A 71,406-nucleotide genomic window follows, 5' to 3' on the forward strand; every position below is an offset into this window, starting at 1 on the left:
TCACTCGGTAACTCAACGAACGTCGGCGCGTTTGAGCGGCAGCATTCTCGAAGGACGGTGGGTGGAGGAGCGTTGGTGTTATCGGGTCGATTTCGTGTGCGCATCATCGCGTATTAGAGAGGAACAAGAAGCGTGAAGTTGATAGAAGAATGAGAGTTTTGCGTTGGTGTCACCAGTGGTGAGCAGAAGGAGGGACGATGGTTCGTGCTTTGGGGAGGAGCGATCAGTTATGGAGAAGATGAAGAGGAGAAGTTTGGTTTAATTAGATTTATTTTGGTAATGTCGTGCGTGGGAGGGGGTTGAATTTGATTCAAATGGGGATTTTGTTTGTTTGGGTGGATAAGGTGAGTTTGAAGTTGAAAAGTAATTTGATAGAGATGGGGGTTTGTTTTTTTATGATAATAGGTGTTTTGAAAACTGAAAAAGTCTAGTGATAATAGGGATAGGGCCCATAGTATAGTAAGAAGAGGGGATTGGGGAGTGTGGGCGACAGAAAGGAGAAAAAGGTGGGAAAATTGTTTTTGGGTTTTGTTAACGTGCGTCAAAGCCTCCCTTGGGTTTTGCTAACGTACGCGTTAATGAAATAGTGCACACAGGCTTCTCCTTCCCTTTTTTCTGTTTGATCATGTACTGTACTGTAGGTTCCGAATTTGGCACTGTTCGAATGGAAATTCCGCAATTAAGTTTGAATAAAAATATTCAATTCCTGCAAAATAAAAATAGAAATTAAATTAAACATGCTAGATGAAATAAAAATAAAAATATAGCGGAATTAAAAACAATGGATTGCCTCCCATGAAGCGATTTTGTTTAACGTCGTTAGCTCGATGACCTGATTCAAACTACAGGTTCTTCCAAGTCAAGATCTTCAATTAAGCAAACTTCACTATTAGTATAATACAGTTTAATAATGTGTCCATTTACTTTAAATCGAGTGCCCGAATTGTCTTCAATTTCGACTGCGCCATGAGAGAATATTTCAGTTACCGTATAAGGCCCGCTATATTTTGATCGAAGTTTTCCTGCAAAAAGTTTTAATTTTGAATAAAAAGAAAAACTTTTTTCCCGATAGAAAAAGATTTAGAAAAAAAAATTGATCATGGAATTCTTTTGTTTGTCCTTATATATTTTGGCGTTGTTATAAGCATCTCTCCGGATTTCCTCAAGCTCTTGTATATGTAATTTTCGTGTTTCACCAACCGCTTTCTAACTCCATATTGCATTGTTTAACGACCCAATACACCTTGTGTTCTAGCTCGACAGGTAAATGGCATGGCTTACCAAACACAAGGTGATACGGTGACATGTCGGTAGGTCCCTTATATGCGGTTTGATAAGCCCACAAAGCGTCAATCACTTCAAGCTCCAATCCTTATAATTTGGCTTAACTATTTTCTCAAGAATCGTTTTTACTTCAAGGTTTGAAACTTCTTCTTGTCTGTTCCTTTGCGGATGATAAGTTGTGGCAATCTGTGATTCATTCCATGTTTTTTCATAAGTACATCAATTATTCGGTTGATGAAGTGTGTGTCGCGGTTGCTTATTATCGCTCTTGGTATACCAAACCTGGAAAAAATACAATTTTTAGAAATTGAATAGTAGTTTTTGCATCGTTGTTTCGAGTGGCTTTAGCCTCTACCCACTTTGAAACATAATCAACCACAAGAATTATATAACAATTGCCAAAAGAAGAAACAAATGGACCCATATAGTCGAGTCCCCAAACATCAAATATTTTGAATATATGTATAGGATTAAGGGGCATTTCGCTTCTTCGACTCAAATTACCTGCACGTTGACAATTATCACAAGACTTGCAAAACAAGTAAGCATCACGGAAAATATGAGGCCAAAAGAATTTGTATTACAAAATTTTATGAGCGGTCTGCTTCAGTCCAAAGTGTCCACCACACAATAAGAATGACAGAAACTTAAAATTGAGCTTACCTCACTTTCAAGAACACATCGTCTAATTACCTGGTCTGAACAGTGCTTCCAAAGATACGGATCATCCCAAATGAAGAAACAAGATTCTCTTTTAATACGTTTACTTCTCGTTACATCAGATGGTAATTTACCTATAGCTAAGTAATTAACTATATATGCGAACCAAGGTATTGATGTTTGCGACATCATCAAGGTTTCCACCGGAAATTCTTCACGAATGGGAGGATCAACTATAGTGATTGGAAGTCGGCTTAAGTGATCGGCTACTAAGTTCTCATATCCTTTATTGTCCTTGATTTCCAAGTCAAACTCTTGGAGGGAGTAAGATCCAACGGATTGGTTGTGGTTTTGCCTCCTTTTTGCTGAGCAAGTACTTCAAGGCTACATGATCAAAGAAAACAACAACTTTAGTGCCAAGAAGATATGATCTAAATTTATCTAATGCGAAAATAATAGCGAATAATTCTTTTTCGGTTGTCGAATAATTTCGTTGTGCGGAATCCAAGGTACGAGACGTATAACCGATAACGTGAGGTTCTTTCCCGATCTTTTGTCTGAGCACAACCCCAACACTTCCATCCGAAGCATCACACATAACTACGAAAGGAAACTCCCAATTTGGTGGTTGGACTATGGGTGCCGAAACTAACTTTTCCTTTAAAACGTCGAATGATTGTTGGCATTGCTTATCGAAATTGAAGGCTTTATCCTTCTGTAATAGCTCGCACAATGGTTGTGTCACCTTAGAGAAGTCCTTAATGAATCTAAGGTAAAAACATGCATGACCAAGGAAAGAGAGAATTTCCTTCACTGTAGTGGGGTAAGGAAGTGGATGTATTATATTAGTTTTCGCCTTATCTACCGCAATTCCTTTAGATGAAATAATATGTCCTAGAATTAAACCTTTATCAACCATAAAGTGACACTTTTCATAATTCAGAGAAAGGTTAAATTCTAGGCACCGACGTAACACATTTTTTAAGTTTAATAGACACTCATCGAACGAATTACCGTAAATAGTGAAGTCGTCCATGAAGACTTCAATACCCTTCTCAATAAAATCAGAAAAAAATACTAATCATACACCTTTGGAATGTGGCAGGTGCATTGCAAAGTCCGAAAGGCATGTGTCGGTAAGCGAAGGTGCCGAAGGGACATGTAAACGTCGTCTTTTCTTGATCTTTAGGTACTACTAGAATCTGGAAGAAACTTGAAAATCCATCAAGACAACAATAGTGAGATTTATCAGCTAATCGTTCTATCATCTGATCTATGAACGGAAGAGGAAAATGGTCTTTTCGAGTTAAAGAATTCAACTTCCTGTAATCGATGCAGACTATCCATCCATTCTGAACTCGTGTTGGTACAAGTTCTCCTTCAGAATTTTTGATCACAGTAATTCCTGTTTTTTAAGAACTACGTGTATCGACTTACCCATTTACTATCCGAAATTGGATATATAATATCTACATATAGGAGTTTTTGTATCTCATTTTTTACCACTTCCATCATTGGTGGATTTAATTGGTGTTGACCTTCACGTGTTGGTTTTGCGCCTTCTTCTGTTTTAATTTTATGCATACAAGTAGATGGACTCAACCCTTTCATATCAGCGATGAGCCATCCTATAGCCTCCTTGTATTGGCGCAAAACAGTGATTAAGTCCCTTTCCTCCTCCTCGGATAACTTTTTTGATATGATTACTGGTAGAGTGTTATTTGCTCCAAAGGAAGGCATATTTCAAATGATCAGGCAACGGTTTCAGTTCAACTTCGGGTGCCTGCAAAACAGAAGGTAAGACTTTAGGCTTAGAAGAAATCAAATTCAATTCGGTATGATCAGAATTCACATTTCATCATGATCTTCTAGCTCCCTGCATATATCAAAGGAAAAATTAGTCCTTAAAAATTCATTAGTCAAAGGATCAATTAAATCGATAGAATTTAAACTCTCCACTTTATCGGGGTATCTAATTGCCTTATATACGTCAAATTTAATGATCTCACCGTCAAATTCCATAGTTAGAATTTTGTTCCTCACGTCAATTTTTGTGTGTGCAGTGCTTAGGAAAGGGCGCCCCAAAAGGATATCAAATGATATGCTTGTGCGATCATTCTCCATGTTGATTATATAAAAATCGGCAGGAAATATCAAGTCATTTACTTCCATCAATACATTCTCTAAGAGTCCTTCTGGATAGATCACCGACCTGTCGGAAAGCTGTATCGAAATCTTTGTATCCTTCAAAGGATCATTAGTAACCATTTTAAACAGACAGAGGCATTACCTTAATTGATGCACCAAGATCGTACATTGCTCGTTTTATCTCAACTTTACCAATTTTACAAGGGATTGCGAATATACCTTGGTCATTTAGTTTAGGTGGTCACTTTCGTTGGAAAATGGCTAGACGTGCTCTCCTAAGCTCACTTTCTCAACCCCGGTAAGCTTTCTTTTGGTCGTACAGAGATCCTTTAAAAACGGCATACCTTGGAACCTTCCGGATAACCTTGAGGAGAGGTATGTCAACTTCCACCTTCCAAAGTATGTCTAATATTTCATTTTCCTCAGCTTTTTTATCCTTTTTAACTAACCTTGATGGAAAATATAGTGGCATGTCACACAGGGAGATGGCGTCGGGTCATCTACTTATTCTTCGTTATTCTCTTTCTAGGACCTTGAATCATCAGTCTTCTTTCTTTCTAGGTTGCTTCATTTGATGGAACAGGTGGTGCCACTATTGTACCGCTCCGAAGAGTGATGGTTCACCTTGTGATTCTAAGCGGCCTACGGTTTGAGCTAGTTGGCTCACCTGTTTGTCTATCTCTTGTAAGTGGGCTTTAGTACGATTCTAGAATCTTTCCTGGGAAAGTGCTAACCTCTCGACAATTGATTCTAATGATGACTTCTGCGGTTGTTATGGTAGTGGAGGTCTCACTTGATAGCCTTGATTTGGTCATGAGTTCTGAGCATAACTGAAGTTCGGATATCCCTCCATCCCTGGGTTGTCTGTATATCCGTAGGGATTATAAGCTCTTTGGGGAGATCCCGAAAAATTTCTGACTGCATTGACTTGAGCTATAGTGTCATCTTGAATCAGTGGACAACTGTTTGTTGGATGATCAGGTAATGTACTTATTCCACATAATCGGTTTTTTCATGTCTTCCCTACAACAAGAGAGTTTACGACTTCAGTTAACTTATCTATTTTATTTTCTAAGGAAGATGAACTTATCTCATGAACCCTTCGAGAAGGTACATTATTTGTTCGAAATTGTTGGGAATTTGTAGCCATCGTCGATATTAAATCCCTAGCCTCAGTATGAGTCATATTCACCAAGGCTCCACCGCTGGCAGCATCGATCATCTTCATTTCCAGGGGAGATAATCCTTCATAAAAGTATTGAAGGAGTGTTTGTTCGGTTAACCCATGTTATGGGCAACTAGAACATGACTTCTTAAACTGCTCCCAGTAGTCGTAAAGTGACTCTCCATCAAGCTGCTTGATTCCAAGTATTCTTCTTCGTAGTTCACTTACTTTTACCGCAGGGAAAAACCTGTCAAGAAAAAGATGATTTTGAGCCCATGTATTAATAGAATTAGGAGGAAGATAAAGTAACCACTCCTTAGTTGAATCAACTAAGGAAAAAGGAAGAGCTCTAAGTTTGATTTGGTCCTCGGTTACTCCCTGTGATCTCATACTGGTACAGACCATATGAAATTCCATGAGATGTTTGTGTGGATCCTCGTTTGGCAATCCGCGGAATGTAGAGAGGAGATGAATAAGGCCAGTTTTTAACTGGTATGGAGTTTCACCTTGGGGAAAATCAATGCTCAAAGGCCCTTGTTCAATAGGTGTCGTGGCTAACTCCCGAATAGTAAGATCGGTCATCGGATTTATATTACCTGAATTTGGTTCTTCTTCTGGATTTGTTTGTTCTCTCATTCTTTCCCGAAGCGTCTGTGCGTGGAGTCTCCTAGCTTTGGCTTCAATCTCCGGGTCATACTCCACTAATTCTCCTGGATTAGACCTGGTCATAAATCAAAAGTAAACCAAAATTAGTAACTTTGGCGAAGTCCCCGGCAACGGCGCCAATTTGACAACTATCGTTTTGATGTCAAAATAAATTCCTTTTTTCTCAATTAATAAATAAGGAAATGCGTAGTATAGAGAAATAAGGTTCGATTCCACAGAGTGACTCTATCTTGTATACCAAATACCCAAGGTAATTTTTTATTACGGCTTCGAAAATTAATTCTAACAACATCAATTGTGTAGATCAATTACCTTTAAGTTCGTTGCGACCGACTCGGATTGTTGCTTCAATAACCGTCAATTCGATCTCAATTCCCTCTTGGCAAAGTCATCTCGCCAAGTGTATTCCCATGAAGTCGAATTGCTTTCTATAAGCTAAATCTTCCTACCACACATTTCATCTCAACAATCTCTTTACCAAAGTCAATCTTTGATTTTGAAAACTGTTTTGATTTTGAAAAATAAGCGCAGAGATTGAGAAAGATAATCCAAAGATGATAAGAGCCTGTTTCAATTCTCCCGTTGGAATTGAGTCATCGCTTCAGCTCTCGGCTTATGAAAAATTTAGCTAAGCATGACAAAGTCATACTTAGCATATTAAAAACAAAGCTTGAAAAAAAAAAGAAAATGAAAAAAAATTGAAAAGTAAAAGGAGAAAGCTTTTATAAAACTAGAGAGAAAAGAATAATGTAATTTGAGTGATGAGTTTAGGCTTACCCCCAAGTGGGTATTGATAGCCTCTCAAAGCCTAAGGATAAACAAAGGAAATAAATAAAATAATCCTAAATATAATTGTTTTTTTAATTTAAATTCAAACTTAAACTAGTCTCCTAATGCAACTCTGCTCGTCAATCTTCCAGAAGGCGTGCAGAGGAAGTCTTCTAGAAACCGTCGCTGACTGGACCTTATAGAAACTACCACGTCAGACCGTGTCGTTCCCAAAGTTGTTCCCATGTCTCCTACCGTGACCAAATAATAAAATAATGCAGAATACGCACATTTTGTCACTAATTCTGGAAAGTAAGGACCTGCATGAAAACAAACATAACACGACCAAATCAGCAGCAATAATTCCACAAAATCGAAGAAATAACGAGCAAAGATTAACTATTTTGAACACTCATCAAACACACTCAAGTATGTGGATGATTTGGAGGAATGCCAAAGTGTGTTAAACATGGAATCGATGGTAAATGATGAGGCTGCAAAGTTTTGTTGTAGCAAATTTTTACAGCTTGAAGACTATGAAAGGCTCACTGAAGATGAAGGCATTGAGGAGCCCAAGGATTTTTCTTCAAGGTGTATCAGTCTAGTTTGCTACTAGCTAGACCAGGTACGCGATTCAAACATTTAGAATTTGATGAATTTGTTCCCCCAAAACCTTTGCTATAACATGCACATACCTTGGAACTCAAAACCTTGCCATCACATTTAAAATACGCTTTTCTTGGTAGTGATAATACTTTGCATGCTATAATATCTGCTAGTCTAACTAATAACTTCGTAAAAATACTTAATTCCTAGTCTTTTCACTTAAGTTATTGCTCGTTTAGACAAAGTATGCATGTTTTTTAGTTGCATTTAGTCGCATATAGGTTATATTAGATTGTGGTGGATAAGTTTTGCTTAGGCAAGATTTATTTGGTTTGACTGATGTTGCTGAAGAGAAAGGGTTGTTTGGGTTGTGTTTGTGTAAGAATCGTACAGAGGAATAACATTTCAGTTGTTACAATGAAAAAGTGCAGAGGCCAACGGAACATATGAGAACGCGAGGAGAAGATTTATCTCACCAAGGCAAGATTTATTTGAGGAAATCTAAGTAGGTGTGGCTAAACCGCCTATGTCACACGCCAGTTGGATGACCTACTTCATGTACAAGCAAGCCTAAATTATTCTGACAGCGTCAGCCGCCTTTCTTTTTTAAGTCCGGGCAATTAATAACGGCTAGTTAAGGAAACTCCAAAAGTAGACAAAGCCCTGAGAGATTTTCCTTATAAATAACCAGCCGTAACCGCCAAAAATGAGGCAAGGAAGAAGAAAGAAGAGTTTGACCTAAGGCATGAGCAAGCAACTGCAGTGCTTTCCTACTATCTACCCACCAACCTTCCTTGGTGTCCTCCATAGCAAGACGATAGCAGAGCAATGATCAGGCCTCGAGAGAGGGTGATTACCACGGCAGGCACGGTGCTGATCAGGATTATCGCGACAGAGCCCCCAGTTTTGGGAGTCGTTCTTCCTTTGTTTTTAACTCTTTATTTTTTGGAGTTGTATCAAACGTTTAATCTTGGATAATCTTTGATAGCACCATGAATGCTTTACTTGGTGTTAAACTTTGTTTTTCTTGAACAATATTTTATGTTTATGAATGATGAAGTATGTTTCGCTTATGACTGTTCTGTTCACAGCTTAAATATTTTACCTTAGCACTGTAAGAGAATCAAGAGATAGCCTTGGGTTTTGGTAAAACATATCTTGGCATTGTAAGAGCATCGAGAGATAGCCTTTTGTCTAGCTAAGTGATTCTTAAATTTGAGAGAATTAAGATAAATCAACGTGAGTAATGGAATGAATCAGGGATGGTGAAGTTCTAACTTGTCTACCTTAGAGATAAGGAGTGAGTTTCAATCAACTAAAAGGGATAGATGCTAGAGTGAGAGACTATGTCTATAGCTAACGCCAAGAGGTATTACCATAGCAACCATCTAAGAATACCTAGTAATCCTGTCGGGCAATTTTAGTGAGTCATAATAAGTCATTCTAAACTGAGAATATTTGTTTTCAAGATAATGGTTTAGCATAAGTGCTCTGTGACACGTCTGAATATGAGATATTGTTTGCAATATATTTAAATCATCAATTATTTTATTAGTCTGCATATTAATTTTTCCTCAACCAAACTTTTCTGGAATCATTGAATCATTTTCTTAGTTTATTAATATTAGTTCTTAGGATATACTTAGTAGGACATAGTTTGTGACATTAGTTGTAATTGTGGTGAAAATATATTTCTAATTCAATCCTTGTGGATACGATACTCACTCACTACTATATTACTTGCATCGATTGTGTATACTTGCAAGATTTGCTTGCCTTAGTATATACATTTACAAGCAATCACTAACCTGAGCAAGAATGTACAACATAAGAAAGCTCTAGGTTTGACTATGGCTGACTTGAAGGGAATAAGCCCTACAATCTGAATGCATAAGATTCAGCTAGAAGATTGTCATATCAATTCGGTAGAACCCCAAAGAAGACTTAACCCAATGATAAAGAAAGTGGTGATGAAGGAAATCATCAAGTGGTTGGATGCTGGAGTAATCTACCCTATCTCAAATAGTTTATGGGTCAGCCCAGTGTAATGCGTGCCCAAGAAAGGATGAGTGATTGTGGTGAGCAATGACAAGAATGTGTTATTGCCTACGAGGACTGTCACGGGTTGGAGGATTTATATGGACTACCGAAAGCTCAACAAGGAGATGAAGAAGGATAATTTCCCTCTCTCATTCATCGATCAGATACTAGATTGATTGGCAGACAAGTCCTTTTATTACTTCCTCGATGGATACTCAGGGTATAATCAGATTTCCATAGCACCAAAATACCAAGATAAGACGACCTTCACTTGCTTGTATGACACTTACGCCTTTAGGTGGATACCATTTGGACTTTGTAATGCTCCAGCAACCATCTAGAGGTATATGTTAGCCATCTTCTCAGATATGATGGAAACTTCTTGGAAATCTTTATTAATAACTTATCCATTACTGGTTATGATTTTGACAAATGCTTTGGCAATTTAGCAAAGTACTGAAGCTATACGAAGAGGCCAACCTAGTGCTTAACTGGAAAAAGTGTCACTTCATGGTGACATAAGGAATCGGGTTAGGGTATAACATTTCACAAAAGGGAATCAAGGTCGATAAAGCCAAGGTTGTTGTGACCGAGAAATTTCCTCCACCCACCACCGTGAAGCGTATAAGAAGTTTCTTAGGGCATGCAAGATTCTATAGGCCATTGAGGGAGAATCTAAGGTAACCTCTAAATCATCTACATTAAATGAATATTCTTCTGATGATTTAACCTTGGAATTTGAGATCATGCTTTCAAAACATAAGAAGAATATTTCAAATTGAAAAATGAAAATGATATCTTATCCATGACCAACAATGAACTTGAAAGTAAGATCAAGGATATGCAAGTCAAACTAGAGGAGTTTGAAAAGAAAAATCATGACTTGCACAACATACTTTCAAAGGTTCATGATGATCATCAAAAGAAACTTGATTATCTTAAAGCTTATTATAACAAAGTTAGAACAAATTGTTTTGAAACAAATGACAAAATTCTAAATCCAACTATGTTAAGAATAACTTTAGACCATACAATCATAGAGGTCCCCAAAAACCTCAAACGAGAAAGTTATTAGAAGCATATGGATCCCTAAAGGACTCATTACTACTATAGACAAAGATATCCTAGAAAATGGATACCTAAAGAGACTAGATTATTGGGAACTAATGCCTATGGACCCAAAAGAATTTGGGTACCAAAAATCAAAACTTGATCTATGTTTTTAGGTGGAGGAGCAATGCTACAAGGCACAAAATAAAAGTTCAAACTCATGGTACCTTGATAGTTGATGCTCAAGACACATGACCGGTGATAAGAACCGATTCTTGGAGCTTAATGCTAAAAGTGGAGGGGTAGTAACCTTTGGTGACAATTCAAAAGGTCACATTGAAGGAATTGGTTCTATTGGTAACAACTCTTCCATTCTTATTGAAAATGTTTTATATGTAAATGGGTTAAAGTATAATCTTCTTAATATTAGTCAATTATAAGGGATACAACCTGTTATTTAAGTCTAATGGTTGCAAAATTATTGACATTACATCTAATATGATTATGCTTGTTGGTCATAGAATAAGAAATATTTACAAGGTGAATCTAGATAATATTGATATGTCTAATGTATGTTTAGTTTCTAAAGATGAGAATGATTGTTGGTTGTGGCATATGAAACCTGGACATGCTAGCATAAGTGTTTTACAAAAACTTGTTCAAAACAATCTTGTAAGAGGCTTGCCTAAGATAAAATTTGATCATGATAAAATTTGTGATGCATGTGCTAAAGGTAAACACAAAAGAACTTCCTTTAAACCTATTAATGATGTATCATCTGGTAGAGTATTACAATTGATCCATATAGATCTTTTGGGCCTATTAGAAACTACTTGGGTGAAAAAATATGCATTTGTATTGGTCAATGACTACTCTAGGTTTACTTGAGTTCTTTTCTTAAGTATAAAAGATGAAGCTTTAGAAAATTTCATAACTTTCTCTAAAATAATCAAGATGAAAAAGGTTACTATATTTCAAGTGTAGGAGTGACCATGGAACCGAATTTGAAAATCTTGGGTTTGATGACTTTTGTAATTCAAATGGAATTAGCCATAATTTTTCAGCCCCTAGAACCCCTCAAGAAAATGGAGTTGTTGAGAGGAAAAATGGAACGTTAAAAGAAATAACTAGGACTATGCTTTGTGAAAACAATTTGCCAAAATACTTGTGGGCGAAAGCAACAAATACTACTTGTTATGTGATTAATAGAGTAATGATTAGGCCTATTTTAAAGAAACTCCATATGAACTGTTCAAAAATAAAATACTTGTGGGCGAAAGCAACAAATACTACTTGTTATGTGATTAATAGAGTAATGATTAGGCCTATTTTAAAGAAAACTCCATATGAACTGTTCAAAAATAAAAAGCCTAACAATAGTTATCTTCATCCTTTTGGATGCAAATGTTTTTGTTTTAAATAATGAAAAATACAATCTTGGCAAATTTGATGCAAAAAGTGATGAAGAGATTTTTATTGGTTACTCTTTAAATTCTAAAGCTTATCAAGTCTTTAATAAATGAACTATAATGATACAAGAGTCAATACATGTTGTTTTCGATGATCTTCCGATGAAGGATTCTTGTATTGATGATGATGTATGTATCTTAAATCCAAATGAAGTTGATGAATCATTATCGAAAGAAGCAAAGAATGAAGAAACTCAAGATATCTTCAATAATCTAACTCTAGATGAAAGGGAAGTCACATACCCAAGGGAGTACAACTATGTCAAGGATGATGAAATTTTGGGTGATCCATTCAAAGGATAACCACTCGATCTTCTCTTAAAAATATTTGTAATTATGTTGCATTGATCTCATGCATAAAGCCTAAGAATATCAAAGACGTATTAAATGGTGAACATTGGATTATGGCTATACAAGATGAGTTAAATCAATTTGAGAGAAGTCAAGTATGGACATTAGTCGAAAGATTACTATTAAATCTATTATAGGTACTAAATGGGTATTTAGGAATAAATTAGATGAAAGTGGTAATATTATGAGAAACAAGGCTAGACTTGTTGCTCAAGGGTACACCCAAGAAGAGAGAATAGATTTTGATGAAACTTATGCTCGCGTAGCTAGGATGGAGGTTATTAGAATGTTATTAGCATTTTCATGTTATCATGGATTTACTTTATTTCCAATGGATGTTAAAAGTGCATTTTAAATTGTTTTATAAAAGAAGAAGTGTATGTGGAACAACCTTCCGGTTTTAAGGATTCAAAATTTCCAAATCATGTTTTCAAATTGACAAAAGTTGTATATGGTTTAGAAGAAGCTCCTAGAAAAAGATTTATAAAATGTAAAGGTAAAGATTTATTAGTAGTTTAAATTTATGTTGATGATATAATTTTTGGTTCTACTAATGACTATCTTTGCCAAGAATTTGCTAAGCTAATGCAAGGTGAATTTGATATGAGCATGATTGGGGAGCTTTCATTTTTCTTGGGGCTCCAAATCAAGCAAAGAAAAGATGGCATCTTCATCAATCAAACAAAATACATTAAAGATATGCTCAAGAAGTTATGATTGGAAAACGTGAAACCCTAAGCCACTCCTATGAGTTCATCTACAAAGCTTGACAAAGATGAAGAAGGTAAGTGTGTAGATGTTAAACTTTATAGGTCTATGATTTGATCATTGCTTTCTTACCACAAGTAGATCGGACATTATGTTTAGTGTTTGCTTATGTGCTAGATTTCAATCATGTCCTAAGGAGTCTCACTTACAAGTCATTAAGAGAATCTTTATATACCTTAAGGACACCCCTTGCATAGGACTTTGGTATCCTAGAGACTCTAGCTTTAGTTTGCATGCTTTCTCGGATGCAGATTATGGAGGTTGCAAATTATATGGGGAAAACACCTTCGGTACATGTCAATTCCTAGGAAATATGTTAATTTCTTGGTTTTCAAAGAAACAAAATAGTGTCGCACTGTTTACCACCAAAGCAAAAAATATTTCAGCTGATAGTTGTTGTGCACAAGTTTTGTGGATGAAACAACAACTTTTAGACTATGGAATTGATGTGGGTATCATTCCTATCAAGTGTGACAATACTAATGCTATTTGTCTCGCTAAAAATCCCATCCAACATTCTAGAAAAAGCATATAGAAATTCGACATCATTTCATTAGAGATCATGTCTCAAAAGAATATATAGTTCTAGAGTATGTAGATATTTGCATCAAGTAGCTGACATTTTTACAAGACCTTTAGAAAAAGAAAGATTTTGGGCACTTAGGAGAGAATTAGGTCTAACCAACCTACCTTGACTTTGTGTTTAAACAATTTATGCAGTTTTATGATTTTATGAAAATTGCATGCAATATGACCTCTTTAATGTCTTCTATGCTATTAGTTAGGGGAGTTTATGACTTTCATGTAAATTGACAATATGTTCACGTTAAGTTTAAATGTAAATTTGCTTGGTTGAACATATTTACTTTGCCTATTTAGAGTTGCCCGCTCCATTATTAATGATTTAAAATATGCATCATATTTTTTCTTATTTGTTACATTTTTTGACCATTATGTGCATTCAATACCGGTATTGTTCATCTAGTACCGATATTGTTCTTTGTCAGTATTGATATTGTTCTTCAAGTACCGATATTGTTCTTGCAGTCTCGATATCGATATCGATATTCGGTATCGATACCATCATATTTATGCTTTGTACTATCGATAATCCTATTGGAGTACCGATACTCCAGATCAGGTTTAGCATATATTTCCCTAAAAATTCACTTTTTTTATTTTTTTCCCTTTCCTCAAGTGCCGCCGAAACATTCCCTAACCTCCACGAAAATTTGCTTCATTTCTTCATTTTGTAGTCGTTTTTGTGTTGATTTTCATCATTCCAACCTGCTAGCATCAACAAATTTGTGCGTTCATGTTCAAATTCCTTCTCAATCCAACTTTTCAAGGTAATTTTTGGAAAGCCCTAAATTTTTCTTTTCAAATTTAGGCTTAGTTTTAGTTAGTTTTTTTATTAAATTAGTGAATGCTTACTTTTTTGTATTTTCTACACTAGAATCTACATTGTTTTTAACTACGTTCATTCAAATTTGAAATTCTTTAAAAAATTAAATTGTATATATACTTTTGTTTATATATATTTTTCTTAACACTATTTTCTTTTTGGCCCATTATTTTTTTTAAATTTAATTTTGTTATATCATGCCTTGAATTGTAGACTCATATTGAGTTTTGGGATTGATTGATTGCATACATATATATTGTTTTTCTTTGCAGGTTTTACTTTATCCTGAATCTTACCATGTCTCATAAACATCCTCGGTCATCCTCCTCTCATGATAATCCACCTCCTAACCCTCATCAAAATCCTACTTCCAATCAAAATGAAATAACCATTTTGAACTCTTGTTTTAATAAACCCAATCGTCAAAATTTATTCCGATATCTTAATCATTTTGAATTTTATGCCATTAGGGATGAGCGTCTCCCTTTTGTTCCGGCTATGAGCGCCATTAATTTTAAATACATTCCACGTTTCAAAGCTTAGAAATTTGATAACACGTTAAAAGTCAAACCTATTGTTTATCACAACTCGTTCGCATTTTCTATTCAATTCTTGGTGGTTTTGACCATCCGGAGGTAAATTTTACTCTCTACGTAGCATTGACATTTGGTGGATTCATTGCTTTCAAGAAAATAAAAGAATTAACCCGCTCAAATCATCTTCGGTGAATTAGTGGATAAGAGGGTCGAATCTCTTGTTTATGGTTGTCTTCTTAACAATTTCTTTATAAAAGTCGGTCTTAAAGTCGATATTGATGATTCCATCCCCTTGGGTACCCATATTGATCTCACATCTCTTCGTAAGTCGGGATGGACTAAAGTTGGAGACACTTGGCAAAGGAAAGCTAAAGAGTCGCCCGATGCAAGTTCATCACAAGCAGCTCCAGCTCAACCTCAGGATGATGATGTACTACATAACGTTGATGATCCAGTGAATTGCGCTCCTGACGAGCCTCATAGCACTTGTGGTGAGATGAATCCTTACCTTCAGTCCATGATGGAGATGTTGGACTTGAGGTTTGCTTCTATTGAGTCCACTTTATTACTTTAGGGACTCAGGTATCCAAGATAACTTCTCAGTAGTTGGCACTGCAAGCGATGCATGCGATCTCGACGAGACATCCTTGATCGATTTGACGTGGTGACGAATAGACTCAGTGCTCTTTCTTGAGAATTTTCTTCTTTCTGCGCACCTCTTTCGATCCTGATCCTCCATCGGATGCCTGATCGTTTTGCTTTTCTAGTTACATTTTCGTTGATGTTGCATGCCATACTTTGAACTTGCATTTTTGTGTGATTTTCTTAGATTTTGATATTTTGGATTTGGTATTTCTTTTATGTTTTGGATGATCTGATAATTTTTTTAATTTTTAAAATATTTTGAATGTTTTCAGTCATGTTTCCTTTTATTGTGACCATTCCCACTGCCAATGGATATTAATTAAGTTGACTAACTTGTTTGGCCTTTTTGATCTTCATAGCTTTATTATTTATCTTGTTTATTCTGAAACTTATCTTTTTGATTTAACAAAAAGGGAGAAATGTTAAAGTAGGGGAGTATTTTTTCAAGAAAATCTTAAAATTCTTAAATGTTTTGTTATATTAAAAAAGGGGAGATTATTGAAAACACTTTGATATTTTTATATACCAAAAATAGTTAAATAGTTTTTACAAATTTTAAATTATATTTGATTCATTCGTTCGAATATATAAATTATTCTTTAAAGTTAAAAGGTCAATTTTACTCCTCACTCTATTGAAAAATTAAGTCATATACTGGAAATATTTTTGAAATGAATTTTTACCAAGGGTTTCGAACTTCAATCGAGTCAAAAATGATTTTTAAGCATAGTAGTATCGATAATACACTACTGCAAAACAGGCTTTTTACGGTGCTTTTTTTTTTACCTTTAGTGGCGTTTATAAGCGCCGCTAAAAACACATGCGGCGTTAAGACAAACGCAAAAACGCCGTTGAAAATAGCACAACTAAAGTTTGCGGCGTTTTTTCACAAAAAACGCCGCAAAGGTATTGATATTTAGCGGCGTTTGTGTGAAAAACGTCGCAATAGGTGTTGATATTTAGTGGTGTTTGTTATAAAAAAGCCACAATAGGTGTTGATATTTAGTGGCGTTTGTTATAAAAATGCCGCAATAGGTATTGATATTTAGCAGCGTTTGTCATAAAAACGCTGCAATAGGTGTTGATATTTAGCAGCGTTTTTCAAAAAAGCTGTAATAGGTGTTGATATTTAGTGGTGTTTTTTATAAAAACGCCGCAATAGGTGTTGATATTTCGCGGCGTTTGTCATAAAAATGCCGCAATAGGTGTTAATATTTAGCAGCGTTTCTCAGACAAACGCCGTAATATGTTATGATGTTTAGCGGCGTTTTTTGTTAAAACGCCACAGTAGGTGTTGATGTTTTGCGGCGTTTCTGCTAAAAACAATGGTATAGGTCTGTATATAGCGGTGTTTCTAGGATAAAAACGTCGCTAAATGTATGGTATATTGCGGCGGTTTTTTTACAAACGTTGCTAAATAACACAGAATTTAACAATCCTAAAAATTATGTTTGATAACACAGAATTTAACAATCCTAAAAATTATGTTTGATTACCCCAAAACTATTTTTTCAACCTATTCCATTATCCAACAAACAAAACAATAATAATTTCAAACTCTATATTCATAAGAAACAACATCAAATCCAATATAATAAATAAAAGTTTTCATTAACGTAATAATTTCAGTTACAGAAGGTTCAGTAGAATGCCATAACATAAATGAGACTACGATGATGAATTCTGAGGTTGCGTTTTCTGAATCATCAGCATCATATCATTGAGTCATTTTACAAATTCTTCACATCTCTGCTGCTATGTTGCTTCTCTCTGTGCTGTCGCTACTTCTCTATGTGTTACCGCTGCTTCTTTCTTTTCTTCCGCTGCTGCTTTGGTTGCTTCTGTTGTTGCTCTCTCTGCTTCCCTTGCTTCATTTTCCGCTTTCAAGTTAGCCATTTGTTGATCCATCTCAGCCAACTTATCTTTTAAACGACAAACTTCTTGGTGGGAATATTGAGATGTGTGATGTACTGTGATGAACTGGATCCAAAATATTTGGTGGAGTAACGAATGATCCTTGACAGCGCACCCGACCATATCTTTCAAGACCCAAAATGTCATTAATAGCTTGGTTTTCAATGTCATCATCATTAACAATACCTTGACTCGAAGCAGTAACATGATACTCCGCCTTTTTCTCCCTCAATTTTTCCTAATAAAGTGAATAATTAATTAAAATAAAAATGTCATGGTACAAATAAATAAATCAGGTAAATTTAAAACATCTACCCAAAAAACGTACCATAATTTCTGCAGCGTCAGCAGTCATAGGAGTGCCATCCTTCTTCGTATGTGTCATGTCGAAGAGTTGGATTCGACCAACTTTAGAACCGGATGTATTTTCCTAAAATGTACCATAATATAATTACTATGAGTTAGTATGTACATGGAATACAAAAAAACTATTTCAATAATCTATAATACCTCCTCATGAGCTATACAAGCAAAACTCTTCGATCTAGCCGTGTGCGTAAACTTTTTTTGTTGCCTACTAGCAACACCAATATGCTCTCAGGTTTACAATGTCAAACAACCACTTTTAATGATGATTTACAATTCGTTACAATTATTTCTGAAAAATACATCATACCTGTACTTTTTGTGAACTCCAAAATCTAACTGCATCTTCCCATTGGTACCTGAGCATTCCTGGTGGGACTGTTTGCAACTTCTGTTCAAGGATGAGATCATGCTTGAAGTATTTCTTCTTTAAGGAGCTCTTGTGATCCCTCAATCTCTTCCCTAACGTTTGCTTCACATAATCTCAGAGACCTCTAAAGAAAATTTCTCCTATACAACATATAAGTGTGCACCGTAAATATAAATTAGTATTGAATTTCTATATAGTATGTATTATAATGACATTATTACCTTAACAAAATCCAATTCTTGATTTTTGTTACTATTGCACTTTCACGCCATGACTCGTAATTGATCGGTAACAGATTCGCATTACGTCCAACTATGCCTAAGTAACCTGCTAGAAAACGTGATTCTGGGCCAATAGGTTGACCGACATCGTTTCTTGAAACTTTGACATGATGCCCACGAGGAAGTTGGTATAATTCCTTCAAAGTTGTACGTCTTCGAGTCTTGCGCGTTCCAGCATTTTCAACTATATAAGAAATTATTAAATGCTAGTTTTGAAAATGAACAAAGTAGTAAATAATGTTTCGAAGAATACTTTGAATTTCTACGTCTTCTTCAACAGTTTCCGGAACTTCGGAAGACTCATGTGCATTCGATTCCTCGTTATTTCTTTCTTCATGGTCTTTAGAAGCTCAACAACCCGCAATTATTTATTTTTCTCCTCGGCATGATATCTAATAAACAAACATGAGTAATAAAAAATGAATTAATTAATGAATATATTGAAAGATAACATGTTAAGGTTATAACATTATAAATAAATAAATAAAGATATAAAATCATACAAAAGTCTTATATAATGTCATTTGTCATAAATATATTCATCAACATCCTCCCGAACCCATTGAAATTGTGTTGTATTACTGATAGTTTCATCTAAGTTTTGTGGTAATAGAGGTAAACTTTCTGATCTTGTTTCAATGTCATCTCTACTTCCATCCCCGATGTCTATCAAGTCTCTGGGAGTATTTCAAAGCACAACATACCAACCGTCATCCATTGGATCGTGACAATAAAATACTTGTTTCACTTGAGAAGAAAATACATATGGTTCATCCATCAAACGTTGACCCGTTTGAATTAATCGACAGAAATTAACCATTATAAACCCGAATTTATCTCTTTTTATACATGTTTACATAAACCCAGTCACACCGAAACACACAACCTTTCGTTTTCCATAATAATCTAACTCAATAATGTCCGTAAGATTTCCATAATAATCGACCTCTCCCTCCTGCGGATTATTGTCCCTTACAATAGCATAACTTATAGTTGACGAAGTAACTACGACTCAAACAATTTTGTGTCCTTCTTAATCTTTCACGAGATTTCATGTGGAACCTGAACCAATTAATGAGGAAGGCATTATATCTTTTAAATATTCTATTTGGACCTTGAGAAATCCATTTAACTTCTTCACTAACTTCTCTCCCACTCCAAACCTATTACACATGAATGGTGAATTAATTTGAATTGACGTCGATATAAAAAGCAAGACGTATATAATTTATAAGTGTTCCGTAAGATTTAGTTGCTTATCGTCTAGCCTAACCATTCATGAAAAGTTTCTGTGAGTAACTTATGTAGCTCTCGCTGATTTAATATTCGGGAGCGTGCTCGAGATCTCAATACTTCTTTAAACTCACTATAAAGAATATTATGTCGTTAAAAATTGATAAATATAAAAGATAAAGAGATTTCATTAGGATTGGGTCCGAAAGACTTACGTGCGAAAGGGATCTATTGAATCGTGATGGAAAATAACATATCGGTGTGCTTGTACCCAAGACGTGTCATCTAAGTGTGCAATTTCAACTTTCCCTAATGGTTGACCATAACTTCTAAAGAAATAATGTTGAGGTAAGTCATCAGTACTTAACACATCATTTCGATTTGGTCTATTCCATCTTGTTTCAACATCTTCCAAATATCTAGAGCAAAATGTCATACATTCCTCTGCCAAATACCCTTCAGCAATTGATCCTTCCGGATAACGCTTATTACGACAATAAGACTTCAACTTGCCCAAGAACCTATACACAAAACAACATACTACGTAAATAAATTTGAGTGAGAGGTATAATCAGTAGTAATTTGAAACGTGATATTCAAATAACATCTCTCAATAGGGTACATCCATCGATAGAAAATTGGACCACACCAACTCTTGCTTCGTGAGGAAGATGAATTACCAGATGCACCATAATTGTGAAGAATGAAGGTAGAAATATCTTCTCCAAGTTGCATAAAGTCAATGATACTCGATCTTGCAGTTTATCAAGTTCTTCAACCATTAGAACTTTCCTATAAATGGCTTTCATTATATTAGAAAGTTCAATGATACAAGACGTCACCTTACTCGACATGCAACAACGAACAGCTACTGGCAGTAAATCTTGCATTAATATGTGATAATCATGTGACTTTAAACCATAAAGTCTTCAATCTTTAACACTGACACATCGAGAAATGTTTGATGCATACCCATCTGGGACTTTTATATCCTTCAACACCATGCAAAACACCTCTTTTTCTACCATTTGGACGTAATTGCGGATGAAGATCATGTCGAATTCCCATGTCCACTAAGTCAAGTCGACTCTTAAGATTATCTTAAGATTTTCTACCATCATTCAAAATGGTCCCGATAATATTCTCACAAACATTCTTTTCAATATGCATTACATCAAGATTATGTCTCAAAATCTGCTTTTTCCAATAAGGCAACTCAAAAAATATACTCCTCTTTTTCCACAAGTCTACCTCGTTTAGATCATCCTCTTCATCAGACTCATCATCAGTTTGTTCGTCAACTTCAACCTCTTCATTGACTTGCTTTGCCTTTTTCTTTGATCGTGAACTACTTGGTTGATTCATCTTTCCATAAGTAAAATTGATATTTTTCAACATCCTGAATATTTGAGAGCCGATTGTTTGGTCAGGAGCATTTCGAAACTCTTCATTACCATCAAACATATTCTTTTGACTTCTAAATCTATGATTATCAGGTAACCACCGATGATGTCCCATATAAGAGAACTTCTTTCCATTAACCAACCACTTCGAACATGTTTCTATAGCACAACAAAGACAAGCGTAACGACCTTTGGTACTCCAACCCGATAAATTTGCATACGCGGAAAATCATTAATTGTCCATAATAAAGTCGCGCGTAAATTAAAGTTCTCCTTCGTCAACACATCGTATGTTTCGACCCCTTCCCATAACTGTTTCAACTCTGTAATTAGTGGATGCATGTAAATATCAATATCATTTCCGGGGCCTTTCTCGCCGGGGATTATCATGGATAAGATGAAAGATGATTGTTTCATGCAAATCCAAGGAGGAAAATTGTATGGAACAAGTACAATAGGCCAAGTACTATACAAAGTACTCATGATTTTGAATGGATTAAACCCATCAGTTGCAAGACCGAGCCTGACATTTCGAGGATCTCTCATAAAACTTGGATACTTGTTGTCAAATGACTTCTAAGCTAAAGAATCCGCTGGATGCCGTAATAATCCATCATCGGTTCTGCCATCATGATGACACCTCATAGACTCAGCAGTCTTGGAGGACATAAACAATCTTTGTAGCCTAGGTATGAGAGGAAAATATCGTAGAATCTTAATCGGTTTCTTTCTTGATCGTGCTTGAGCTTCATCCTCAGTAATATTTTCTGCCTCCCTAATCATCCATCGAGATTTTCCACATACATGACAAGAGTCCTGATTTTTTCGATCACCCCAATATAACATACAATCATTCAGACAACTATGAATTTTGTCATATCCAAGACCCAAATTTTTTATCATTTTCTTCATATCTTTGCATGATTGAGGGATTTTTGAAAAAGGAAACACTTCTCCTAGTAACTCCTACAATTGCGTAAAGGAGTTACCAGTCCACCCTCCCAGGCATTTTAAGTGGAAAAGACGAATGCAGAAAGAAAGCTTTGAAAACTTTGATCTCTCATAAAGTTGTTCATCCATTTCATTCAGCAACTTGTAAAACTTTGCCGCTTCTCCATTTGGCTCTTCAGCACTTCTAATTCTTCCCATCTCAATGAAATCATTAACATCATTCTGACAATAATTTTCTGTAACATACGGCTGATGAGTGTGCATATTAAATGCATCTCGTAACATCCCTTCCATTCATCTTCTCTAAAAGTTGGATGGTGAGAAGGAGCAGGATAAGTCGAATAACTCGTGGAAGCATATCTATCTGATACAAACTCTCCATGAAAGATCCATTTTCTATACCCCCGAACAAATCCAAAAATAACTAGATGCTCGTACACAACTTCACGAATGTGCCAGTTAATGTTAACACAGTTCTTACAAGGGCAAAGAATCATATTTCTTGGCTTGCATTCAGAAAAGCTAAATTTAGAAATTTTTTGACCCCATTTCGATATTCGACGCTTACCCTTGAAAATCCATCCAACTCTTATCCATTTCATATTTCTGGAGTTTCAAATTCAAATGTTAATTGCTAATATTATAAATAACTTTAGAACCTAAACAGAAGCATTAAACTATCAGATATAGTCTATAATACTTAAACATAGTATACAACTAATGACTCCTAAATTATAGAACTTTTAAATTGATAAATTTTTTTAGGCTGATAACAATACTCTTTTGCTCCTAACATTTCATGCTCGATCATTTCATGCTCCTACATAATCTACTACTTCACATGCCAATATTATACACTATACTCCAATTCCCCAGTAACTTTTATATATATTGAACTTATGCAGAAAGAGTACATAAAATTCTCAGAGATTGAAAATTAAAGAACTAATTTTAACCTTGATAACATGATGAAAAATGAATAAATAACTAAAGAAATGGTTAAATGATAAATGAATAAAGAAATAAAGAACTAATTTTAACCTTTAAATGAAAACCAAAATTTCTTAAATTTAGGTTCATAACATTTAAAAAATGAACTGGTTAAATGAAAAATGAATAATCTCTGGCAAGAAATAAACTAAATTGTTTCGTAACAATAGGAAAGTTCAGTTCATAATTACATGTGGGCTTTCGAGTTCATGCCATTTATTTTATGTTAGGTTTCACATGTTATGCTTTCTCTTCAGTTATTTAATATTTCCAGGTTCGTAATCCTATTAATATAATGTCACCCAACCCAATAGTCCAAAGGTGTATATGCTTCATATTCATTACATAGCAATTACTGGAATAGATCAATTCTTTCATAACCTATTTGAATTTAGCTAGCCAATAAGTCATAGTTTGCAGAGTTGTCCGGTCAAATGGAATTTACCTAAAACATAAGTTATTGTATGACCTAAAACAGTCTTGTCGTACATGGTTTGAAAGGTCTAACAAAGGTGTAATTAACTACGGATACGGTCAGTGCTATTAGATCACACATTGTTCTAGAAGGTTTCATCAAAAGGTAACAATGTTATCCTTACCGTTTATGTTGGTGACATTATCATAACAAGAGATTACTTTGATGAAATCAGTAAGCTAAAAAGTGAACTTCATGCTAACTTTGGATGCATAACAATACCTGAACTTCAGACTTTGGATGCAGTGCACTTTTATCTATGCCTTTATCGACTTTGAACCACTCAACAAGTATGAGCTTGACAAGGGGAAGTTCACCCGTTATCTGCAAAAAACTTGTAGGTTACTCAACTGATTCGATGCAGAATATTGGGAAAAACAAGAAATACGGAGAACAAAATACATATATAAAAAAATATAGAATTCCTTGCATACTAGAATCCTTCAACACACTTAGCAACAATTTTGTTTGGTAAACAAAATGCTAAACCTTATTATTTTTCCTCATCGGAAGGTGAGTAAGAGCAATGGAAGTTTCTTATGGTACCGTTTATATGTATATTGGTTTTTAGCACAAATGCAAGCTCAATTTTTAAATTTATAGTTCTTTTCTGCTCGTGTACAGACCAAGGATAGGGAACAACAACATTAAGGTAATTCTTGTATGCATTTAAGGTTTTTAATTCATGCACTAGATTTGAGTTTCATATATTCTTTCAGTTGGCTCATTATAACAAAGTTCACATTATCCTTTAGTTTAGAATTGAAGCTGACATGACATAGTCTATTCAACTTTATTTAGTCTATGGCGTCAACACCAACTAGTATCAATAACAGCAATAAATCAATAACAGCCTGATTTGTATCTCCGAATTCAGAGATATAACAAATATATTTTTAAAATGATATCGTATTTAGTATATATATTTTGATCGATGTTCAATACGATTTATATAGTGCTATAAATTTCTGATGCGATATTTGTAATTTGACAAAATATGGTACTTGTACTTTTAAATATCTATTATGGTATGTGAATATATATGAATTTGGGCATGGTGGTCCTTGGATCGAACTACCTAATATGGCAGCCACTTATGTTTATTTATTTATTCTTTTCGTGTTCTAAGGTCCACAAAATAGGTAGAGGCAGCGGCTGTCTTAATTTCTACCAAAAATGAGTAAATTAATAGATTAAGTAGAATTAAGATGAGTAAATTAATATATTACAGGGAGAGTTGAGACAAGACTATCTTGATGATGTTCGTTTCCAAAAATGAATCAAACATTGTAAGAAATTAACAGAGTGCAGTCAGTGCAGGCAACTAAACGAGTTCAGCCTTGTAAAATGAACTACCTAAACGCTAAAGTTTGGAGGAAAACCAAGGTATACCAATATAGTACACAAAACAAATATGTGATAACGATTACATTCTCTGACTACTTCTCAAGTGAAGGACCTAACTGCAGAAGATGTGGTGACCAAACTCGAAAGGAGGCCAATAATGAGTGCACTATTATACGTGGTTGGCTCGGCTTGCATCGAGTTGTTTCATGGAATCGATTAATGTTTCAAATAATAATAACATTTAAATAGTGTTCTACTTAAGAAAAATAAAATTCTAAATGCAACATAGTCCAATCAATTCTAATTTCCTAGCATCAACCCTCAAAATGGACATATTTCTTTATGACTACCAAACGACATCATGAAACAAATTAAAATCGCTCAAACAATCGGTTGTCCATTCATTTATCTCCAGAAATAATCGGTATTTAGTTGTCGTCAATGAAGTTAAAATTATGAGAGGTTCATGACAGAATGTTAAACTCTATTTTCCTGGATAGTAGTCCAACCCAATCCAAGCAGTCAAAATGTTTATACTCAAACATACATTCAAAACATTAAATGGGGATCATACGTCCATAACGAGAACCAAACATTGCATGTTTAAACTCAAAATTTCATTACATAAAAGCATGAGAAATCCTAAACATAAGATGGTAAATCAATACCCATTTTTATTTCAGTGCAAAAAAGAGATTTAGAGAGTACCTGGCGTAAATGTAATGGTGTTGGTTTGGGTGGCTCTGGGTCTCTGGTTGCTTGTGGCTACGGAAGAAAGAAAATGAACCGATGATGGAGGGCAAGGCGGAGTTACTGAAATGGCACTAAAAGGGGATCCAGAACGCTTGGCTGAACGATGGTGAGAAAGAAATTAGGGCTCGGGCAAGAAATTTGATTTTGGGGTTTTTATAATACTTTGTGGCATTTGTAAACCAAACGCCGCTAATTGACAATTCTACTGAGTCGTTACTGCCCTAGCCTATAGCGGCGTTTTTATAAAAACGCCGCAAAATATTATATCTATTGCGGTGTTTATCTTAAGAAACGCCACAAAATATTATATCTATTGCGGCGTTTATCTAAAAACGCCACTAAGGGTATGAGTCTATAGCGGCATTTGTATAAAAGCGCCACTAAAGTACTAGTCTATAGCGTCGTTTATATAAAAACGCTGCTAAAGTACGAGTCTTTAGCGGCGTTTTCATTCAAAATGTCCCTAAAGTACGAGTTTATAGTAGCGTTTAGATCAAAACGCCACTAAAGTATGAGTATATAGCGGCGTTTATATAGAAACGCCACTAAAGTACTAGTATATAGTGGCGTTTGTATAAAAACGCCACTAACGTACGTACCTATAACGGCGTTTCTGGATACAAACGCCGCTAATTACCTTTTATTTAGATAATATTAGTTGATTTTACATATTTCATTTCTAATGTATATCAACTAAATTGATTGATATATGTATAAACATTATATGGAGAAACATTAGTTGATTTTACATATTAACAACAACCATACATTTTAATTAAGACATTCCGTCATCAGAGCAAATACGCCACTTAGACATTCCGTCGACGATAATTTCTCTTACTCAAGGCAACACCTGCTCTCTTTTTCTCAAATACGTTAGCTTTTTGGGTTTTCCACATTTTCAGAAGACCAAAAAAATGAAAAATATCATTAATTATAAGAGGGATTAAACCGTGCAGTTGTGTTATAGTTCGTCGGTGAGAGGCCCGATTTGGTCGCCGGGACATACAATCGACGACGATGGTAGGAATCGTTTGAGAGCTATTGTTGTTTCAGAGAAGAAGCTTTGAGGGAAGAAGAGTTTAATTAATTTTAGGGTTCAGGTAGGAGAAAAAGAAGACTATATATTTAACATTTTGTGGCGTTTATACAAAAAAACGCCACTATTGATTACACTATTGTGGCGTTTGTTAAAAAACGCCACTATTGATTAACTACTAAAAACGCCACTATTGATTAACACTATTGCGGCGTTTATTTAAAAACGCCACTATTTATTATCACTATTACGGCGTTTAAGAATAAATGCCACTATATGTGTAATCTATTGCGGCGTTTGTGGTATAAACGCCGCTAATTTACCTATCTATTGCGGCGTTTTGGCTAAAACGCCACTATATGTTAATCTATTGCGGTGTTTATGGTATAAACGCCGCTAATTTACCACTCTATTACGGCGTTTTTTAACAAACGCCGCAATAAACCACCCTATTGCGGCATTTTTTCAACAAACACCGCTAAAGTATCAATTTGTGGCGCTACGATTGTAAACGCTGCTATATGTTTAACTTTTGTGGCGTTTTCTCTCCAAACACCGCTAAAAACGCCGCTACATATCAGTTTTGCTGTAGTGCTACTATAACAGTACCAAGAATGTTCAAGAAATATCGATACAAATATCGATGTTGAAGCCCAAAATGATGAAGTAGTATTGATACTGCTAAGGCGGTACCGATGTTGTATACAAGTGTGTCAAAACATAATACTAAAATGGTATCGATACTATATACAATATCGATACTAGTTAGTATAGTAATTCTGATACTCTTAGTGATGGTATCGATACTACCTTTTTGGTTTTGAATCCGTCAAAATTCCAATATACTAAAATGGTACCGATACTATATACAGTATTGATATCACTGAATATAGTAGTATCGATACCCTTGTAACAATATCGATACTAGAGTTTCCCAATAGTCATATTTTTTTATTTAATGCAGGGAGTATGATACTGAGAGACCGAGTATCGATACTACAAGCTTTTGACTGCATTTAATTCGGGAAACTACCTCCCAACGGCTCTATTCACTCACACAACAATTGAAACCGTTGGAATTAATTGAGGAAGTATAAAAACAATATTTCAAGTCATTTAGAGATACAAGAGAAAGCCAAAAACAACAAATTCGAGCCAAAATCAAGTCAGTATTCTTCAATATTCCTTTTGCTTTAAAAGAACATTTTTTGTACTCATTTGTATTTATTTCTCAACTGTTGTTTTTTGTTCTTGAATTGTGGAAACACATTCCTAGTGAAGATTTTATAAGTTTGCAATTTGTAATTTTCTCTTTTAGAGAGTGTCTCAAGAATTTGGGGTATAATTCTTTAGGGAGTTGTAAGGTTACACCTTATCCTCAAAGGTAGATACAAATTAGTGAATTTGTGGAAATCCTTAGTGTGGATAGCTAAGGTAGTGGATGTAGACTTTGGTTGATAAAGTCGAATCACTCTAAATTCTTGTGTTCAATTTTATAATTTTTTTCTCAAGCTTCCACCAAAATTTCTAATTGTTAATTCACCCCTCTTTGTTATTTCACCCATTCGATTGACTCAAAAATCATATAAGAAACTTCTTATATACAAGGAGGAATTCTTTACACTTGTATGAAAACTTAGAATCAGCTCTTATTTGCACAGTAAACTAGTGATACCGTGGGTGATTATGGGTGATGCTCATAGCTTGGTTTAATAACATTTGGGAAATATGACTCATCCACATGTTCTTCTAGGAGGCTTTGGGGAGAATTTTACGATGACGGGTGATTAGGGGTTATCGTTCCCGAGGTTTCTCGTCGTAGAATGATTTATCAGCATGTAATGACTTGTTCGGTCTATCTCTGTCCCTTTGTAATTCCGATGGCTGGAATACCTTACCTGCGAATGGTTTTCTCATATGGGCGATGGACTTATTGATGGTGGATTTGCAACAAGAATTCTTGGCATTGTTGATGGAACTTTTCCTTTATCATCAGAGAGTGGACTTATTTCGAGTTCCTCCTCTTCTGATTCTACCGGATCCTTCCCCTCGTCATCAGGTGGTTCTTCACCAGCGAACAGACTATCTTGTTGAACATCATCTCCCATTGATATTTTCGGCTCTTCCTCATCACCATGTGATTTTTCACTGGCGAATGGACTACCTTGTTGAACGTCTTCTTCCGTTGATATTTCCAGCTCCCCTACGTCATCACCAAGTGATTTTTCACCATCGAACGAACTCGCTTCTTGAACCTCTTCTCCCAATGGTCCTTCCGACTCTCCTATTTCATAAGGTGATTTTTCACTGGCAAACGGGCTCTCTTCTTCAATGGCTAGTAGAAGGTGCCTCCAATCGCGCTGCCGGATTATGTGTTGTTGCAATGGTTTCTCACCAAAAAACGGAATCACGTACGGCGATTCATAATCGCCACTGGATTATTTGGCTAAAGATGGAATGGAGGTGGAAACAAACACCATTCCAAGGAAGAACAAATGCAAGCAAGCTTTAGTCATCTTTAAGATCATAGTGGTTTTCTTTTCCTTGCATGCTTGGCAACAAAATTGATGGAGTTGATTCCCTTTTATAAGGGATGAAAGGCGTTGAAGCCATGTATTTATCACACTTGTATGCATTATATTCTGGACCTCTCTTTTTATAGTCCGTAGGACACGCCTATACCATAAATTGAGATTTGTAAGGCCAAATGCATCTTTCATTAGGGTTACTCTATATTAAGTGAATTTCTCCCTTCAACATTTTATGCGTAAAAAGATTATACGTTGAGTTTCCCTTAACAACAAATTACAAATGAGATGGAGTAAACTACACTAGTTGTTACTGGACTTTGAGAATGCTTTCACCTTGCTCATCAAACTTGAAAAACTTTCATTGGAGACAATAATGTTATGAAAAACTATTATTTCGACCATGGACCGTTAAACCATTAACGATAGCTGATTTGTCATCGTTAAATGGATTCTTCGGTCAAAAAGACCATTGAACTATTCCTCTTATTATTCTCTTTCTTTCCTTCTATTCAAACTCATAGAAAAGCCTTCCAATCTCTTCAAATCCCAATTGAAAGCTAAAACTTGTTGATCCGTTATTGTCAATCATATTTCTAGCCATATAGAGTCTTCACACTATTGGAATTGACCAATAACCATTCCATTCATCGAAAATTTGACCTTTGAGGTGACTATCAATTGGATTTTACCAGTAACTATTTCATTCATCGAAAACTTTACATTCGATGATATTGCACCTTCTGTGAACTATCAAAGGAGGTTTGCAATTCTCACAATCGAGTCCATCAAAAGCCAAGCTGAAAGATTTCATTAACATGTTGACATGGGCCATAAAAGATTAAATCATTCTTATTATATGCGGAGAGTAAGCTATGGTAGGAAAGTGGATTCATTAGTCAAATTCCACTGGCTGTTCCCATTAACATATTTATGTTATAAATATTTGATACTTGCACTAGTCAGTCGTACAATGTTATCAGGGTCATCATACGAGTGATGAGAAACTATCTCATTACACGTGTGAGAGCCATCACACAATAAATCCTATCTCATTACATGTGTGATGGTTATTGAGTTTTATCCCGAATAAGTGTTAATAAAACGTATTAGTCATTCACATAAAAACATTTGTTCAAGCGTGTGAAGAAATAAGATCTACCACCGTAGAGGCCATACGTCATCTTATCTAACACCCCTATGAGAATGAAACTTAGTAGAGTATTTACCATTCTCAGGATATACAATGCATAATAACACATGTAATACTTGGGTGGGAGACAATATTGGCGAGAGAAATCTAGTTAAAAACATGTAAAAACTACTTACATAGTCATTTGATTATGGGTAGATTTTATTTAAAATACGACAAATTACAAATCAAATACTAAAGAAAAAAAATTAGGGATTTCGTCCTGACTCCCCTTTAAACAAAAAGGAAGTAACATCTTTCAAACGGTTGAAATACCATGTCTTTTGACTATGCCAATCACAGAATGACACGTATACGAACATCCAATTATACATAAGTAATCATTATAACATTCCCCAAAACAACTCATTAAATACAAGAAGTGTCGTCATATGTAGGTCTCAGGTAAGAACACTTTATGACATTCTCTTGATTAATGAAAAAAAAAATGTTATGCCTCCTTCGAATCTCCTCCGCAAATACCCTCTTCGGCGATCGAAATCTTTGGAGTAAGAGGTTTTCGAAGGATCACCTTCGTCGATCATATCATTCAAGGCCTATTCCTCGTTATTTGATATCACTCGCATGATTATTTTGTCTTGACATTATTTTTGACAGATTCAGAGAGCAAAATCTATTGTCAAACAATTATATTTATTCAACTTATCAACCTACGAATAATAATCATGACCTTATGACTAACACTAGCAGTAAGGAGACGACTACTTGATTTTGTTTTCCATCGTTTTCTTCTTCTTTAATTTTTCAAAACATATGACATTAATCGACTTTAAATTTATCATTAACCTAAATTGAATCTAATATAATCAGAGTGTAACTTGTCTCTTTTGTTTTCATTTTAGACTCCTTATTTTCTCTCTTTAATACTTTATTATTTTATAAAGAATGAAAACAAAGGATATATTCTTGTGGCTGCCTTTAGTATCCAAGGGACATCACAAGAATAATATTTACAAAGTCAAATTCATACTAAATCGACTTTAGATCACTTAATATACCTCTATATATTTAAAATAATTATTATAATAATTATTATATTATTTTTCTCTTTTCATAAAAAAATTAACTATTATAATATCTTTATTTATTTGTTTGCAATTTTTTAATTTTATCAAATAAAAATAAATAAAATAAGATCAAGTTAAGTTTTTATTTATAAAATTTGAGATAAATAAAATATTTTTTAAATAACTAAAAAGAAAAATTCCCCGCGCACCATGAACGACCAGTCGTGCATGTTTAAACAACACCAATATGAAAATCATATTTCTTTAAGGGGAAAAAATCTCTTTCACTTTCCCCAGAAGAACAAAGCATGCAGGTGGTGGAAAGACCCTTTCTTTATTCTTTGATTCTTTCACTTTTGTCTGCCTTTATCTTCTTCTTGTTATTTGGTCCACAAAGGTTCGATCATTAGGTGGGGTGTTGTTGGACTATGGAAGCTCGGGTTCTTGATGGCATAATCAATAGGTTGCTTGAAGTTAGAGGCAAACCAGGCACACTTGTTCAGCTTTCTGAATCTGAAATAAGGCAGCTCTGTCTTGTTTCTAAAGATATCTTCTCCAGGCAACCCATTCTTTTAGAGCTTGAAGCACCTATTAAGATTTGTGGTATCTTCTTTTCTTCAATCTAAATCCATCTCTTTGTTCATAATTATGCATGAATTTGATTCTTGAAATGGGTTTCTACCAGTTTATGTGTTTACTTGTTTGATGCTATGATTTGTTCATAAAATGGGTTGTTTAGCTTCAAGTAAGGCTTGAAGTTATTTTAATGTATGGGATTTTGGGCATTTTTACTGAAATTAGATCTTCTGCGTAAGAGTTTTCCAGTTATTCTCTCGGTGCTTTATGCTGATGGTTTTTCCTTATGAGATCATATCACAGTACTAAATTGCGATCACAGACGTTATTAGGACGTGATTTATTTCCCAAAAATAACTATATTTCTAACTTTACAGATACGGTTGTGGTACCTCAATGACCTTGAGACTGCAATTTAGTACAATGGATCATATTATGGGTATAAATTTGTGTAACATTTGTGAAAGTTTGTCTATAACTTTGGTGCTATGTATTGTGCATGCAACTTCTGAATTTTTTCGAACTGGTATTCGATATTGACACTGAGTTTTGAGTAACATGGCATTGTGATTCATATACATCATTTTTGTGATGCAGGAGACATTCATGGCCAGTATTCTGATCTCCTGAGGCTATTTGATATGGCGGTTTCCCTCCTCGTTCCAATTCTTGTTCTTGGGGGATTACGTATCCTCATAACATTTTCCTTCTTAGGGGTAACCACGAATGTGCTTCGGTGAACCGTATCTACGGATTTTACGACGAGTGTAAACGAAGATTCAATGTGCGGCTCTGGAAAGTATTCACAGATTGTTTCAACTGCCTGCCCGTGGCAGCTCTGGTTGAAGAAAGGATATTCTGCATGCATGGCGGACTTTCACCGGAGCTCCACTGTATGGATCAGATTAGAAACATAAAGAGGCCTACCGATGTTCCAGAATCCGGCCTCCTTTGTGATCTCCTATGGTCTGATCCTAGTAAAGAAATCCTGGGATGGGGTCCTAACGATCGGGGAGTTTCCTACATGTTCGGTGCTGATAGGGTGACCGATTGTCTCATGAGGCTTGATATCGACATAATATGTCGGGCACACCAGGTTTAAATAGATTTCTCACGGAACATTTGTTGGATTTCTATGTCTTTTGGTTCCTCTGTCTCAATCTAATGTCCATGCTTGTAGGTCGTTGAAGATGGATATGAATTCTTTGCTAATAAGCAGCTTGTAACCATATTTTCGGCCCCGAATTACTGCGGAGAGTTCGACAATGCTGCTGCCATGATGAGCGTGGACGGGAATTTAAAATGTTCTTTCCAGATATTAAAGGTGGCGGATAAGAAACCAAAGTCATCCGGATTCGGAACCTTAGCTCCAACTAAGTCATCTATTACTCCCGGTATAATCAAGGTATATTCAAACACATACCATATATGAATATATGTTGAAAATAGGCACTTCAACGAAAACGAAGTCAGGGTAACATGATACTTAGAAGCAAAGCATAGTAACTTGTCCTGTTTTATGTCTGCAGGAGCCTGAACAAGAGCCGGTGCAGGAAGAGGGGTGCCGTTTGATGTAAGATTTTTCTCTTTAGAACTGGAATTTGTTGCTTCTTTTGGATCCAAGACAGTAGGTGAAAATAACACAACCAGGGTGATAACTAGAAAAGCCAAGAAAGAAGAGAAAATAAGACCAGAACAAGAATGGTACTTATAAAATGGAACGATGAAAATAACTGCAACAATCCAAAGGGGTGTGTGTGTTAAGTATACGTCATTTATCCGGGGTTATCCTTGATGTTGTTAGGGATCTGTGGACCTGAAGTTGTTTATCATTTTTGTTCTTTGATTTGGCAAAATGTAGAAATGGTGGTGGGGATTAGTAGTTCAAATTTTGAGTGAATCACAAGTTGTTACCCGGATAAAGTAATCAATAAAGCATGATTTGATGTTAAAGTTCGTATATATAACTGAAGTTCATACAAATCAGTAGCTCTTGTACATAAAAACACTAATTCGACTTATATATATATATATATCATGAGCATAATTCGCAGTACCCCAAGCTCTTCGAGGGCTCAGGTTTGCAGGTTGGCATAATCCAATGTATTAGTGAGATAACTAAATAGCTTTACTTACCATTCTTACTTGAAGTCTGTTCCATGTTGATCTTTTCTTGCATCAATCGCTTCGTATCAGAAGAATCATACTCCTGCAACAGCCTGCCATCGGACGATGAACAAGATTGGGGAACGGAAAATGACATTCTGCTAGTACTTTGCCTCTTAGATGCTGAAGATTCGGCAGTCGAGCATGAGTCTTCTCCTCTGGAGGTCCCTGCTTGTTTGTCGTGATTATTCGGTTTATTAGCAGGCCACCTTTCTTCTTCCACAAGTTTTGCTCTCTTCCTATGCAATGAACCATTATTGCCATTTTGAAATGATGGGACCCTTTGATCATTAGATGAATATGTCGGACAAGAAGACTTTTCCTTTAGAATAACTTTCGGGATCGGAGACATTTCAATACGATCGGAATTGTCAAAAACTTCTTCGCTCATCCCATCCGAAGTTGCAGCTTTTGCAGCTGCTTCCGTTTCCCACATTTTAAATATAGCTTCTCTCAGATGTTCTCTAGCTGTATCCATATCTATTACAGGTTTTGGATAGTTTAACCCCAACTCCACTCCGGCGGCTTTAAGCACGGTAAGAGGTGCATCCCAAGGATGATGGATCCACTCGGTTGGCATCCTCGCTAGCTCCGGCAGCCATTGCCTTACATATTCACCTTCAGGGTCAAACTTGGCTCCTTGAATCTGACTCGAAAAAAATCAACTTAAAATGAGGTTCAAAGATAGGAAAAACACTTGTTATCGTTAAGATAGTACCCCCAATAACACAAAAATGTACCTGTGGGCTGTCTAATCGTTCTAGCTCGTGACCATCGGGTAAGCTGCCGGAGATGTACTGCCAACCGAGAATATCGCATTCTAAATCGCATCCAGAAGTGTGTCCCAGAAATACTTCATTCCCCATCTCCATGGAAGAAGGAGAAACTTCACCGCGAAACTCGAAACGATGACTCTTATTCTATTGTGTATCCAACCGGTTGCCCAAAGCTCCCTCATTCCAGCATCCACCAATGGATATCCCGTCCGACCTTGTCTCCAAGCTTTAAAACGGTTCTCATCGGCATTCCAAGGAAAATACTTTAAGTTGCTCAACAACGGTCTCTCGTGAGTGAACGGAAAGTTGAAGGTAAGGTACCGGGAGTACTCTCGAAGCCCGATGGCCTTTAGAAAAAGTGTTACACTCTCTTCCCCTTGAGCTTTATGTTCTCTTCTCCATATTAACTGTTTCATCCGTGCGCTTTGGAAAACTTTCCTCACACTTACCTCCCCGAAATGAAGATACGGAGACAAAAGCGATGTGGAGTTGCCCCCGACCATAAGCCTGCTTCTCGAATAGTCGAACAGGTTCTGTTCAATAAACTCGGTTAGAGCCTTATCGGCATTGCCCCAACCTGGAGACCATGCTCTTCCTAACAATGCATTGCTAGCTTTTTCAGTTTCGTTTTCGAGGCCCAAATCTTCGATCGAGTACCTTTCTATTGTTCCTGTCACTAATAAGGATAAAGAATAGCAAACTGGTTACACATTTTCTGCAATATTCATGTGTGTGCATCATGCTTAGTACACTGGTCATAGTCGAGTTAGCTTCAATTTCGTACTATCAAGAACGAACCGAACCAGATTACATGTTATTTTGTTCAAACTTACCTTCGACTGGCAGCAACCTCCATGGGGGAAGAAGTGAAACAGGTTGCATTTGCACGTTCAAGCACTTGTCCCAATATGTGTCGAAGGTCGTAAAAGCTTGCCCCTTCTCATCATATATCTCCCATGGTTCGTATAACAAATCTCCATTGTAGCTTTGCACGGAAATGCCGGCCTCTGCCAGTTTCTCCTTGATGTTATGATCTCGAACTAACGAAACCGGATCTGCGAAAGAAGAGCAAAACAAAACGCATAAGCATCTGCTAGTGATTAAAATTACTTCATCAAATGAATCAGAACATACCATAAAGATGGTTAAATACAACTTTAGTAGCGCTTGTAGAATTGATGCAGTCCAAAAGAGCTGAAAGAGTACTATGTGTCTTGATCAACACAAGTTCAGAACCAAGAGAATTCAAAGACTGCTCCAAATGAGCAAGAGATTGCTTCAGCCACCACCGCGATACTCGACCGGGATAGAATTGCTCTTCCTCTTTAGGGCACCATATATAGACCGGAAAAACTCCCTTGTCCTTCGCAGCAGCGGCCAAAGCAGGATTGTCATCAATCCTAAGATCCCTCCTAAACCAGACTATAGTCTTACAGCTGCTACAACTACTACTACTCATGTTGAAACTAACAAGATCTTTCCGATGAGATGACTACCGATGTGTTCGAATTCATAAACATGAAACGCTACAAAAGCAACTAAAATAATTGAAACGAAACCCTCAAAATTACCTTCTGTTATGTATCCAAGATATCCAACCAAATCAAACTCCAATCAAGCTTTGCCCTGCCTGTCTCAATGATCCCCCAATTCTGCCACTCAAAAACATCAAAAGCTTACAAAATATCTCCAAAGCTAAGATCTTTGATGAAGACATCCATTAAAGAAACTAGTTGAATAGACAGGCAAAAACTCTGCAACACTACAATATTCTATATATATATATATATATATACTGAGATTTTTCAGGAGTAAAATATACAGATCTCAGATCCCAAAAGGAGGAAAATAAGTGATTCTCTTGCTAATTCTTATTAAAGAAGGTTATCCACAGACAAAGACAACTAAAACACACGAGTTTATGTTTGTTTAAGACCCAGTTTTTAACCCCCAGTGAAAGGAGAAGGCTTGAAACAAAGCAAAAACATTCAAAAATAATGTTTTCAAGGGAATTACCAATGGCTTTACGCCAAGGAAGCTACTTTGTTTATGTCAAGATCACGTGGGGACTTTTAATGGTGGAAGGCATATCTTGTCTGCTTTGTGGATCCACTGTAAAACTTACCCTCAAGATAAGGTTTTCTATTTTTTTCCCCTGCCTTTCTCTGTCTGTCTCATTCAATTCACACTTTGGTCATGTAATAATTTTGTTTTTCCTTTTTTTTTACTGTTTGACTGAAGAATAAATGCATTGAGATCATGTAGGTAGGAAGAAGAAACTAGCTAGCTGCCAAAATCCCGAATTATGCAACTTATATTTTTAGTGATTGAATCAAAACGTTTCTCCCTAGCTGCCATTTTTTATGATCATACAAGAAACTAGAACAGTTGAGAATCTTAAATTCAACCCAAGTCCCTAACCCCTTTTGTCATGACCTGAATCAAAGTTTTGATTATTTTCATGCAGGTCTCTCTCAGTCACTGTTGCAATCGTTGTCTACTTGTGATAAACACTAGGTGAAATTTCATCATTAGACCCTGTACAGTGTGTATGTTATAGATTTAGCCCCTTATACTCTAAATTACTCAATTTCAGTCCCTGCACTCTTCGATTTTAGCTCAAACAATACATAGATAATATGACTAAATTACATAAAATAAAAATGACCAAATTATCGGACGAAAACTAATCAAAATTTGAGGGGTCTAATTTAAATTTAAGAACTAAATACATGATTTACATTAAACACAAAGACTGATAACAAAATTTGACCTACTGTAGTACTGTTGGCAAGTTAAGGCGTGATCAAACTTATCCCCCAAGGCTAGCAAGAAGTTAATTTTCCACTTAAAACTCCGCCACTTTTAAGCCATCTTTGTGGACTTCCATGGCATCATCCTTCATTTACAGGACGGTAGCCACCTCTTTTTCTTGAATATTCAAATATGTGTATGTCTTGCAAATAGTCTGTTTGTTTACCGTAAATCATTTTTATTGTTTTACACGTTTTCTCTTGTTTGTTTGATGTAAAAGATTTTGGTTAATGTAAATTGAATTACAGTCAAAGGAAAAACCCGTGTTTTTGTGTAAAACAACTTACCGAATAAAATCCTTTAAGTCATTTTTCATACTTCTTCAAAGCATTTTTCACTCGAAGCAAATTCTTTAACAAACTACAACCTCATCATATAACGCCAACATCTCTTCCTCTTTGAGGGCAACAGCTGAGACGATTTTGAAGTCTCTTCTCTGTTCTTCTTTCCTTTTATTTCTATATAATTTTTCTTAATATTTTTGTTTAAAGAAAAGAAATAACAACGATACTCTCCCCATTCACAATCGGAAAATATTGACGTCTATGAACAATGGGTATTGAATCCTTTGTTAGCCAAATCCAACTTCTTCGTGCTCTGCTACTCCCTCTTTAAGGAATTTCATTATTTCTCCTTCAAGTTCGTTTTTCATCTTTTTTTTTATGCCGTTTTATCCCTTAAATTCATTTTCTTTTTAATAACCGTCGTTTTATTATAAAATAATTTCTGACTTCTTAATTAATAGAAAAGAAAATGTAGTATACAGAAACAGAGTTGATTCACAGGGACTGTGGTGTTTCTGATTTAGTAAAATATTTTCTTGATTTTAGGAGGAGATAGAATTTCAGATAAAGTTAAAAAGATTTAATAAAATAAAATAGATAATAATAAATAAAAGAGAAAATAATAAAATAATAAATAATAGTGGTAAAATAAAAAGGGATTTTAAAAGTTGTTTTTAAAATCAAATATAAGAATTAAATAAAAGAAATAATTAAATAAATAATTTAAAGAGAATAAGATAAAGAGAAACTCATTGTGAAAGCAGCCTCATGCTTCAGCTTTGCCTTAAATTCTTCAGATCATCGAAACAGATTTTTACTTCAAGATTCAAGTCGGCTTAAGAGGACAATTCTTCGCTGCCAACTCGAATTGTGTCGTTTCAACAAAAACTGATTTCGATCTCAGTTTCCTATTAGCAAACAATTTTGCTAAGTGTGTTCTCGGGAAGTTGAATATGATTCAATAATCAAATCCTTCTTCAAACGTTAACCATAACAACATCCTGACCAATGTCAAAATCGTTTTGATTTGAAAAGTAAGCTCACAAAACAGAGAGAAAAATCTGAAACGATTTAAGTACTTACAATTATCACGTTTGGAATTGAGTCTTCGCTTTAGTCTTCGGGCTTGAAAGAAAATTAGCTAAGCATGACCAGAGTCATACTTAGCAATTGTTGAAAACGAAATTCCAAAAGAAAGTAAAGAAGTAGGCGCAAAATAAAGAGAAAGCTAGAGAGAAAATTAAGATTTAATTCTCAGAAGTGAAAGATATGTTTCTAAGCTCACCCTTAGATAGTATTTATAGTCTTCAAATTCCTAAAAACAAGTTAAAAATAATTCCTAAAATAATAACTTAAATACTAATTAAAACTCTTAAAACTATTTAAACTAAAATACCTAAAACAAATATAAATAAAACAAATATAAAATAAAATATTATTTAAAATAATATCCTAAATCCTAATTAAAATACTAAAACTTATTTAAACTAAAATACAAAGATAAAATATAATATTTAAAATATTATCTTAAAACTTAATTAAAATACTAAAACCTATTTAAACTAAAATATTTAAAACAAATATAAAAAATATTATCCTAAAACTTGAGTTTAATTTAAATCCGCATTGCAAAAACGTGCGGCCAATCCATTTGTGCTTCTAGAAACGCTAACTGGATCTTCTAGAAGATGTTGACGTCATTGCCTCGTCGGATGTTTCATGCCCGAATTCATGCTCACTAATCCAGCTTCGATTCCGAAAATAAAAAAACTGCAGAATTTTGTCCTTTTAGTGCAATTTTCAGAATCTAACGTCCTGCACAGAAAATGAATCAAAACGAACAAACAAGCCACAAAAACCAATGATTATTGAGTAATTTAAAAGTAAAATATTAACTAAATTAAGCAATTATCAAATTCCCCCTCACTTATTCAATGATTATCCTCAAGCATTCATCAATTAATACATCAGAATCACAAGTTGTCATCTTCAATTTCAATTTATTCCTCAAACTTCCAATCGAATTAAGTCTATGACATTTGCCGAATTCAAGTTACAATCAGGAAAAGACATAACCAATAAATTTAAAGTAAGCAAGATATCCCAATTAATTGTCAATTTCAATGAAACATGACTCAATACCTCACAAAGATTCACACATATCTGCTCAAAGTGTCTGGGGTAAATGAAATCGTTCAAACCGAAACTAATCAAAATATTACCATATGCTTGAAATTCAATCAAGTCTTCACTACTAAAAGTGAACATAATGCAATAATCAATGGGTCTTTAAACAAGCTGTAAAGGGACTTAGGTTAGGGTAGGGAAAAGGCCAAAAAGAAGGGTTTAAAATGCCGAAACAAGATATCAAAATAATTAAGAACAATCCACGAATTAACATGAAGCGCAATGAAAAACAAAACAAGGAAAAGGAATAGATGAACGACAATTGAAACGATCGATTTTTCCTTCTTCTTTTTCGAACAAATGATCTTTTTTTCTTCTTTTCTTTCTCTGCTGTTCAAAACAGTGAACAACTTTCTTTCTTTTTCGAAACAGTAATTTTTTTTTATTTTTTCGTGGAACAAGAATGATACAAGATTTCAATTCTCGGCAAGGGTGTGAAAAGAGAGGAAAATAAAAAGAAAGGCTTCGAGTTTAATTATGAGGTGTAAAACAAAAAAAGGGAAATAGGCTTAAATGTGGTTCATTAGTGGATGTGTAAACAGGTAGGTTTTTTTTGGGAAAAGTGTGTTTATCCTAGGTGCCCCTATCACATTAAAACATTACATTCAACATGTAGTATCGATATTCATTGTGATTACAAGTTCTAGAACATCCTAATTAGTTCGACACACACAAGTCAAACAATGAGCAAAAAAGAACATATATGCTCATTAGGCCCAAATCTCATAAGAAAAGTTTATGTGCATTGAGTCAAGTTCATCTCTATCGACAAAAGCGTGAAATATCAATACTCAACAAAAACTTCACCAGATATAACAATCATCAATCATGCAAATTAAATTCGATCAAAACATTATCACAATCCAAAAGGAAGCAAGATTATAAAGCGAAATTCAAGACTAGCAACCAACAATCCCAACATATCAATATCAGAACAACTCAATTTCAAATAATCAAACAAGTTAAGGAAAAAAATTAACGACATGCTTATCCTTTCACTCTCACTTATTCCGTTTTGTCCCCAAAACATATATTAAATTGAAAAACAAGAGAGGGAAAAAGAATACTCCCCAATCTAGCGACGATCGCGGCCACGGCCACGTCGAGACGAGCTGTTGTAGAGTAGAATGTCCGATCGAGAAGCCACCAGAAGATATATTAAAATTTTATTGCACTGTTCGAAGCTGCTGTGTATTTTTCTACGCTGTTCGAACCAATTTTTTTTTTTTTGCACTATTCTGTTCGAATTTTTCTGCAAAGTTCGAACCAAATCTATTTTTTTCTACACTATTTTTTCTGCACTGCATTGTTTGAATCTGCTGTGTATTTTTTTGCACTGTTCGAACCAAATCAATTTTTTCCTGCAATATTTTTTTGCACTGCATTGTTCGAATTTACTAAAAAATAGAATGAAATAAAGTTTGCTAAAAATAAAAAGATAAAATAAAATAAAATAGAACGAAATGGGTTGCCTCCCATCAAGCACTTTTGTTTAACGCCGTTAGCTCAACGACTTGATTCAGACTATAGGTTTCGAGAGAACTACTTCCTCCACTTCATACGCTTTTTCCAACTTAGAACTTCCTTATGATAAATTCTACGATTATATAATTCTTTTATTTTTTTTCTTGTAGATTTTGGCTTTCTCATAGGCTTTTTTCGGATCATTTTTAGCTTTGAAAGCTTATCCGAAATAATAATCGGTGAAGTAGCATTTTCTCCTAAAAATGCATATTTCAAATGTTCCAATAACTGCTTCAATTCTATCTCAAGTGCATGCAAAACATAAAGTAAAATTTTAGTTTTAGAGAAAGGTAAAGATAAATCAGAATTGATTAAATGAATATTTTCAAACTCCTTTTCTTCCTCTTCGTGGCAAAGTTCAAGATCCTTGGAAAGATTATAAGAAAAATTGGATTCAATATATTCGTCAATTAAAGGATTTATAACATCAACAGAATTAATTATTTCAACATGATCAGGGCATTTCATTGCTTTGTAAACATCAAATTCAATGATCTCACCAACAAATTACATTGTTAGTATACCACTTCTAACATCGATCTTTGTATGTGCTGTGCTTAGGAAGGGTCGGCCTAAGAGTACGTCGGAATAAGAATCCGACCTATCATGTTCCATGTCAATGACATAGAAATCTGCAGGAAAAAATAATACATCGACCTTTACCAAGACATTCCATTACTTCTACTGGATAGATCACATCTACTGGATAGATCACATATCGATCAGCCAACTGTATGGTTATTCACGTTTCCTTCAATGGCTCGTTAGTAATCATTTTATATATAGAAAATGGCATAACATTAATTGAAGCACCTAAGTCACACATTGCAAGTTTAATTTTAAAATAACCTATTTTGCAAGGTATAGAGAACATACCTTGATTTTTCATCTTTCGCGGGAGTTTTCGTTGAAAAATTGCAAAGACATGCTCTCCCAAATTTATCTTTTCGTGACCCATTAATTTTTTTTTTTAGTGCAAAGTTCTTTTAAAAATCGAACATGCCTTGGTACTTGTCGAATTACTTCAAGAAGAGGTATGTTGACTTGAACTTTTTGGAACACTTCTAAGATCTCTTTTTCTTCAGCTCTTTTATCACGCTTCATCAGTCTTGATGGCAAGGGTGGTGGCGTGATTTCATGAGAAGAAAGAGAAGGATGTGAGTCAGATGTACCTTGTATTTCTGAAGGTGGTGTGTCCTCTTGTTCTTTCTGATGTACGACTTTTTCTGATGGAACTTCGGGAGAGATAACTTTTCCACTTCGAAGTGTGATGGCACTGACATTCTGTCTCGGATTTAATTCCGTTTGAGAAGGTAGTCTTCCTTGTGATTCCATAGTTTGAGCTAGTCGGCTTACTTGGTTATCTAACTCTTGAAGATGTGTTTCAGTTTGGCTTTGGAATTTTTCTTGGGATGCAATGAACTTTTCTTGTGAAATTGCTAACTTTCCTATGAGTTCCTCCAATGATGATTTTTGCGTTTGTTGTTGAGGAGGAGGTCTTGGTTAATAAGTTGGTCTTTGATTTGCCGCATAGCTGAAGTTTGGGTGGTCTCGCCATCCTGGATTATAAGTATTGATGTATGGGTTGTACTGCCTTTGTGGAGGACCTGGAAAGTTCCCTACTACATTGTCTCCTTCTTGTATCAGCGGGCAGCAATCCGTCAGATGGTCTAGTTTTGTGCATATCCCACATGCTCTTGTTGCTCCAGATTTTCCTCCAACAAGTGAATTAACTACTTCAGTTAATTTGTCTAACTTATTCTCAAGGGAAAAAGTACTTATCTCGTGAACCCGTCGGCTGGATTCACTTGAAAACTGTTGAGAGTTGGTTGCCATGCTTGAAATCAATTCCCTTGTTGTTGTTGGGGTCATGTTTACTCATGCTCCTCCACTGGAGGCATCCACTATTTTCATCTCCATTAGTAAAAGGCCTTCATAAAAGTATTGAAGTAACGTTTGCTCACTTAATCTGTGTTGCAGACAACGTGCGCAAAGTTTTTTAAATCATTCCTAATAGTCATAAAGACTTTCTTATCTCTTTTGTTGAATGGAAAGAATGCTCATTCGTAACTCGCTTTAGCCGTTGGAAAGAATCTGTCAAGAAAAATTCGATTCATGTCAGCCCATGAATTAACTTAATTTGGAGGTAAATAAAATAACCAATCTTTAGCCAAGTCGGCTAAAGAGAAAGATAAAGCTCTCAATTTAATTTGATCTTCGGTAACTCCCTGTGGTTTCATGCTAGTGCAAACCATGTGGAATTGCAACAAGTGTTTGTACGGATTTTCATTTGGAAAGCCGTGGAAAGTGAGAAGAAGATGAATAAGTCTTGTCTTTAATTGAAATAGAGTCCCGCCACTAGGAAAATTGATGCATAATGGCTTCTGAGTGAAAAGATTTGTGGCTAGTTCTCGGATCTTTTGTTCTTCTTCTGCCATCGGGATGTATGCGTCTATTTCTGTCTCCGGATTTGATTCTACTTCTGAACTCTGCTCTTGTTCTTCTTGTATTTTTCTCTTTTCTCGAAGCGTTTGTGCGTGGATTCTTCGTGCTCGTGCTTCGTTCTCCGGATCTAGATCTACTAATTCACCTGAGTTTCTTCTGGTCATAAATCAAAAACTAGAAAAATAAATCAGTACTCTCCGCTAGTCCCCGTCAACGACGCCAATTTGATAACCGTTGTTTTATTATCAAAATAATTCATGGCTTCTTAACAAATAGAAAGGAAAATATAGTATAGAGAAGCAGAGTCGATCCATAGGGACTGTGGTGTTTCTGATTTAGTAAAAATATTTCTTGATTTTAGGAGGAGATAGAATTCTAGGTAAAGTTGAAAAGATTTAATAAAATAAAAGGGAAAATAATAAATAAAAGGGAAAATAATAAAATAATAAATAATAGTAGTAAAATAAAAAGGGGTTTTTAAAAGTTGTTTTTAAAATAAAAGATAAAAATTTCTATGTTTGCAGTTTCTTTAACTTGATTGTATATGATACCCACGCACATATATACCATGTATTGCATGGTGATATTGTAGTGGAAATTTACACTTTTTTAACAACAAAAACAGTAAATGTTGTCTGGGTTACGAGTCCTTACACATATTTTGCATTATTATTTGGCGATAGTGGATGATCCTTGTACTTTTGATGATCATATCATTTTATAAGTTGAGATTAAAGCTTGTTTGTCAATTTTAGGCCTTGTGTTATTAGGTTAAATTTTTAATTTATAAGATCAAATGTTGAAAGTAGGCGTTGTATTTAACTATAGAATGAATTTTCACAACTTTGTTGAAGATCAAGAGTTAGTTAATGTATTGATGATTGCTAAATAAATTGTTGGCTAGAATGAGGACTATGCATTGGCTGGTAAATGTATTGATGATTGATGAAGATCAACAGTCAGTTAATCTATTGATGATTGTTTGTAAATGTATTCTCTTGTTTACGATATGTTTAAATTGACTGGTGCTCGATCTAGGGACTGTAAATTCTGAATAATGTTCATGAAGCAAGGCTCGAGAGATGAAAGTATTGAGTATGTGTACCGGTTCTCTATTAGACTCGAATTTCAACAATCAGAAGAAACTTACTATGAAGAACGCGCAACAAGCTTGAGATTTTACAAAGAAGTTTTAGTGTTGAAGGCAATGAACAGCACGTGGTGGTCGAATTTGCAAGGTTGGAGTGTTGATAAAATTCAGTTGTTTATTGTTTCAATGGTGATTATGACCAAGAAAGAGCTGTGTTGTAATCTTTCATACTTTTTCAAAGATATGAAGAGATTGTGTCTCAAGAGTATGGTAATCCACTTATTCTTGGATGGATGTCATATAAGGAAGGTTGGCTTAGGTGTGGATGATAAACTCCACTGTCCACTGCTTAGATTCATATGTTAAATATACATGGCTTCAATTTTTTACAAACAGCATGTTTTAAATATCTGTGGAGTCTCTTATCCTTTCGTAAGTTAGCAGTAAGAATAACTAAGAGTATGGTAATTCACCTATTCAGTTGTTTTGTTATTTGTTCACGTGTGATCTTGTTATGTGAATAATGCAAGTGTGCGTAGTGTGACTGAAACAATTAGGATTTTTGCTTAATTGCGGTAGAGCAAGACTATTTTGTTCTTCATGTTTGTTGTTAGCAATGTAGTTTTTAGTGTTTAGGGTTATTATAAGTTATATAATAAAATAACACACAAATTTTATTTTAAATTCTTTGAATGTTCTCATTATTCAATCACGTTTTGTTGATGAAGACAAATTCACAAGTGTGCTTGGTATTGTCCAGAAAAACAAATTCGTAACTATCTTCCTTAACTTGTTATACTATTTGTAATCTTACTTGAGAACATTATACACTTAAGAACATATGGTAGACAGCTTCACTTAGTTAATCACTAATTTAAGCAAGGGAGCTCCCTAAGCATGCAAAACCAATGACGGGATTCAACACCTAACGTGCACGCTCCCTAATCACCTCAAGATCCATCTCGGTTGGGTCGGTTGCCTGGATTTCATAATGAATGCCCTGTAATTCCCTTCTGAACCGGTCCTTGGATGTTGCATAGAGCATCTTGGAACGGATCTTTGAAACAGAAGGAGACCTACAAGAGAACATTGAGTCAGCCTTGTGTACCGAAAACCACAGACGACAAAACATTCACCCTCTTGGCTTTCTCTTACAATTCAACAAAAACATATGTCCATGGCACAAAAGGAAAGCTCATTTCATGATTTTCAGACCACTGCTTTCCACACTCGAACAACTTGACTTAATGAACCTTAAAGAGAACACTGAAGCAGATATACTTGACTCGATATTCTATTAGATAAGCAAATCGTGCACTAGAAAACAGGATCGGTGATAAAACATCATGTAATCACACACAACATGGTTACAAACTTACAATCAAATCAGACAGAGTTATAATGCAGATGCAGCACATGATTTTCCACAGAATCGGACTATTCTTCAAAGGAAAAAGGACACTGACCATGCAATAAAAAAGATCTTGCTCTTCTGGCAGTTCTCAGAAGTCACGAAATCAAAGTCATAAACTGCATAGCGGCAATCAGCCTCGGGCAACGAGGCAGTGAAATCATCGTAGCTCTCGGATGGACCTCCAGTCTTTTCAACTACAACCTCCTTTTTCTTCTCATCAATCTTAAAGATCACATATCGGAACACCTTCTTCCTCTGCAGCTCCAGGTACGTGCTTTTGCTGTTTTCAGCCACTCCCATGCCAGATGATGCATTTGCCTAAAAACCAGAGACGATCACTAATTGTTCAATGCTTACTCCACTTTTAATATCAAAACGAACATTAATTTTCGGCAATAACAAACTCTGTTCAATGAACACTATAAGAACAAGTCCAGCATGCAAAAGAGAGAAAAAGTCTCACAATTTTTAAGAATGTCAAATGTGCAAGGACCCAAAACGATATTTTCCAACACAATCCTTAATTTCTAACTCTCATCACTTTTCACAAGTACTATAAATGTCATAAAAGAGATAAGGTTAATGCAATGCAAATACAACAATTTCAAGTTCATAGGTAAACAAACCAATAAAAAATACTTCAAGATCCTAATCCTGTTATCATTACAATTGGGATGAAGATGCAAAAAAAAAAAGTACAAAATCAAATCTAACTACTGAAAATGTACAACAAATAAAATCTAATGTTCTAATATTTCATTAACCCAAACTGATTATAAAAAAGGGTACATTCAACTACTATTCTAAAAGCTAAGATATAAGTTGCATCTAGTCATGGAAAATTCAACCTCCCAAACAAGTTATACCCATATAATAAAAACCTTGACTTTGTTTAAGTTCAGCATGAAAATAAGAAATCAACTAATTTTTAAGCTAAAAAAAGAGAATTAAAAGAACCCAAACAAGATCAGATCTAAAAGATCCATAAGAAAAGGGAACTTACTCCTCTGAAAGACATTGCCCGCTTGAAAATGAAGAAAAAAAAAGGGGACGACGAGAGTTCTTATCTTATGGAGGAAAAAATTTACATGTAAAAGCAAGCTGCCTTCAGAAACAAACTCTTCTGAAATTTAATAAGAATAATTTTCCTTTTATGGTTATGGAAAAGTACAATAAAGGTCACATTTTATTCATTTTTTCTGATTTTAGCTACTCATTTTTTAATTATTACGATTCAGTTACTTTATTGATTAATAATAATTTGTTTACCATATATTAACTCTTGTTAGTTGTTACATTGATAATATTACATAAAAAAATATCATTTCATAATTTTATTCTTAAATTAATATATTTGATTCATTTTTGTGCTCGTACTCGTGAATTAAAATATCAAGTTCAGAATTTTTTAAACAGTTCCAAATCAATATATCTGGTCATGAACTCAGTGTTTTGAAAATCGGACCGGCCGGTTCAACCGGGAATCGCTGCCTGGTCCGGTTCATTCTACACCGGTTAAACCGTTACTAGTGAACCGGAAGAAATTCTGAACCGACTGTGAACCGTTCGAACCGGACCGGACCATGAACCGGTTGAAAATCGGTATTCTTTTTTTTCTAAAAAAAATTAAATCAAACGACGTCGTTTGTTAAACGAGCCGAGTCAAACTCGAGTATTACTGAGCTCAACTCGAACTCGAAAACTTTAAAAGTAAGCTCAACTCGACTCAAAAACTCACGAGCTAAAAATATCAAGTTCAACTCGAACTCGAAATATAATATTGAAACTTGAACTCAAAAAGGCTCGAACTAAAAAAAATTAGAAACTCGATTGAAACCTGAAATTCGAGCTCGATTGAAGCGAAAGAATAGTTCAAAAGACTCCATGATTTTGAATGTCAAATTACCTCTATTATTTATAGAAGTCAATTGGGATACTCTCTATGTTTCTTAGCCATGTGGGATTGTTGTTTTTTATATTTTTACTCTTTAGACTTTTGTGATGCTCTTCTATGTTTCTTAGCCATGTGGGATTTTTTTTAAAAAAAATTAAACTAAACGACATCGTTTGTTATGATTTTTTAGTCCCAAATTTATTTTTTGATTATAGTTATATAATTATATTTATTATTTAACATGTTTTACTTTAAATATTAAATATGTAGTTGATTTGACTTATTTTGTTTCACTTGATTTTATAGTTTTTAACTTATATATGTTATGACTTGTTTTGAATATAACTTGTGATATAAAAAACTGTTTTATTAAATATTTTCGGTATTTTTATTTAATTTTTAAATAAATAATTAATTATGACGTCGTCTGATTTTTTCGACCGGTTCAACCGGTTGAATTAGTGAACCGATAGCACGGCCGGTTCGCTGACCGGTCCGGTTATGAAAATCATGCTCTCAAATTAATTAGATATGATTTTTTAAGTATTTAAATATAATTTTAAACATATATTTATTGAATGACCAATTAAACTCACATACAAATACGTTTATTTTCAATAAAATTTATATTGTTTTTCTTATTATTAACCTTTTTACTTTATTTCGTTTTGATATAATCTTTAAAAAAATTGATCAACTTCTAAACATTAAAAAATATTTTCTATCAAATGTCTCGTGAATTTTGAGTCCCTCAAGATCTGTCATTTATTTCTGTTGTTGAGGACCACGTACTGCTAAATCTAATTTGACATTTGCTTAGATGAGACAATTATGATTTAGATAAGGCAAAGCCCCATATAAAGACAAGGCCCAAATATTAGTCCAAATCTACAACCCAAAAGGCTAGAACAAGACAGGCTAGCCCTAAACAAGGGTAAAAATCTACCGGATCGATTCAAGTGGTAGGTCACTTGATATCGTTTAAGTATGTTTTGAGTTCGAAACTTTATATATAAAAATTTATTGAAAAACTCACTCATTAGGTGTGCGACTCAAATTGGTCCAAATTAGTCAGGACGAAATCTTAGAAAACCGTGAGAACAACTAAAAAAATAAAAGCTTTTAGTTATCTAATTAATTTTTTAATTTATTTCTATTTAGATCATGTTGTTGTTAAATACTTGATAACATTATGATTAGATTTTTTTTCTTTTAAAAATGTAAAATAATCTCAAATTTTTCTTTCTTTTTTTTTTTTTTGAAAAACCCTTAGTTTTGAATTCTATTTGATTTCTTAATAATAAATGATCTTCTTCTAAATTGTAACAGTGGGAATGTGGAGAATGAAGAAGAAAGTTGTATATCTTAATTTTACGTTGATCAGATGGTAGATATTATAGATTAGATTGATTTAAGGTTTCATGAGTTTCGAGTTTGAGATCAAATTTTGTGAGTTCTCAAGTGATTTAAGTAAAATATAAACTAATAAAGTGGTAGGAGGCGATGAGATAAGTTCATCGATGTCTTGATTAGCTGGAGAAAACGTCATGGAATGCTAATTGCAACGTTGACATGAGATAGTGATGAAATTGTAAAACTTTTATATTTATAGAAAAATATAAAAATAAAAAAGAGAAAATGACACAGATGATATGTGAATTTCATGTCAACAAAAAATGATCCATCACTCTTCTACTTTTGATTTAACACTTGAATGATCAAAATAGAAACATATAAAATTTCGTTGAATAAATTAAAAATAATTAAATTTTAATATTGAAAATAGTAGAAAATAATAAAGTTGAATAACGAATTTATAATTTACCCAATCTTAAAGTTTTGATCTCCAAAAATAAAAACGATATTAATGTTGTCTTCAAAATGAAAACGATATACAAAATAGAAACAAATGAACCAACAAGATTGATTGAAATGATAAGTAGTTTGATATTGTTTAAGTAAAGTTTCGAGTTCGAATTTTTATGTATGCAAAAATCTTTATTGAAGACTCACTCACTAAAATCAGATGTACGATACAGATCGATCCGGATCAATAAAAATAAAACCTTGTATCCGGAGGGCAACAAAAACAAAATGAAACGGAAGGATGAATTTGCATAAATCCATCAGCAAACAACACGATCAAACATTCATCGTCTAAACCAGACATCCCCCGCTATATGTAAGAAACACAAAAAAGGAACAAAAGAACACGAATCTTAATCCAATCTATACATACAAATTTCAAAACCCCCCTTTTTACTAAATCATAGTAACAACAGCTAGAATCATATGATCAGTAACCAAAAAAACTTGCAAAACCCTCATCATGTTGCATTTTCATAAAATAAAAAAAACAACAACAAGAAGATCATGCACTTCGAGCCAACATCTCCTGGAAATCGAGATCACTTTGTTCCTTCTCCAGCTTCCTCTCTTCTCGAAACTTGTATATGAACTCATCGGCTCGTTCATCCACTCCCCTCAGATGAGGTGATTTCGCAACCACAGCTTTCCATGCATCTTCAATACTATACACGCCACCGCTACTCTCCTCCACTTCTTCTACGCTTCTTCTGCTCGTCTCCGCCTCCTGCGGTGGTTCCTTGTGCTTCGCTTGCAATTGCATTGACATAGGCTCACCGTAAAGCTGGTCTATGTATATAACTTTCCGGTTCCTCGGCTGGTTTTGGTATGTGCAGAGGCAGTCGTAGTTGAACCGGCGACGTCGGCCCGAAAGGAACCGTCTCTTGAACGGAGCAAAGAGATGGAACGAGCAGAACTCGAGGAGACGACGAGTCGTTGATTCGATCGAATTCAGGAAGTCCAAGGTTTCGAGCTTCGACTTCACTTTGATGGTGAAGCTCCTCCAGGCCTTTCTGGCTGGTTTTAGCTTCTTTGCCAAGTTCAAAGGAGGCATTTAGAATTTAGATTACTCTATGAACTTGAACCAGCAATGATGGGTTTTGTTTGAAGAAGAAGATGATGATGATTTAACAGTGTTTTAATGGAAGAAAAATAAGGGTTGTGTTTGAAATGGACCTTTTTTGCTTTCCATTTTGCTGGAACACCGCTTTTGACAAGCGTTGGAAACAACGAGAATGAGTTGGGGGAGAGGTTTCTTTTATTCTTTAGGAATTTTCGGATGAGATCAAATGGAACTTGAGCAATGAAATTATAAGGGTAAATTATACGTTTAGTATCTAAACTATTAGTTTTGGTCTATTTTATTATTTAAATTTTCAATTTTTTAAAACTATGCATAATGTTTAGTTTTGTTTCATTTTAGTATCCTGCAATTAAAAACTTAATAGACAGGCTCGTTGGCTGTCGCGTCTACAGTCATCAACCGTCGTAATTGTTAGCCGATGAAGCCTAAACTTTCCGGCACACGATTTCATCTCTATTTCACACAAAAAAAATGATTTAATCTCCCCAAATCGACGTAGACTCTTCAACTTCTTCATCTCTCCGTTGTCAACCGTCTGATGGGCCTAAAATTGGACTATGTTGGTCCACTCTTCATTCTCTAGTGGTTTACTATTCATATTGGTCTTCCATCTGCCAGAGTTATAGCTCATCAACTTGTCCGTTAAGTTTTTAACGAAAGTATATTAAAATGAAACAAAAATTATATTTTAGGTATGATTTTAAAATTAAATTGATAGTTTAGATACTAAATATGAAGTTTACCCAATAATAAATTGTAGCAAGAAATGGATGTTTCTTTGAACTTTCGGCGATATTTGGAGGCCAAACTTGTCGGGGGAGCAAGCTTGGGTCCTAAGTTTTGAGTGGAATGTTGATTGAAAGCAATGTGTTTTAAAATCCCACTAATTCTTTACTTGGTATAGTTGAATCCCACAATGAAATTTTGGTAATGGTTTATCTCATTGGCACAATCAATCAACGTTTAATCACCTACTGCAGTCGTTGGTGTTCGAACTCGAGATCTCTTAAAACAACAAATATCCTTTAACCATTGAAATAAGTTGGTCTTTGCTAAATCATTAGTGTTACTCAAGAGATTCAGTACATTATTCTATTAAAACATCTAGATGTTACTTGACGTTTGGGGGATTTTAATATTTAAACTTTATTATGAATAGATATTATATAATTTTTAATTTTGATTCTTTATTTACATTTGTAACTATCTAGTCCGTACAACACTAACGGATAAATAACCTAACCGTAGGAACTTTTTCTTTTTCTAAATAGAAAACTTGAAATACAACTAAAATGATTCAATATGCATGGTTTCCCCTTGGTTGAAGCAACTTGTTTTGATTAGATGATCATGGCCTATCCCCCACTTCATGCTAAAAAAATTGGCTGAATTTACGAGATAATGTTGTGAGAAAAAACAATTCACGAGATAACGCATTCCAACAATTAATTGTTGAGATAGGGTGTTTGCTACAGTTCGAATGAAGGTCGCCGAGTGTTCTGGGCGACCAATGAAGGTCGCCAGGTGATCCATGGGAGAAACAATCAAACAATAATTGTTTGGGTTAAATGCAAATTTGGTCCTCACAACTTTACACTCTCATACGTGTGTTTTAATATTTAGGGGATAATAGCATTTTCGGTCCCCTATGCTTTGTAATCTATTTGTTTAATCATTTAGTGACATTTTTAATGTTTTGTTTCAGGCATGTATATTTTAATAATTATATTTTAGTCACTAGTTGTTTATTCTGTCAAGTTTGTGTATGCTTCATTTTGATCATAATATTTTTAGTTATTTCATTTTAATCACTGATTTCATGTGTTTTATATATTTTCCTTAATTTTCGAAATTGGCCATGAAATTTGTAAACATGTTATTTTAGCCACTGTTTAGTATTTATGTTTAATTATAATTTAGTCATACATGTTTCTTGTTTATTCGACCGAGGCCATCCGAAAGCATCCGAGAAGGTCGACATGCACTCCGGGCGACCTACCCTCGCTCGGTTGTCCTCGGATTCCCTCGCATAGCTTGCTCGGTTGCCCTCGGATGCCCTCGCATAGCTCGTTCGGATGGCCTCGGTCGGATGGCCTCGGATGCTCTCAGATGGCCTCGGATGCTTTCGGATGGCCTCGGTCGGATGGCCTCGGATGCCCAACGTGTTGGGACGTGCATGGAACATGCAATCTCTTGTAGGTCGCCGGGAAGACATGGCGACCTAGTAGGTCGCCCGGAAGGCATGACGACCTACGGCCAACACTGTAGATTTCACCCTATTTGAGTAATTAATCTTGGGAGTACGTTATATCGTTAAATAAAAAATTCGATAACATTATCTCGAAAGTTTTGCCAAAAAAATTATTAATTTTAGCAACCCTTTATTTTATTTTATTGGACAATTATCTCATTAGTCCTTGTCCTATATATAATTAATGGATTCAATCAATGTACTCTAATCTGATATTGTTTAATCTATGTATTTCTCAAATTTTAAAATTTCAGTCCTAATCCAAACAATACTCATAAAATTTGTTCAAATCAAATTCTGCTATTAGTCCTTACATTATGCCTAAGTTTTTACCTGATTATTGTCTCTGAATTGATCAAATTAAGCACGTGAACTTTAATCAGATTGTATTTACGTTATTTGGGTTAGTACTGAAATTTCAAAACTCGAAAAGTAAAAATATCATTATAGACCAAATCAGAGTATAAAGATCAAACTCATAACTTATGCATAGTACAAGGAGTAGAGATGGAATTTGGCCAAAAGATATACAAAAGATCTCCAAAATCTAGTGCTGCCGTAAGCCATTAATTCATTGTTAACAGTTGTTTAATTACTGTACTTAAGGCCCCTAATTAGCAATTAGATAAGGAAACGGATAACATAATCCGGTTTTTACGTGTAGTTTTCTTGGACTATTTTTGGTGGATTAGGTAAACTCCATCTTTTTTCAATGACTTTTTTTCTTTGATAGAAAGGAGATTAAAATCGGGTATCTGATTTATTAAATAATTAATTTAAATTAAGTACTATAAAGATGAAACGATCTTTTTAACTTCATTTACTCTATTCAAGATATTAAAACTCGAATAATTAATATTATTTAAAAAATCTAATATCTCATTGCATTAAATAAACTGTTTTTAATGACTACTGTAAGTACAAACTTTGATCGGTAAGTTTATTCACTTTTAATTATCTAGAATAACAACCGTTAGTTGTTAGGTTCTAATTAAGCGACAATATTCCTTTCATTGATAAAGTTTATTCACTTTTAATTATCTAGAATAATCCACAACCGGTAGTTGTTAGGTTCTAATTAAGCAATAACACCTTTTGACTGATAAAAAAAACTTGAAGATGTCCGTAACTTAACTTAGTGACTGGAACGTTAGATCTCTCGAATAAGGTTAAAGATTTGAATATCAACTATGTGAGTAGGATTATAAATGAGACGAGACAGATCGCGAGCTAATTGAAATCGATTCAGTCAAAGCTGGATAAATACTCTACTCAAATGGATTTGATTGACTCAAGTTATTAATGAGCCGAAATGAGCTACTTGATACTTGACTCAAAAAGCTCTGAGCATCTCGAAAATATAATATATTAATATTCTATTTTTTAAAAAAAATAAATTATTAACAATATTAACATTTATGCATTATTTTTTTAAAATGAGGTATACGGTTTTCATGTATTTAAGGATCAGATTCGAGTTCGAGTTTGAGGATTCAATCAAGTTAAGTTTAAGCTTTTTTTCCATTTCGAGCCTTTGTGAGCTTTTACGAGCTTCAGTTCATGATTTCAAGCTTGACAATTTTAGGCTCACGAGTTTTTGAATCTAGTCGAGCTCCATTTCAGAGTTTTCGAGTCGAGCTTAGTAATATTCGAGCTCGACTCGACTCGTTTATAGCCCCATTTGTGAGTAGAAAATTATATTGAAATAATGATCTACACAATAACTTTTTACAATACTTAGTCTAGATTAATCGACAAATAAATTAAATACCAGATGAGTACAAATACAATTATACCACGAAAAGGAGCATTTTTTTAATTAATCTGGAGTAAATACAAAGATAGAGTATGTTTATAGATAATTCTCTACTATTTGACATTAAACGCTCATACCTTGATATTCTTAGAGTTCGAACTTAAGACCTCAAGAAATAATAATAATTTTTTTACCACCAAAATCATTTGGTTAAAAAAAAGAAAAAAATGAATGACTTGTTAGTTGAGGATGGACCCAACAAATTGGTAATGGAAAAGAACCTTTCATGCCAAGTCCAACCCATGTGTGATGTCCTAAATTCCTTTGTTTATTGGGACCTCATTGTCCTTAAATTTGTTATGTAGTTCATGTCTGGTATTGGAAAGACGAATTTGGATACGCTTTTCCAACCTCTAAAGATTGCTAATAACTTGTAGCTTTTGGGAAATGACACCCGTTCTCTTTCCAAGCTTCGCTTTACAGCTCATATAAAGATCTTAGCACTCAAATCTACAAAAATCAATATCGAAAATTATCTTTCTGACTAATCGAATTTCATTTAATTTTAGTAATATTTTATTTGATTTTGTTGGTTTTAAATCAGATGAGAATCAAGTATACGGAACACTTTTGTTCTATCTATTGGTGAAAGAAATGGAGATTTAGAACATGAATCCCGAGGATTAATAAAATAAGAACACCCCGATATCTATAATTACTTCTTTTTTAAAAAAAATTACCTTTTATTTTAACTTGAATTTATAGATTGTCGGACTCGTCTTTTGAGTGATCCCAGAATTAGACTTCGATTTGGATTAAATAAATTGGAATCGTCACCGACCACTTTAAAATAAATTTAGGTGGGTCGGACACCATATTACCTAATCTGCGTTGTACCAGAAACATGTCGGGCTCGAGAGTCGGTTACCCAATTAATTTATCGGTTGTCTTTAATTACGAAAATTAAAAATTTAAATTTAAATTTAAAAAAAAAAATCGATTCCAATTACTTACCTTTGATTGAATGAAATTACCTTAAAAAGTTAAAATGTTAGATAGGAAATAATAAACGAATATTAAATAAATTAAAGGAAAAAAATAATGAAATAATAAAAAGAAAAAAAATATGAATAAAGTGAAGTGATCGATATACTTATTATAAGCCAACAAACACTTCCCCGATTCCATGTAGTATTGGTCCGTAGCACCACATTTGAATCCATGGTAACTCCTTGAAAAACGAACAAATTCCAGCCTTTCCAAAGCCGCCAAACCAACGTTGCAAACAAAATAATCTAATAGAATTGTTGGGGGCTTTTAATAGCCACTCGTAAGAAATTGGTCCCTTCCAAGGCATTCTCTAGTGTTCCGCTTAGCTCACGCTGCTTTGCCGCTCTTTAATGGATACCAAACATTGGATAAGTGCCACTGGACTTGTCAAGGTCCTACCATTGAGAACATAAATTTCATCTCTCGAGGAACCCGACCAAAGATCAAGTTCGATGACTCGAACACCATTCTGCAAAGCCCTGGGTTCTAATTGGGCCGTTGAGATCATCACAAAACAGGAAACAAAAGAAATCATCGAGGCTCAACGAATTCCTCGCGATTCCTGGCATCGGATGCCTCCTGCTCACAACCTGTTCAACAATATGCTGAGCATCTTCGATTCTTGTGTTAATGTCGTTCTGGTGCACCACAAGGAACCATCTGACCTGATCGGCGGGCGGGGTTCGAGTGCCTCGTCTGTAAAGCTCTTCGAGTGTTCTTAATTGCTCGGGCGTCGGATTCCACCTCGAGCTCACCACAACACCTGGTTGTGTATTGAACTCCCTCTTGGTTTGGTCTCCCATGCTGAGGTGATGGTTTAGTGTGAAAAACTTGGAGCCATTGATACAACCAATACAAGGAGAGGTGGTGGGAGAAGAGATAGGCCTGGGAATCAAAGGCCTGAACTTCCTACTACCATTGAAGAAATCAGGTATGTTGAACTCGGCACCATCATTTTAACCCATCATCCACATCTGGGTCAGCAGTAGAAATCTCAAGGCTTTAAGCCTCGAAGAGTCGTTGTCAGTTGCTGCCACCACCTAAAAAAATTGATTGAGTAGTGGGCAATGAATGAAAAGAAAGTAAAGCTCGAGAACGAAAATGGGCGGTAGTCTCGGTCTAAGCTGCTGAATTTTGTCGTGAGTGAAGAACGGAGTGAAGACCGGTGTAGGGAGCGAATGACAAACGACGATGGCTAAAAGCATAAAAGATAAACAACTGCCATATTTGAAGATGCATCGTGTGCGAAGGGTTGAGCTGGGTTTTGTGAAAAGGAGAAGAAAAAATGGGTGAAAATAGGGGTTATCGAGCGGCCTTCGTTCAACACTTGGTAGATGAACATGTCTTGAGAACCATTCTCGTTAAACGGAAGTTGATGATCACTTTGGGATTGGGAGACTTTTGAGCTCTCTCTAGCCTTTTTTAATTCCAGTAGCCCCCCGATGGAAGAATTTGTTTCCCATAAAAAGCAATGCCACCCCCCGATGGAAGAATCTGTTTCCCATAAAAAGCAATGCCACCCCCCTAAATATTAAAAGCTAAGAGCCTTTTATAATCAAAGAAAGAAGAAGTTGATATTCACGTGGCCCCCTATCTAGATTTCCACTTTCCTTTTTGAGAGGAAAAAAAGGAAGAAAATGTGCAAGGTGGGTGGTAATGGTGGGGTAGTGGGTTGTTTATTAGAATGGTGGGTTAAACATGGGACCTATAAATAATAATAATAATAATAATAATAATAATAATAATAAAAAATAAATAAATAAATAATATAATAAAATGTTTTTCAGACCTGGAAAAAAATAAGTGTCTACAGCTGCCACTCTTTGCACATTTTTGTATTAACAAGAATAGGGCAAAGACGAAAAAAAGACAAACAATTTTTGTCTAGTCCTCTCAAATGTGATTGGGCTTCCTGGAATTGGGCCTTTGTCTTCTTCTCGGTTGAAAGACTTCGGCTTGAAAATTCTTCCAGAAAGTATTTCCTCGCTGTCATTGTGCTGAATAAAATTGAACTCTTCAGTTTTTTGGTGGCAGATAACCCTTCTCGATTTAAGCTATGCTGGAAATGATGTGCCTTTGGGCTGAGTGTAATCGAACTCGAAGGTCTTTTGGTGGCAGATAACCCTTCTAGCCTTGAGCTATGCTACAAACGATGTGCCTTAGAGCTGAGCGTAGTCGAACTCGAAGATTTGGTGTTTCAAGAGAAACATTTTCAAAGGTTTTTTTTTCAAGAAAAATTATCTCAAAAGAGACAAAACTTTGTTTCAAGGGAAACTGCCTCAAGAGAGACAAAATTTGTTTCAAGAGAAACTGTCTCAAGAGAGACAAAACTTTGTTTTGAGTAAATTAGTTTCAAGCGAGACGACCCCTTGTTTCGAGAGAAACAATCTCAAAGGTGATCGATAATCTGCTTGTTTGTGAAGGTGAATATTGCTGGTGAATACGATTCCCTTCGTCGTGAAGTTGAAACCGTTGATGGCCCATTCGTTGTGAAGTTGAGCCTTGAATTGGATATCCTTCGTCGTGAAGTTGAAATCCAATTTAAAGATGAATGATGCTTGTGTGCACGATTCCCTTCGTCGTGAAGTTGAAACCGTGGATGGCCCATCCGTCGTGGAGTTGAGCCTTGAATTGGATATCCTTCGTCGTGAAGTTGAAATCCAATGAAAGTTGTGTTGTTTCGAGTCCAATATCATTCGCCGTGAAGCTGAAATTGACTCTGAAACTGGAAAGTTTGTTGACAGACACTCCTTCTTTGAGTTGGATATCCTTTTTCGTGAAGTAGAAATCCAATTATGGAGATGGATGCTGCTTGGGTGCACGATTCCCTTCGTCGTGAAATTGAAACTGCGAGTGGCCCCTTCGTCGTGAAGTTGAGCCTGGAATTGGATATCCTTCATCGTGAAGTTGAAATCCAAGCTTGTATTGTTTCGAGTCTAATATCCTCCGCCGTGAAGTTGAAATTGGTTCTAAAACTGGGAAGCCCCTTAGTCGTGAAGTTGAGCCTCAAATGGCACGATATCCTCCGTCATGGAGTTGAAATCGTAGATGGCCCCTTCATCGTGAAGTTGAGCCTTGACTTGAATATCCTTCATCGTGAAGTTAAAATCCAAGTATGTATTGTTTCAAGTCCAATATCCTTCGTTGTGAAGTTGAAATTAGCTCTGAATGAAACTGAGAAGTTGTTTGTTGACAGCCAGCCGCCCCTTCGCTGTGAATTTGAGCTTGTGTTGTCTCGAGTCCAATATCATTCGTGTAAAGTTGAAATTGACTCTGAATGAAACTTAAAAATTGTTTGTTGACAGCCAGTCGCCCATTCGCTCTGAAGTTGAGCTTGTGTTGTCTCGAGTCTAATATCCTTCGCTGTGAAGTTAAAATTGACTCTGAATGAAACTGAAAGGTTGTTTGTTGACATTTTCCCCTTCGCTGTGAAGTTGAGCAACCACCATCAATTTTCGAATGCACTTTTGAATCGAGTATCTTTCATCTTGAAGTTGAAATTTGACTCTAAAAGCTGTAAAAAAAATTATGAGTGCTAAAAATGATAAATGTGATGCTCTTAAGTATGTATAAGATGCATGCAACATGAATTAATTATGTTTTATCTCTTGGATGAAGCCTCATTTTTGTCTGCTGGTCTTGTCGTTGGAGTTGACCATGCCCCATTTTCTTCTTAGGTTGATGTCACAAATTCTATCTGGCCTCTCGAACTGATTGTTTTCAAGAATGTGACGTACCCGCAACTTGGCATTGTTCTTTTTTCTTCAATAGAGACAAAATGAGCCTTAATAGCTTCCAGGACTTTTCACACTTGAGATTATCCTGTTTGAAAATGTTTTTTATCCTTTCTCTTATTTTAGGAGGGATAAAAGATATGAAAATGTAAGAATTCTGTAAAACATTGTCTTTTAACCCGGGCTCGCAATCGAATCGAATCATAAACATGAGTTCAAAGAATATCAAAGGAATCAATAGCTCTTTTAATGCTTTCAGAGTTACATCTCTTTAACAAATTTTCAAATGGATAAGTTGGCTTTAGGTTGGCATTCTTTCTAAGGTTTCGATAATCCAAAATGTCATTTTTTTGAAATATGAGCAACATGCTTTTTTGGTTTGGCATTTTAATTAGGTGCGGACAAAAAGACGCAACTAGCATTATCAATTACTAGACCTTTTATTTTGGTCATCTGAAATCTTCCATTTGTTCAAGTTTTGTAAGCACCTATAACAAAGGTAATGCAGAAATATCGGTCTAAAAATGAAATTCTTGAGTGCTCGTGTGAATTTGACTATAACAGGTGTTTCTTAACTCCCTTAGTTCATCATTATCAAAAATTTCTTGCTTAGATAAATTTGATTTAACTTGCCGTTATCTGGCTAGCTGAATCCATAAAGCCAGAGCGTTTAACCAATTGATTTAGAGTGATAACTTAATATTATAATCACTTTTATCAAGTTAACTAAAGGGTTCAACTCATCACAGAGTCTTCGGCCTGACAAAAGCAGTGGAGCAAACACCGAATTGCCAAGTATCCGAGCAATGTCATGGTTTAAATGTAATCTATTCATAAAGCCAGGGCTTTTGAGTTTCCTCTATAATCAATTGCCTTAGTGGAATAGCTCAGAAGAACATGTTATAGTCTAGGTGTTGTTGAAAGTCAAAAATTTCATCTTTAGAGTTCAATTCCCAAGCAACTGACCTAAACTAGATTCACTTACTTGACTATTCCATATGTGAAGATCATTATCATTACTGAATGTCTTAAATAAAAAGTATAGTAATGACATATGTAAAAGGATGCCCCATGTTGTCCGCACCTTATGAAAGGAAAATGTTATATTGGTTAATTGCAAGAGCAGGGTACGGTGTTTGAGTGTATATTCTGGGTAAAGTCAAATTCCTTGTTTTAAATCATGTTACTTCGTCAAAGATCTGTAACTTTGAACCATTTACAGAGTTTCTTAATTCAGATGATATTCAAAGAATTGCAAGTTTGCAAATGTGATTCATTGTTTAACATCTTTAAAGTAACATAAATTTATTTAAAAGTCCTTACAAAAACTTGAGAAGGAAAAAAAATTCAAATAGAATGCCTCAAATGATGAAGTGATCTTCCTCACTTGGATGCCCCCAAGTTGTTAAAATCGATCTAGTTCTGGTTACGCATCTTCTGTACGACTCTCTTGAATGCGTAACAGTTCTCAATTGTGTGCCCTGGGACACCGTCGTGATATTCACAATGAGCATTCTCGTCATACCACTTGGGGTATGGGGGCTTCATGGGTTCCACCGGATATGGTGACACTACATGGGTGTCACAAGTTGTTTGTAAAGTTCCTTGTAAATCCCAGGAATAGAATAGAAATGTTCCCATTTTTTATGAGACATGTGAATGTAACAAACAAAGAAAAAAATAATACGAAATATGCAGGAATGCATGATGCATGCAATGTTCGAGGCATTGATCCAAAAAATGTGTCTGTTATTAGAAATAATCCTTATTGTGGACAAAAGTGTTTTATCTTTTAAGGGACAAAAATATCCTGACAGCTTCTGACATGTTAACTAGTCTTATGCCTTATTCTGTCACCGATTGAATAACCTGTCGAACCGTTCTGGCTTCTCTGGATGAACCGTACAAATGTTTAGTTACTTTTTGCACTGGCTCAAGAAGTCTTGAATGACTGTATCTCTGGCATTTATCTTTTGTTGAACATGTTCCCAACGAATACGTCCTTAGGGCTCTCAATTGATAGGAACTATATGAAATTCATTTGCCTATTTCTTGAATTCGTCAGCAATGGTCCCCAATTTCAGTTATCGTTTTGCCATTGTTGTATTTGAAGGGACTCCCAAGATCAGTAACATTCATCTTGCCCCTGCAACCTCTGTCAGTCAGTTCTTCAAAGATAGACCTTCATTGTGCTTGATGCAGACTCGGTTCATTCTGAGTCTTTTATAATGCAGCAGAGTGATATACTCTTCAATTGTGGGCACACGTCTTCTGGATTGAACGACACATAGTCACCTTATAGACTGTCCTCTGTATTTTCGCCTTATAGATTGTCCTCTGTATTTTTCATCTCTTGTATTACAACCCTTTTTCCATTAATATAGATTATTCATGTTTAACAAACACGTTTTTAGTGGATCAATACATCTTTTAAATTATGCGAATGATGAAAACAAAATAAAAGAGAACAAAAAAAATAAAAGGGTTAGTGAGGTAAATCAAAACAATAATAAAAATGAAAGATCATACCTCACATGATATCTACCCCACATGATTTAATTCCTACCTGGACATGATCTCTATCCCGCATGCTAATTTCAAACAAATCCTAACCGCATATTTGTCTAGTTCACATGCTTTGAACAGAAAGTAAAACAGGAATTAATTTAGGCATCCTAGGGTTTGAAATGAGGTTTTGGAGTGGGCTCTAATTCCTTGTATTATCCCGGTTTAGGTTCTAAAAAGGTACTGAGTTCTCCTTGCTAGTGCCCCCTTGGGCTTGCCAGACCCTTAGTCCTAAGCCTATTACAAGTTTGTGTGGACTAAGTTAAACTCGAGAGGATACATTCCCTTATGTCTGTGCGGTGAATAAATTCACACGAAGACATAAGATATATGAATCCCGAAGGCTACTTGCTAGGCCTGTGCGGTGAATAAATTCACACGAAGGCGTTGCTTTCACCCTCACTTAAATAGGGTTTGGAGCTCGGGTATAGAGCATGAGATGAAAATTTTGAAAATCTAAAACCATTAAAAAACGTCAGTACAACTATTTATTTAAAAAAATCAAAGATAAATAATAAGAATCGACTAAATAATTTAAAATTCAAATTTGTAATTTTCACTCAAAAAAGATAACCAAAAATTAATTTCGGCCTAACTCACTTATCTGTCCCCAGCGAAGTCGCCAAGCTGTCAGACCCGTCTTTCAGGTAGGCCTCGTAATTGGGCTTCGACTTGGATTAAATGAATTGGAGTCGTCACCGACCACATTAAAACGAATTTAGGTGGGTTGGACACTATATTACCTAATCTGCGTTGTACCAGAAACATGTCGGGCTCAGGAGTCGGTTACGGTTAAGGAAGGATTAGCACCCTTGAACTGCCCTTTCGGTACCAATTAATTTATCGGTTGTCTTTAATTGCGAAAATTAAAAAATTAAATTAAAAAAAATCTGATTCGAATTACTTACCTTTGATCGAATGAAATTACCTTAAAAAGTCAAAATGTTAGATAGGAAATAATAAACGAATATTAAATAAATTAAAGGAAAATAATAATGAAATAATAAAACGGAAAAAATCTGAATAAAGTGAAGTGATCGATATACTTATTATAAGCCAACAAACACTTCCCCGATTCCATGTAATATTGGTCCGTAGCACCACGTTTGAATCCATGGTAACTCCTTGAAAACGAACAAATTCCAGCCTTTCCAAAGCCGCCAAACCAACGTTGCAAACAAAATATTCTAATAGAATTGTTGGGGTTTTTTAATAGCCACTCGTAAGAAATTGGTCCCTTTTAAGGCATTCTCTAGTGTTCCGCTTATCTCACGCTGCTTTGCCGCTCTTTAATGGATACCAAACATTGGATAAGTGCCACTGGACTTGTCAAGGTCCTCCCATTGAGAACATAAATTTCATCTCTCGAGGAACCCGACCAAAGATCAAGTTCGATGACTCGAACACCATTCTGCAAAGCCCTGGGTTCTAATTGGGCCGTTGAGATCATCGCAAAACAAGAAACAAAAGAAATCATTGAGGCTCAACGAATTCCTCGCGATTCCCGGCACCGGATGCCTCCTGCTCACAACTTGTTCGACAATATGATGAGCATCTTCGATTCTTGTGTTAATGTCGTTTTGGTGCACCACAAGGAACCATCTGACCTGATCGGTGGGCGGGGTTCGAGTGCCTCGTCTGTAAAGCTCTTCGAGTGTTCTTAGTTTCTCGGGTGTCGGATTCCACCTCGAGCTCACCACAACACCTGGTTGTGTATTGAACTCCCTCTTGGTTTGGTCTCCCATGCTGAGGTGATGGTTTAGTGTGAAAAACTTGGAGCCATTGATACGACCAATACAAGGAGAGGTGTTGGGAGAAGAGATAGGCCTGGGAATCAAAGGCCTAAACTTCCTACTACCATTGAAGGAATCAGGTATGTTGACCTCGACACCATCGTTGTAACCCATCATCCACATCTGGGTCAGCAGTAGAAATCTCAAGGCTTTAAGCCTCGAAGAGTCGTTGTCAGTTGCTGCCTCCAGCTAAAAAAATTGATTGAGTAGTGGACAATGAATGAAAAGAAAGTAAAGCTCGAGAACGAAAATGGGCAGCAGTCTCGGTCTAAGCTGCTGAATTTTGTCGTGAGTGAAGAACAGAGTGAAGACCGGTGTAGGGAGCGAATGACAAACGACGATGGCTAAAAGCATAAAAGATAAACAGCTGCCATATTTGGAGATGCACCGTGTGCAAAGGGTTGAGCTGGGTTTTGTGAAAAGGAGAAGAAAAGATGGGCGAAAACAGGGGTTATCGAGCGGCCTTCGTTCAACACTTGGTAGATGAACATGTCTTGAGAACCATTCTCGTTAAACGGAAGATGAACATGCCTTCGTTAAACGGAAGTTGATGACCATTCTAGTAGCCCCCCGATGGAAGAATCCGTTTCCCATAAAAAGCAATGCCACCCCCTAAATATTAAAAGCTAAGAGCCTTTTATAATCAAAGAGAGAAGTTGATATTCACGTGGCCCCCTATCTAGATTTCCACTTTCCTTTTGAGAGAAAAAAAAGGAAGAAAATGTGCAAGGTGGGTGGTAATGGTGGGACAGTGGGTTGTTTGTTGGAATGGTGGGTTGAACATGGGACCTATAAAAATAAAATAATAATAATAATAATAAATAAATTAATAATATAATAAAATATTTTTTAGACTCGGACAAAAATGAGTGTCTACATATATAATAAAATCGGGTCGGATCATGTTTAGATTTAGAGTAAACAAACTTTGACTTGATCTCATATAATATATAATTTTCTTTTCTAAATTTAAAGTTAATTGTTATAATATTCTATCTCTATATAGTTTTTAAATTAAGTTCTTGAATAAAAATGTTTTTTTATATATTTATACTTATCATATCGGATGTTGATTTTTACCCTAATAAATTAAGATGAGTCGAATTCTCGAATCGAATCATAAACGAATAAAAGTATATACTTCTCAAGTCGGGTTATACTGATGAAAAACTCAATTCAATATGATCTATCATCATCTTTACGAATATATCAAATAATAATTCTCGTGTAATTACATTAGGATGAGTTTGTCACGCTCGACGAGCACCGCTGAGCACCATTAATTTAATTTATAAAAATTTAAATTCTAAAGGACTCAACATATAATTATAAATTAGTTAAAAATTTAAAGGTAAATCATTTAAAATAAAATATTAATTACATTAGTTAGAAATTTAAAAGTAAATTTTAAATTTTTATATTTATAACTAATGTAATTAATATTTTATTTTAAATAATTTACCTTTAAAATTTTAATTAATTTATAATTATACGTTGAGTATGTTAGATTTTTTTAATTAATTACTAGTATCTGATCTATTGGTCAACTAATTCAGATCGGGTACTGCAGAAGCAAGGGTGATCCTCTCAACCTAGTTTGCTTGATTCGCAAAAGTCAGTGTTTAAACCCCTGATCTTACTTAAGGAATTTAATTTCTCATCCCACTAGACCATCTAGTTGGTGAAGATTACTTTAAAATTTTAAAATTTTATAAATTAAATTAATAGTGCTCAGAAGTGCTCATCGGTTAGTGATGCTCAGCGATGCTCGTCCAACGTTAAGTAATTTTCCACTGCGTGTTAAATGTTCTCTCTTAAAGAAGGTTATACGACTTACTTGAATTAAGCTAATGGGGTACATATATTTTCTCATGTGGCTAGCTATAATGAGACGATAAAAGAGGAAACTCAGAACTTGGGTTCATATATGTACATTCATATGATTTTCTTTGATATTATTTGTTCAAGGAGCTCATAGATTAAACCATGGGAGGGTTATGAAATCAGCAGAACGAATAAGAAAACCTAGTAGTATTAGTTCAGGTTTTAGCATTGTCATTTTCTTTGTTTGATTGTTCCATTGATGTCCCAGATTTTGATTTACTGTTGGTCTTTGCTCTTTCCATTTCTTACCCTTCGTTTGGAAGGCAATTGTTGCTTTGAAAAAGGGCACTCAACTTATCAAGTATAACCGTAAAGCAAAACCCAAGTTTCGTGCATGTAGAGTCTCTCCGGTGAGTTACTTTCAGTCTCCCGTGCTCTTAGTCTTCAAAGTCTATTACAGCTCTGTGTATTCTTTTGCTCAAACCGAATCGATTATTGCCTATGTTCATCACCTGGCATTTTCTGATGATCATCGGATTTAAATTTCGGTCTCGGAACTATAAAATAACGACTATAACATTATGTTCTTTTTCCATTTGAGTATGCACATATGTTCTTCAATTTTAGCTTCACTGAACAGGATGAAACAACACTGATATGGTTATCACGTGGAGAAGAGAAGACTCTGAAATTAAGCTTGGTGTCTCGTATCATTCCCGGACAACGAACTGTGAGTTTGGTTTCAGATTTTCATTTTGTTGGTTAATCTCATATGTTTTGATAATGTTTCAGTTTAATTAGCCTTTCATCATGATTTCCATGGCTAACTTCTACAGGCTGTTTTAAAAGATATTTGCGGCCAGCTTGGTGTCTATCATTCCCGGACACGAACTGTGAGTTTGGTTTCAGATTTTCATTTTGTTGGTTAATCTCATATGTTTGATAATGTTTCAGTTTAATTAGCCTTTCATCATGATTTCCATGGCTAACTTCTACAGGCTGTTTTTAAAAGATATTTGCGGCCAGAAAAGGAATACTTGTCATTTTCACTTATATACAACAACGGTGATAGATCTCTCGACCTGGTTCGTTTCGGTTATTTATCTATGTTGTCTCGATTCTTCATTTTATAAAGAACTCATGCGGATGTGACCCTGCAAGTACAGAGTAACATAGATAATTATGCTATTTATTCATATTCAGCAGCAATTACCAGTTTGACGATGCATTTGCTTACATCCATAGATCTGCAAGGATAAAGCTGAGGCAGAAGTGTGGTTAGCGGGACTCAAGGCATTGATCGGACAGAGCCTTAATCGACGAGCCGATAGTGATCTAAGCGATGTGAGTGCACCTTTCGGCATACACATTGCTTAAGGATATTTTACCTGCTAACTTCAACATCTTTATGACAGCTCCAAGAAGGATATTTCTTTCGGAATGGCTACCCAGCTCTAGATTTCACCAGTAGTATTTCTTCCAGCAAGGCGTCTATCGATTTCAGAGGCTCAGATGCGGGGGCAGAACGGGCCAATATGCAGTCTAATGGTGGAGACGGTGTCCGACTTAGTGTTTCAAGCGCACCTAGCTGTTCGAGCAGTGGATCTGCAGGTCCAGATGATATAGAATCATTAGGTGATCTTTATGTATGGGGAGCATTTTGGTCCGATGGACTTATGCCGAATGGGTCCGCAAGCAGTCCCTGTAAAAAGGCACGTGGCTCTTTTAACAAAGCAAGGTGAAGTTTTCACTTTGGATGAGGAACATGGTGGGAGGCTCGGTCATGGAACTGAAAAAGACTTGAGCCGTCCCCAGTTAGTTGAGTTCCTGGCGCTAACTAATGTGGAATTTGTTGCATCTGGAGAGTGTCATACGTGTGCAGTATCCACTTGTGGTGATTTATTCACCTGGGATGATGGTACTCATAATACCGGAATACTCGGTCATGGAACGGACGTGAGCCACTGGATTCCAAAAAGAGTTTTGGGTACAATAGAAGGTCTACAAGTCTTATCGATTGCATGTGGCGCATGGCATTCAGCTTTGGCAACTTCTGACGGGAAGCTATTTACATTTGGTGATGGAAAATTCGGTGTTTTGGGACATGGAGATCGAGAAAGTGTTCCATATCCGAAGCAAGTTCAAATGCTGAGTGGACTAAAGACTGTTAGAGTTGCTTGTGGCGTATGGCATACGGCAGCCATTGTAGAGGTCATGTGCCAGACCGGTGCTAACATATCATCAAGAAAGTTGTTCACTTGGGGTGATGGCGACAAACACCGGCTAGGTCATGGAAGTAAGAAACTTATCTACTTCCGACCTGTGTCTCATCACTAATCGATTACAATTTCCAACAGCTAGCTTGCGGACATACCATTACTGTCGCGCTTACTACATCAGGGCATGTCTTTACCATGGGTGGTACTGCATATGGTCAACTAGGCAACCCAAGCTCTGATGGAAAGCTACCATGTCTGGTGCAAGAAAAACTGGTAGGTGAATTTGTTGAAGAAATTTCTTGTGGGGCGTATCATGTCGCTGTTTTGACATCGAGAAGCGAAGTATTCACTTGGGGAAGAGGTGCCAAATTAGGACATGGTGACATAGAAGATAGAAAAACTCCAACATTGGGTGAAGCATTGAGGGATAAGCATGTCAAGAATATACCATGTGGCTCGAATTTTACTTCCAGTATATGCATACATAAATGGATCTCTGGTATTGACCAGTTGGTTTGCTCCGGCTGCCGGCAAGCATTTGGCTTTACTAAAAAGAGACAATTGTTATAACTGTGGGATGGTGCATTGCCATGCTTGTAGTTCCAAGAAAGCATTGAAAAAAGCATTGGCTCCGACACCGGGAAAACCGCACAGTGTTTGCGATTCTTGCTATGCAAAACTTAAAGCCGCAGAAGCTGGTAATACTTCAAGTGTGAGTCGAAAATTGGTCGGCCCCCACTCCTCCATAGATGGTAGGGAAAGATCATGTAGGATCGACGTAAGGCCTTCTAGGCTCTTGCTATATCCCAAAACGGAACCGGTCAAGTACTGCTAGATCAGGTCAGGAAAACCCGGGGCCAAATTCCACTCTACGTCTCTCGTCCGACCATCACAAGTTCCATCACTTTTACATCTTAAAGATATTGCATTTCCAACTTTACTCACTGCTATTCAGAGTGTTTTCAAACCTTCCCCTCCACCTTCACCACCACATCTTTCCCCCATCAACTTGAGATCTTCTCTGTACTCGAGTATATCAACCCCTCCGTGCCCTTACACAACTCCCTTTTCGAAGAATGTTATCGAAAGCCTCAGGAAATCAAATGAGCTGTTGAACCAATAAGTGTCTAAATTGCAAAATCAAGTACTTATGATATACCATTTTGCTATTCCATTATGTTCATTTTCAGCCGATCATAAAAAATAACTATTTGATATTTTCGATCGATTTCAGATCAAAAGTATGAAGCACAGATCGGATGCACAAGACGGGGAGATTCTGGAACTACAAAAATTTACTCAACAATCCACTTCATATGCTGCAAAAGAATCATCCAAGTCTAAAGAAGCACAGGCACTTGTGAAATTCATCACAGATCAGGTACAATTTAGTTCACTTAACATTTCATTTTGCCATTTGGTTATATAAATCATTGATTATACAATTCAAAATGGTTCAACAGTTGGTGGAAATAAAAGAGAAGTTGTCCCCTGAAGTTTCTGAAAGCGAAACCTTTAAAGCTATGCAAACTCGAGCCGAGGCCCTCGTAAACCGACTTGAAACATCTGAAGCTTCTTCTCTGCCTGCTAGCTCAGAGTCTTCACCTATGGAAGGTAATGTCGATGCATCAAGATCATCAGAGTCTTCAGTCGTTAGTGGTGGTGGAAAAGAAATTACAGAGCAATTCGAATCCGGAGTCTATATCACTTACAGTTATCACAGTAATGGTGTAGAGATCTTCAAACGAGTTGGATTCAGGTATTTGACTAAACCTGTCGTGTCATAAGAATAAGAACTATGTTACTCGAACTCGAGCCCGTGTTCGATTTACATGAAAAGCAACAAATAATCTCACTACCTTATAATGACCCCAACATTTCTTGCAGCAAAAGGAAGTTCATTGAACAACAGGCAGAAAAATAAAGATAGGGTGTTTATGAGGTACATGCCGACTGCAATAAAACCGGCTGCGGCTGTTTCATCCCCTACTTCGCCGCCGGTTGCAGATGAAACCGGAGAAACTGCATCTTCTCAAACTCAGTCATCCAGCAACGTAGACCAATGATTTTTTTTTTGAATGATTTTATGGTTATTTCTTAAATTTATAAATTTGGCGTCAACCATGACTAGAATGAAAAATATGTAAATACTTGATCAAAAAATATACGAATTATTTAAAAAATTCATATAAAAGTAATATAAAATCTCATGATTTCTTGACAAAAATAAATCAATAATTGAGTGATTTGGGATGTTTTTTTATCTTACGGAAACTACTCATTATTAATTTTTTTAAAATAATACATAAACCTTTGATATATATAAGTATTTAGTCAAGAAACTCAAAGAACGATCTTATTACTAAAAGAGAATTTTTAAGTGACTTAAATACAAAAAAATCATTTATTTGTTTAAATTTAATATCATATGTTAAAACATTTTCTTATAAAAACATAATTAATTGAATACTCATCTAATTACATGGCACAATTTATTAGCGTTATTAAAATAATAACGCAATAATTATTTTTTTGGAAAAGTACCCTCCACACCAGATTTGTTAAAAAATACATTTTAAACTACACACTAGAATGATCCTATGTTTTATAAAAAATGAGGTTAGACCCTGCGTTTTGTAAAATATAATATTCATCAAATTTTC

The 71,406-nt window shown here is 35.4% G+C and overlaps 2 protein-coding genes, 1 long non-coding RNA gene and 3 pseudogenes across 3 annotated transcripts; 3 read left to right on the forward strand and 3 right to left on the reverse strand.

The window, feature by feature from the left end:
- Positions 1 to 17,385: 17,385 nt before the first annotated feature.
- On the forward strand, positions 17,386 to 37,141 carry LOC120151492. Its single transcript, XR_005518618.1, has 3 exons — positions 17,386 to 17,395; positions 28,122 to 28,126; positions 36,988 to 37,141. It is a non-coding gene; the product is annotated as an uncharacterized LOC120151492 (long non-coding RNA).
- LOC120151483 lies at positions 31,778 to 33,863 on the forward strand (annotated as a pseudogene).
- On the reverse strand, positions 33,949 to 36,858 carry LOC120151473 (annotated as a pseudogene).
- An 8,974-nt stretch (positions 37,142 to 46,115) lies between the features above and the next one.
- On the reverse strand, positions 46,116 to 47,811 carry LOC120151500 (actin-depolymerizing factor-like). Its single transcript, XM_039163930.1, has 3 exons — positions 47,711 to 47,811; positions 46,760 to 47,025; positions 46,116 to 46,369 (listed from the first exon to the last, which is right to left on the reverse strand). Exons 1-3 carry the CDS (start codon positions 47,723 to 47,725, stop codon positions 46,219 to 46,221), a joined length of 432 nt encoding a protein of 143 aa, XP_039019861.1. The 5' UTR covers positions 47,726 to 47,811; the 3' UTR covers positions 46,116 to 46,218.
- Positions 47,812 to 50,651: 2,840 nt separating this feature from the next.
- Positions 50,652 to 51,670, reverse strand: LOC120151343. The gene has a single exon (XM_039163839.1). The coding sequence runs from the start codon at positions 51,519 to 51,521 to the stop codon at positions 50,973 to 50,975; it is 549 nt and encodes a 182-aa protein (XP_039019770.1). The 5' UTR covers positions 51,522 to 51,670; the 3' UTR covers positions 50,652 to 50,972.
- Positions 51,671 to 65,040: 13,370 nt separating this feature from the next.
- Positions 65,041 to 70,667, forward strand: LOC120151206 (annotated as a pseudogene).
- The last annotated feature ends 739 nt before the right edge of the window (positions 70,668 to 71,406 follow it).

This window comes from Hibiscus syriacus, unplaced genomic scaffold, assembly GCF_006381635.1.
Source record: "Hibiscus syriacus cultivar Baekdansim isolate YM2019G1 unplaced genomic scaffold, ASM638163v2 tig00002799_pilon, whole genome shotgun sequence".
In the NCBI taxonomy this organism is placed as follows: domain Eukaryota; kingdom Viridiplantae; phylum Streptophyta; class Magnoliopsida; order Malvales; family Malvaceae; genus Hibiscus; species Hibiscus syriacus.

Excerpts from the sequence above, each read along its gene's own strand:
- LOC120151500 (XM_039163930.1), bottom strand. Across the intron at positions 46,370-46,759 it reads AAGATCTTTTTTATTGCATG|GTCTCCTTCTGTTTCAAAGA; the intron begins GTCAGTGTCCTT and ends GTTCTCTTGTAG.
- LOC120151343 (XM_039163839.1), bottom strand. The coding sequence starts at position 51,521 with ATGCCTCCTTTGAACTTGGCAAAGAAGCTAAAACCAGCCAGAAAGGCC.